The sequence below is a fragment of the Lathyrus oleraceus genome, chromosome 4 (assembly GCF_024323335.1).
Source record: "Lathyrus oleraceus cultivar Zhongwan6 chromosome 4, CAAS_Psat_ZW6_1.0, whole genome shotgun sequence".
Taxonomy (NCBI): domain Eukaryota; kingdom Viridiplantae; phylum Streptophyta; class Magnoliopsida; order Fabales; family Fabaceae; genus Lathyrus; species Lathyrus oleraceus.
Genome location: NC_066582.1, coordinates 410,782,430 through 410,854,518, shown reverse-complemented (window position 1 = coordinate 410,854,518; position 72,089 = coordinate 410,782,430). Strand labels below are relative to the sequence as shown.

Sequence of the window (72,089 nt, the reverse complement as noted above, 5' to 3'; positions counted from 1 at the left end):
GCAAGCATGACAATGGTTCACAAGGCCCTCATCCATCATACATGCCTCCCAAGTATCTCAATTCATCATTTTGATCAAAGCAAACCAAAGGGCTTGGGGTTTGTTTCCCAAGGAAACCCTAATTCATTTGTTTATCAATTGTGCCTTACTCATGAAGCAACCTCAAGCCATTGATCAAATACAATCAAGGGAAGTTCTTCCATTCACCATTTCATGCATATTTGAGCTTATTTGAGTGTCCTCAATCATTAATTCATCAAGACTTGAGGCTTGGACTTGAGAAGTTGATCAGTCAATTCATCTGACTATTTTGAAGTACACTAAGACCTAACTTTTAATATGTTTGTCAAATAGAGATGACTCTAAGATAAACAATGTTCTTAATAACCATATGAACAACTTTCATGTTCATCAAGAATTGATTTGAAGCTTGGAAGGTCATCATCCATTTCAAAACATTATAGGTCATTTTGACTGAAACCCTAATTTTGAGTCAACTTCCCAAGAACATAACTAATTAATTTTTCATGATTTTGAGGTGGGATCAAATGCATTGGAAAGTTTAAGATGTATACTTCGTTTGTTATGTTGAAAACAAATTCATAATACTAAAATAAATACATGTGATAATGCAAAACATTATAGGTCACTTTGGACCAAAGGCATTGAAATGTGAAAAAGTCCAACTTCAAGTGCCCATAACTTTATCATAAAAAATCCAAATGATGCAAAATTTAAATCCAAATTGATTATCTTGAAAAGATATACAACGTTTATGTTGAAGGTTTTGTCATTTGGAGCTTGCATCATTGAAACAGAAGGCTTGAAGTTGGCCCATTTTGGAAAATTTCACATACACACATTTTGCACCTTGAACTTTATGGCCAATTTTCACTAATTTCCCATTTCCAAATGAAGTTTTGTTCAACATAACAGTTGATCCTCATGTCAATAGATTTCTAACCATTACCCATAAGGCCATGTTCTATTTTTGGAAGAGGCATTTTCGAAGAGGAGAACATTTTGGTGCATTTTTGAAAACTAGTTGAAAACTCATTGCACAAGCCAATTGAATCAATTTTGCACGTCCATTTCACCTAAATGTTATATCAGCATTCATTTGCAATAGGATTTGGGCCCTCCATGCACCTATGCAGGCCCATGCATGGAGGCCCTCTTCATTCATGCACATGAAACTTTCATGTTTGCCTTTGTCAATTCCTATAAATAAGAGTGCTAGGCTTCATAATTCAACAACCTGAAGGTGCCTGTTATGCTGCACAACTCCCTCCATAGTCATACCTAAAGAAATTCTCACTTTCTTTTTAAAATTTCAGATCTGAATTTCAACTTCATTGGTTGATTTTCAGACTCAAAATTCATTGACCTTGCTTCATCTTCATCTCTAGATCATACTGCAAGCAATAGCTAAGAGGAATTGTGCTCCATAGTCCATATTTCAGAGGTTGCTACACAAACTTTCCTTCTTTGAAACTCACTAATTGTAGCTTGTTTATTGCATTTGTTGGTTTGGCTGAAGTCCTCTCATCATAGGCAATTGATTTATGCTTTTAATTTTGAAAATCCATTGAGTTCAAGTTGAACACCATCGTTTTCCACCTCTGATTTCTCTCTCCATGGAGGTCTAGAGTGAAAATAGATGGCACAGGGGTGATGTACATCACCCCAGCTTTCCATTGCTGTATAGATCGTTGCATTTGGTTGAGGTTGCCATGTCTACAACTCTCGCCGGCGTCGTTGAGTTCGCCGAAGAAGACGGTGGTGTACACCACCGTCCCAGCTCCAGATCAAACCACAGCTCTTGGATCTAAACTCCAGATCTAATCTGGACCTTCTCTTTTTATGACTTTTTTAATGGCTACCTGTTTCTCATTGACCTTGGTGTTTGGTGGACGCGCGCATGTGAATCGTCTGATGTGCCAGCTCAATTAATGAGCCTGGATCCAACGTACCACGTTTTTTCCTATTTTCTATTTCTGATTTAATTTCCATTTTATTTCTTTTATTTCATTTTATTTCAAAAAATCATATCTCATTCATTTCAATTCCAAAAAATATGAGACCAATTGCATTATTTGTCTTTTAATTTCTAGTTTCTAAAATTGATTTTTAATATTTTTTATTTTATCATTTAATATTTTTTTATGAATTTTCTCTTTTCTGGTTATTTTTAATTCATTTTAAATAGTTTTCAATATTCAAAAAATACAAAAATATTTTCTCAACCTCTTTGAATGATGATGGATCTATGAAAAATATTCTCATCAATTTATTAATTGATTTGAGATTTATTTGAGATTTTAATTCAATTAGGTTATTTTTTATGCATTTTTAATTGATTAAAAATAGTTTATGGTTTCTAAAAATGCTGAAATTTTTTGTCAAACTTTATTTGACCTTGTTGAGCTTGGGATGATCCATTTAGACTTTTCAAAGTTGATTTGAAATGGATTTGAAGTGTGACCTTTAATTGTTTATTTTAATTCAAGTATTATTTTAACTTTGAAAAATACCAAAAATATTTTATTTGTTTCTTGACTTCTAAGTTTCATTTTGCTTCTGTTTACTAATGTTTGACCTTGATTTCATCTATCTTTGGTCAATGTATGTTGATTACTTCATTTGAATTTCCATTAATGTTCATTCTTATTCATCTCCTTCTTCATCTCTTTTCTTTTTTGATCAATGAGTTAAAGATTGGTGGTTAGCCTTGATGTATGGGAGGTTTAACCTTCCTTGATTCAAATCTAATTCATCTTGATCAAAGTATCAAGTGAATGGCTTTGCATTAAGGATAGGTTGCTTCCTAATCAAGCAAAGAACCTAAATCCATACAAGATCATTTCTCATCTTCTTTTGGTATGGCAAGTTGTAGGAGTTTGATTCACTAATCAAGATTTCTAACTTGTGTTTGTTGCCTATATTTTATTGACTGGCCTCAGATAGGTGTGACTACTACATTAGTCCACTTACGATTGCTTAACATAGCGCTAAATTGCCTTATGGCACACTAACACTAACAATTGACCATTAACATTTAATTTCTTGCACTTTACATTTATGCAATTTAATATTCTTGTACATATTAATCATTTGCTTTTGCCCTTTGCTCATTTGAGCACATGTTTATGTTAATGCAATTTCCCTTTTGCTCACTTGAGCACATAATTGTGTATATACTATTGTGCTTGTGTTTTGTTTTAATTGTTGTGAACCAAATGCAAATGGACAAAAGGACTTAGATTCTAGGACTTTCTCTATGCAAAAATGGAGTAAAAAGGCCTTAATGTTGAAGATGAATTGGAAGGACCTAATCTCTAAACTCATTCTTGTCCATTCCTTGTTGACATTATAGAACTTTTTTGATGTGTGTGTTCTTGTGCTAGGGATTCCCATTTGAGCCAAATGGAAGAACCATTGTCATGTGCATCTAAAGTGAGAGATACAAGAGCCATTGGAAGATTCCTAAAAGCTTACTTGATTAATTGATTGCTTCAATATTTGCTTATTTGCTTGCTTATTCCAAAGGATGGAAGCTACTTGGATCATCAATATGATCTCAAGAAGGGAACTCCGTTTGTGGTTTTATTTCTCTTCCTTCATCTTTGTATGTTTAGGACTTAGCCATTCTTCTTCTTCCCTCCACTCTAACCCAAGCCAAAACTTTTGTGCAAACATTAACATTTGTTTTCAAACATTAGAAACCTAAGCATTATGCTTTTGATTTTCAAACTTTCTTTTCATAACACTTATTTTGAATTGAATCTTTAAGTCAACTTTGACCATATTTTGTAAATACTTTTCATTGGTAAATATAACTCATTCAAATGTTTTGTGGTTTCAATGGCCACTTCTTATCAAAACTTTTCATAGCCATTAGCTATTAGGTTTGAGTTATCCTTGAGGTTGATATAATACTCACCTATATCCTTAGTGATGGACAATGAGTCTTCCATGCTTATTATAGGGTTAACCCCTCACTAGCATGTTGAAGCTATTCTCACATGGTGGATTTGTGGTTTTAGATTGAGTTTTCTCCCTTGGATAACAAAAGACCTTAAGGCTTTTGGACCAATCAATTCACCAACTTGTTTTGAGATTTTTACCCCGAACTACGAGGTTTTGATCCTAATCTTTTTTAAGATGGTACGTACGCAGTGGGTTTATCCATTCAAACACAAAAATTATAAATAATTTGTACATTCTTCTCTCATCTCCCCAATCATGTTTGCACAAATAATTTTCACAAATACCAACCTACCTTACAACAAATTGTGAAAAGGGCTCCCTAGGAGTACCTAGGATGTTTTGGGTGCTTAAAACCTTCCCATTGCATAACCAACCCCCTTACCCCGATCTCTGACATTTTTATTAGTTTTTGATTCGATAAAACTTCTCGGTTTTTGTTCGCTTTCTAACCTTTCCTTTGGGTAAATAGAAGTACGATGGCGACTCGACTTGTATGCTTACTTTTGATTTAGTCAATAAATCTAAAGGTAACGAATACCCCACTACAGAAAAGTGGTGACTCTACTGGGGATATTTGCCTAGTGGGTTTTGCCTACTTTTCACATTTGTTGTATTGTATTGTATATTATTTTGTGACATGTTTTTGTGCAATTTGGGATTACTGTATTGTATGTAATGATTGAATTGCTTGATATATTAATTCCTTGTATGCTTGGTGATCTCTATGAGATGAGTTCTATACTCGAACTGGAGTGCACTTAGGATAGGAGAATGGCATAGTCTTGTCAACTTGTGTGGAGTTATTCCTTAGCAAGTTGACTTGCAAGCCCATTCACTTGGTGGAGGTCATGTTGGGATCAATAATGTCACACGAGTAGTCGTGGTTAGGCATTACTCTTTCCAATATAGACCTTAGAAGCCAATGACCTTAGTTTACCAACCCATCTTGGCCTATTTCTTAGGATGTAGTGCGAAGGTCGTTCAAGTGTGAGATTTGATACGATTGTTACGCGATACTACACTCATAAGAGTCTCTCTTGAGAATATTTTTGGAATACGAGTAGTAGTTTATCTGATAATATCCGAAAGATGGGATGATGACTGTCGCGGCTGGAAAAATGACAGAGTCGCCACCATCCTTTATTCGTTCCTAAGAAACAGGGAAATAATGATAAAACCTAATAGTTAAGAGTAAGAGACTAGGTACGGGAGTCGGTTAAGTAAGGGGAAGGTGTTAGGCACCCCTTACCTCCATTGTACTCAATGGGATCCTCCTCTAATTTTAGGGTTAATGTGTTCTTGAGATGTTTGCTTTATTAATTATTATTGATTAACTATTTATCTATTTATTGAAAATTATTTTATTATTTAAAAGAAAATTGATTGACTAAGAAAGGAAGACTTAAAGATGTTTTTGATTATTGTACTCGCTAGAATTTACAACTCTATGCCTACGTACCTCCAAGTTCATTGAAGGATCAGAGTCCCGTAGTTCGGGTAGAAAAAAGTTGTTTGTTGATTGTTTTTATCCCTTGAAGATTCTCACGCATCGGGGGCGGAGAAGTGATTTATTTTAAAAATGTCTCAATGCAATAAAGCGGAGGACTTATAGTTTGAGGTGAGTTTAGGTTGATTTTATCCCTTTTATCCCTTGCAAAAATGTTGTTTTAATTTATTTGAGAAAATAAATTAGGAGTCATAGTTATGTATTAGATGTAATCCTTTATCCCGATTTTATCCCCAATTTAACCCTTGAGAAGAAAAGAGTTATATCCCCCATTGTATCCCGCATTCTTATCCCATTAAGTTTAAAAATGTAATTTAATTTAATTGATAAAAATAAATTAATTTAGATATAAGAAGATATATCCTCTATCCCAATTTTAAATCCCTTAAAATCCTAGAAATTATCCCTAAATTTTATCCCATATTATCACTAATTTTATCCCAAAATTTTATCCCATAATTTTATCCCATATTATCCCTAAATTTTATCCCATATTATCCCATAATTTTATCCCATATTATCCCATAATTTTATCCCATGATTTTAATTGTATTTTGAATTCGTAAAAATGTTAATTAGTTAATTGTTAAAAAAGGTTTTTATGTATAACATTGTAATTCTATTTACAAATGAATAGCTCTTTTTTTGTATCTTGATTTTAATTAAAATAATAGGATTAATCTAATTAAAAAAATTGTTTTTATTTTTATTTAAAGAAGGAGAAAGAGACGATTTTTGAAATAACAATGAAATATAATTTTTTTATTATGTTTTTATGTTTTAGTAAATTGATAGGATTGTCAAAGTAAAACTAAAATTAAAAGAAGTCTAAAGTAACTAAACCCTAAAATAGATTAATCTGATATAGCAAAATGAATTAACTAAAAAATACTCAACTTGAAACTTTAATAGTTTATTTTAATTTTTTTATTGTTTTTGATTATCCTAAAATCTAAGACTAAATAAAAACACAATTCTTTAAACCTAATTGATACCCAATAACACACATATAATCCGTAATATAAAATGAGAGTTTATAAAAAGCAAAATAAATTTAAAAGCTACTAAATACGTAATAAAATAAAATAATAAAAAACTTTAGAAGGTTTCAACACCTCTCCCTAATATTTATCTCCTCATACTGTTATTTCTTTTATTTATTTATTTAAAAACATGGCCAATTATAAGGAGATACATGGCAAATAAGGAAAAAAAGCAAGGTAATGTAAATGTTTGATGCAGTAAAATATGACTTCTCCCTCTCTCATTTATACTCACAAGGAAAGAGAAGTAGAAAACATTCGAATTTGAAGCACTACTACATCTGTAACTGAGTCTCTCTCTTAAACTCTCAATTATTCTCAAACTCCTTTTTTAAAAACAACAAAGAAAAATAATCCCATTTTCTTCCTTAGAAACAACCCACATCAATTTCAGCATCATACAAATCCAATATCATGATCACAATCACCAAGAAACAACAAAATTAAAGGCCATAAAAGATATGAAATCAAAACAACAACCAATAAGAATCGAAAAAAATAAAAGGAGAAGATACCGAAATCAAGAAGCGGTGCAACACGATGGTGATTTCGTCGGCGTGGTCTTGGTCGGCGCGACTTCAAATCTTCGTTTGCAGCTCCACAAAGATGATGCAGGGTGGTTGCGAGTCTGAATGAGGATTTTGTGGTGGTTGACGGCGAGTCTGCGACGGAGCGACGTGGTTCATGGTCGACGGTTTATCTTGCTTCGATTTTGAATGATAGCGGTTGTTGTGCGTCGGAACTGTTGATGCGATGTTTCGGATTTCGTGGTACGCATAGTCGGATTTATGAGAGGTAGTCAGTTTCTGGATTTCACGGCGGCGGTGGTTTCCGCGATTTGATTTTCCGGTGGCTTCCAAATTGTTCTTCCCTGCTATTTTATTGGTTTCAGACTGTACGTGTGATGGATTGGACTCTAGTCTCCTCCCTGAGGGTTAGGATTAGTTGGTCTTTTATATGAAATTCTGATTTAATTGGATTTAACATGTTATAATTTTTTTCCAAATTAATTTAGGAAATGCTTTAAAAATATCTGATTTGGAAAGATTTATTTTTGAATGGAATTGACGATGATGAACAATGTTTCCTTGTTTCACTTTGATCCATAAAAGCGTGTTATTTGATTTTGAGATATTTTTGATCCTAATAAATTATTTAACAATAAAACAATCATAATATCTATTTTCTCTATTAACTATAATTTAATAAAATAATTAATACAAGAAGATTGTTTTTTTAATGATATTAATAATAGGAAAAACTAGAATTAAACTAATAAAAAATCAAAAGGGATAGAGAACAAAATCAAAATAAGGGAGATAGGATTTGAAATCATGCACTATCACTTCTAAGTTTTAGATTTGCTCCACCACTAAATGTGCCATAATGTTCATGGGATTGAATCCAAATAGTAACATGCTAATTAAACTTGATTTTCAATTTTGACCCTTCTTACAAATGATATTAATATATATATATATATATATATATATATATATATATATATATATATATATATATATATATATATATATATATATATATATATATATTTATCTTGATTAAAATAAAAAAAGGAGCAAAGCTTAGATTTTTCTCAATTAAAAATATATTAAATCCACAAATTAAAATAAGAAAATATTTTTTTTATTTTTTAGATTAAAAATATACTATATTCGAATATTAAAATAAAAATGCAAATTTTACTTAAAATTAAATAAAATTTTAAAAATACAGATTTGATTGCAATTGAAGTTAAAACATAAAAAAAAAATTCTAAAAGTGAGATTTGAACTCAAGACCTCTCCCTTGTAACTCCTAGACATGCTCTTCTACCAAATTGACCAATATATTTAGTTGAAATAAAATGGAAACAAAATACTAATATGTTAATGAGAGTTAATTATATTAATAATATTAAAACCTCTATAATTTCATCTATTTATACTTTTATTAAGTAAATACTACCCCTAATTGATCAACTTTTTTTTTATAAATAAGACATATTATTCTGATTATTAACCCTATCAATTTTTCCTGAAAATTAATAGTAATATCCTTTTTAGCATGCTCTTATAAAATATGTTTTTTTTTTCTAAATAATACCCTTGAACTAAAACTCACTCCTAAGAGGGACTAAAAAATCAAAGTGGTCTTCCTTTGACTTTTTAGGTCATTTGACCAGATGACTGGTATGCCCTGGATGTGTTAGTGTCGGATGAAAAAAAAATAAAAATGAAAAGGTGGTCAAAATTTGGGGTACGACAGCTGCCCCTATTTAATCAGCTTCAAACTGAGAGGATGATGACGTTGAGCCTTCATCTTCTCATGGTGGAAGATGATTAAATATATAGAGAGACCCTAATTTTGACCACGTAGTCAGTAGATTCTGGGAATACACAATGATTGAACAATCCTTGATGCTCTAATGGGATCAAGACCAACCTTTGATGGAACCCCAATAATACCCTGGTGATTAATTTCAGTCCATCCGAGTGAAATTTACATATAATTCCTATGATCACCCGATCATGCTATTTTAATTGGGTAGGACTCTGACAATCCTCCAGTCATTATTTGATAAAACCTTGGTAGAACCCCTAATAAAACTCATAATAAAATCCTCTGCAAAACTCTTGATGAAACCCTTGATACAACTTCTAATGGAACCTCTGATGATAAAACCCTAATGAAACCCTTTGACAAATTCCTGATGGAACCCCTTGATTAATCCCTGATGATTAGTTTCCAAGTGATATTTGCCTATGATCCTCCGATCATGTCACCGGAGTCGAGTAGGACTTTAGTGATATCGCAATCACTTTGGATGAGACCCCTCTCGTGGTACTCTGGTGAAACCCCTTGATAAAGTTCTGGTAGACCCCCCTGATGGAAACTTTTGATGAAACTTCGAATAGAATCCCTAGATGAAACCCTTTATAAAACCCTTTTGATGAAATCCCTTTATGAAACCCCTTAATAGAAATCTGGTGAAATCCCTTGATAGAACCCCTTGATGAAACTTCTGATAGAACTCCTTGATAGAATCCTTTGATGAAACCCCTGATAAAATCCTTGGTGAAACCCACAGCGTAAACCTGGTGGAATCCTGGTGGAACCCTTTGATAAAACTATGATGAAACCTCTCTGATAAAAATCTGATGAAATCCTTGATGAAACCCTTAATGGAACCTTTGATGAAACTTATTAATGAAACCCTTTTTGATCAATCTTAACCCTTCTAGGTGAAACTTGCATATGATTCCCATGATTATCCGATCATTTTATGAGAATCGGGTAGTACTCTACTGATACCCCAATCACTCTAGATGAAACCCCTTGGTAAAATTCTGGAAGAACCCCTTTATGGAATCTTTCGATGACATTCCTGATAAACCCTTTTTGATAAAATCCCTTGACAAAACCCTTTTGATAAAATCCCTTGATAAAATTCTAGTGGAACCCTTTGATAGAAAATTCCGGTGAAACCCTTTGATAAATCCATGATGAAACCCCTTGATATTAACACTTTGTTGAAACTTCCTAGTAAAACCCTAGTGAACCCTCGGCGGATAATCTCTGATGAAAACCCCTTGATTGAACCCCTTTAATAAAACTCCTTTGATAAATCCCTTGGTAGAACCCATTGATGAAAATCCTTTATTCTTTTGAGGAAACCCCTTATGGAACTCCTGGTAATAACTCTTTGATGAAACCCTCGGTGGAACCCCTTGAAAATCCCGGTGTAAACCTTTGATAAAACCCTGGTGTATTTGATTGAACACATCCCTTGTGTGGGTTAGGTTAATAACCTGGATATGTGAGATGTGAAGACCCTCTAAATAGTTGATAATGATCATTCAGGATGACAAACTAATGGATATATTCCTTTGATGACTCACGGTCAGTGAGTTTGTTGGGAAAGTCCTTTACTGAAAAGGCTCTATGGAGATGGTTACTTATTGGGGAAACCCAATAAGCATTCTTGCTTGGGAATTGTACTTGTATAGCTGGGGATTGAGAATTCAGTCATCCTCGATATAAGAACCAATGCTAAATAGATTATCATTGTTGTAAAACCCCGAGAGTAGTGATAGTGGTATAAGAACTAAAAGAAGTAACAACGGTAGAAGAACCGTATACTGAAATGGCAAACGGTATTAGAAACCGTACAAATAAATTGACAAACAATGTAACAACCAAAATGACGGGATGAAAACAACGTAAAACCCGCAATGAGTAAATGACAATGGTGTAAGAGCCGAAGTGACTGAGTGGCAATAATGTAAGAACCAAAGTGAACAGTGGTGTAAGAACCAAAGTGATAATGGTAATAGAACTTTTATTGAGGAGTTCTCTAAGAAGACGTGAATAAAAGGAGATTGGCAAAAGAACTCGATGTCCCTAATGGGGAAGACTGGTATCACGTAAGATGACTGTCTACTAGGGAATATGCTTCCAGGAGAGGTTCCCTGAGGAGCGCGGGTGTTGGAGAAATCCCTAACAAATCCCTGCAAGGATCTGGTGAAGGAATTGTATACCATTAGGGCATACTAGGGACAATGCTGCTAAGTATTTTCTGCTTGGAGAATGAGTTCCAAGGATACTTGCGGGGGAATTGTCCTTAAGACTAACCCACTGGGTGTACAATGAAAAAGAGCTCGGGAGAAGCTTGGATAGAGATTTATCATCGACTTAGTTGGGGATTGACCCAGATTCTCACGACGAGTCCTAAGTCTCAACCTGTGTTATGTATCTATGTTATGTATACATGTTATGCTATGTCATTTATGCATGTTTAATGTTTGTATGGTATAATGATCCACATTAATGGATATGCTACGCGTGATATGATGTATTAATGTTATGATTGATGTACATGATGTATTAGTCTCGGGCTGCACCGCTGAAGATTGGGCCATTTGTAGGTATTGAGTGCCAATCAAGGTTGGGCTTTTAGGGTGAATTCCAAATGAGGTTGGGCTTATAGGTGCCAAGTAAGATTAGGCTTTTGTAGATGTTAGATTCATGATATGGGAATGTGCTATATGAATGAGATGATATGAATGGTTTGACGCTAGAGCGTAGCGACATGATTAATGCGTGACAATGATTTGAATGTTTCCACAAGTGCCCCTGTGGTGGGTCGTGGACTGTTAGGGATTAAAGAGGTTATTTGTGTAACCAAGTTATTTTGTCAAAAGGTGGTAGGGTGTTACGCTAGCATGGCTTCCCGATACCCGTTTGAAACTTGACGATTGTTGATCTATGATAGATCTTGTACATGCATCTTGAAAGTATTGAGAGGGATTGTCCCTGCAGTATCCCATAGTTGCCACTGTCTGTTAGGTCTTTGAAGAAATTCATGTCAATATGTATTTGAAGTGACTTAGCCATACCATGCACTTGAGACGTCATGCCATAATTTTAGCCTTGGAGAGATCCGTCCTTGACTAACCGACCCTTAGAATGATATTGCCTCAGAAGAATTATTCTTTTGAAGTGGTCTATTTTGATCAAGCCTTATAGCGGTCTGTCCCATATTGATAAAGGCTTGGAGGGTATTTCCTGAAAAGGAACTTGGGTCCCATCATGATGTAGTATGACTTTGATATGGATTGCCCCAGTATATGAATCTTGAAAAGTATGTCTCTGATTATTAGGGTCTGGAGGAGTATTCTGAGAAGGAACTTGGATTCTACAATGCTGTGATGTGACCTTTATATGGATTGCCCCAATATTTTAATCTTTGAAAAGTATGCCCCGAATTAGATGACTTTTTTGGAGTGATCGACCTCACTATGCCCTTGAGTTGGTATGCCCCAGTATGAGAGTCTTGACAGGTATGTCTATGATCATGAGGGTTATGGATGTTATTTGACATAGGTGTATCAAATATTGAAAGGTTTATCCTCTTAATCAATAGGATCTTCAGATGATGTGCCCCTATGATTATAAGGATTTTCCCTCTAACTGGAAGGATCCTTAGGTGACTTGCCCCTAGTCCATAATGTCTCGAAGTGGTGTGCCCCTGATCAGACCATTGTTGATATTTCCTTAGTGCTAAGTATTGATTTGTGAGAAAAATGTTCTCTTTGAAAAGTAATTCTAACATCATGCTCATGCGAGTTTTTGAAATCGAAAATTGTTATGGAAAATGGATATGGTGTATACAGATGATATCTGGCCACGAGGTTGGCACAAATGAAGATGTGAAAATGTGATAAAACAAGATAGTTATAAATGATTTAACAAACATTTGGAGTTAGTTTAACGATTTTGCCGAGTATGCTTTCATAGTGAACCTAGCTTCAATTAGGACTTTTAAATGTTATAACGTGGCCTGGTTCACGGTTTATGAAACAAAAGATATAAGGCTCAAATCTTAATTTTATCCCACCCCTTCTCCTTGATGATCTTCATTCCTAAATCCAATTAATTCAACAAATGCATTTAGTCTGCAAGAGAATTTTGATAGATAATGATGGATGTAATAATTCAAGCACTGATGAAATTCTTGAGGTGGCAGTCACTTACTTTCACTTACAAGCTTGTTTCCATTTTTTTTATTTTTTGCTTTTTAATCCCTATTTTTGCATGGACCAATTCTTTTGAATTGTGGTCTATTGGGATGCCCTAACTTTTGCCTAAGTCAAATTTTTAGGTTTTCTTTTTGACTTAGAGGGCTTCTTTTTTGAAACAACTCTCGTGATATTTACTTTTGATTTTGAAGGTTGTGACTGCCATTGTTAGTTATTGCTAGCTTTGTCCTTATTGCTTCCTCGATGTTGAATGGTGTAAGGAAGATGTTGCTTGAACCTCTTACTGATGTGATTATGGAATAGTTCTCTTGAGACTAGAATGCATTATTGACTTAATTGAAACTACCCTGCCCCTGGTTAATATTAAGGGTTTTTATGAATAGAAAAAGAAACACCAACTTCTGGCTCGAGGGGGTTGACTACGGATTATCTCCTTATTTCTCCAGTGTTTGGGAAGTGAAGCAATGCCTTACATCGTCAGCCAGGTCTTACTATTAAAAGCATAGTCAGCAAAATTTAGTTATTTTATTTCATTCTCCTCATAAGTTTGTTAATAGGTGAGAAGTGAAAATAAAAGGTTTGATTGATTTTTATTTTTATTTTCATGATGGCATAAGAAAGAGAGTGTAAACGAATGGATTGATTTCAAAAACATGCATGCTCATTTTACTAAAATCATTTCCCAAAGAGTACAACTTTTAATACAAAAACCACTTAGCAAAAAAGAAATTACAACTGGAACTGATAGAGTCTTTTGATCCCAGGGATGAGCTTCATTGTTGATCCACTGTCTTTAGGGGATGCTTTTTAATGTTCTTGCACTTTGTTAAAGTAAGGGTGATCGTTCACCAATGGGACTCCTTCTTTGAAAGTCAATTGTAGGTCTTGTACTTTGTGCTCACATATGGCATTCTCGCAATGACCTTTAGGGTATAGACGAGGAGAGAGATCATTCGGTTGTAGTCCTACTAGGGCACCTCTAATTAAGTCATGAGACGTTAGTATAGGATCCAATTTCCTTCCAAGCTTCCTTTGTTGTGATTAATGAGGCGCATAGGGTTGTAGCCGAAGAAGATATTGTTGCAGACCTTGTTACGGTGACATCATCCAGGTCCGTTGTATTTAAAGCATTGGATATGTCGGTGGCTTGCAAGGAAAAGGGTTACCTTCTCTCTTAAATGGTACTTTCTCTTCTTGAGACATGTGGCAAGTTCATTTGCGAGCATCGGGAGACTTGCTAGCTGGATAGGGGAGAAAGTGGAAAGGATATGCAAATGTATATGTATGTATGCAAATGCACGAAAATGCGTGGGTATGCAAAAATATTTTTAATTTTTTAATTTGAAGGTATGCTAAAAGTTTTTTTTTTTAAGATGCAATGCAACTATCCCATTAGGACAGTGACAGATAGGAGAACCCACACGGGTTTAGAGATTATGATGGATTTAAGGATAATGTCGAATATAAGGACACCTTGTTTAAAAAGGTTCCTTATTGATAGGGGTAATAATTGCCATGGTAAACCCAAACGATTTTGAGATATGTAAGATAATATGCAAGCATGACCTAGTTAAGGGTAGATTCCTTATGATATGTTAGATCTAGGCTTAGACTACCCAATCCCCTCACTTGTAGGATATAAAGTTTTTGTAGGATGATAGTCCTAGAGTCATGGATTATACCCTTGTTTTACCATGAGAAAGAGCAAGCCTTCCTACGGTAATCCTTCGGGATAAGTCTCGTCTAGGCGGGACCTTAGTAACGACCTTTGCAGGTTGATAACATAAGGTCACCCTAAGTTAAGAGGGTTCTAGAACAGGTCCCCAGAGTCATGGATCAAATTCAAAGTTTTATCACGAAGAAGTGCTGGCCTTCTCATGACAACCCTTTTGAATTGATCTATTCTGGGCGGAATCGTCATCAAAGACCCTACGGGATGAAAACCCCGGTGGCCGAGACAGGACGACCCCTTACTTAAGCTTATATTTTTTCTCAAGCCTGGGTTTTGGCTTCACACCTTTGAAAATCTCGATCAATATGATATGACAGGCATAATAATATAATAAAGAATAAAGTGAATAAATAAATAAATAAATATAAATAAAGTAAAGCAAATACACATAGAAACAAAGACAACCCTAAAACCCAAGGTTAGGATGGACTCTCTCTAGGGAAAGTATAAGAACTCCCCAGCAGAGTCGCCAGCTGTCGCGGCTGGAAAAATGACAGAGTCGCCACCATCCTTTATTCGTTCCTAAGAAACAGGGAAATAATGATAAAACCTAATAGTTAAGAGTAAGAGACTAGGTACGGGAGTCGGTTAAGTAAGGGGAAGGTGTTAGGCACCCCTTACCTCCATTGTACTCAATGGGATCCTCCTCTAATTTTAGGGTTAATGTGTTCTTGAGATGTTTGCTTTATTAATTATTATTGATTAACTATTTATCTATTTATTGAAAATTATTTTATTATTTAAAAGAAAATTGATTGACTAAGAAAGGAAGACTTAAAGATGTTTTTGATTATTGTACTCGCTAGAATTTACAACTCTATGCCTACGTACCTCCAAGTTCATTGAAGGATCAGAGTCCCGTAGTTCGGGTAGAAAAAAGTTGTTTGTTGATTGTTTTTATCCCTTGAAGATTCTCACGCATCGGGGGCGGAGAAGTGATTTATTTTAAAAATGTCTCAATGCAATAAAGCGGAGGACTTATAGTTTGAGGTGAGTTTAGGTTGATTTTATCCCTTTTATCCCTTGCAAAAATGTTGTTTTAATTTATTTGAGAAAATAAATTAGGAGTCATAGTTATGTATTAGATGTAATCCTTTATCCCGATTTTATCCCCAATTTAACCCTTGAGAAGAAAAGAGTTATATCCCCCATTGTATCCCGCATTCTTATCCCATTAAGTTTAAAAATGTAATTTAATTTAATTGATAAAAATAAATTAATTTAGATATAAGAAGATATATCCTCTATCCCAATTTTAAATCCCTTAAAATCCTAGAAATTATCCCTAAATTTTATCCCATATTATCACTAAATTTTATCCCAAAATTTTATCCCATAATTTTATCCCATATTATCCCTAAATTTTATCCCATATTATCCCATAATTTTATCCCATATTATCCCATAATTTTATCCCATGATTTTAATTGTATTTTGAATTCGTAAAAATGTTAATTAGTTAATTGTTAAAAAAGGTTTTTATGTATAACATTGTAATTCTATTTACAAATGAATAGCTCTTTTTTTGTATCTTGATTTTAATTAAAATAATAGGATTAATCTAATTAAAAAAATTGTTTTTATTTTTATTTAAAGAAGGAGAAAGAGACGATTTTTGAAATAACAATGAAATATAATTTTTTTATTATGTTTTTATGTTTTAGTAAATTGATAGGATTGTCAAAGTAAAACTAAAATTAAAAGAAGTCTAAAGTAACTAAACCCTAAAATAGATTAATCTGATATAGCAAAATGAATTAACTAAAAAATACTCAACTTGAAACTTTAATAGTTTATTTTAATTTTTTTATTGTTTTTGATTATCCTAAAATCTAAGACTAAATAAAAACACAATTCTTTAAACCTAATTGATACCCAATAACACACATATAATCCGTAATATAAAATGAGAGTTTATAAAAAGCAAAATAAATTTAAAAGCTACTAAATACGTAATAAAATAAAATAATAAAAAACTTTAGAAGGTTTCAACACCTCTCCCTAATATTTATCTCCTCATACTGTTATTTCTTTTTATTTATTTATTTAAAAACATGGCCAATTATAAGGAGATACATGGCAAATAAGGAAAAAAAGCAAGGTAATGTAAATGTTTGATGCAGTAAAATATGACTTCTCCCTCTCTCATTTATACTCACAAGGAAAGAGAAGTAGAAAACATTCGAATTTGAAGCACTACTACATCTGTAACTGAGTCTCTCTCTTAAACTCTCAATTATTCTCAAACTCCTTTTTTAAAAACAACAAAGAAAAATAATCCCATTTTCTTCCTTAGAAACAACCCACATCAATTTCAGCATCATACAAATCCAATATCATGATCACAATCACCAAGAAACAACAAAATTAAAGGCCATAAAAGATATGAAATCAAAACAACAACCAATAAGAATCGAAAAAAATAAAAGGAGAAGATACCGAAATCAAGAAGCGGTGCAACACGATGGTGATTTCGTCGGCGTGGTCTTGGTCGGCGCGACTTCAAATCTTCGTTTGCAGCTCCACAAAGATGATGCAGGGTGGTTGCGAGTCTGAATGAGGATTTTGTGGTGGTTGACGGCGAGTCTGCGACGGAGCGACGTGGTTCATGGTCGACGGTTTATCTTGCTTCGATTTTGAATGATAGCGGTTGTTGTGCGTCGGAACTGTTGATGCGATGTTTCGGATTTCGTGGTACGCATAGTCGGATTTATGAGAGGTAGTCAGTTTCTGGATTTCACGGCGGCGGTGGTTTCCGCGATTTGATTTTCCGGTGGCTTCCAAATTGTTCTTCCCTGCTATTTTATTGGTTTCAGACTGTACGTGTGATGGATTGGACTCTAGTCTCCTCCCTGAGGGTTAGGATTAGTTGGTCTTTTATATGAAATTCTGATTTAATTGGATTTAACATGTTATAATTTTTTTCCAAATTAATTTAGGAAATGCTTTAAAAATATCTGATTTGGAAAGATTTATTTTTGAATGGAATTGACGATGATGAACAATGTTTCCTTGTTTCACTTTGATCCATAAAAGCGTGTTATTTGATTTTGAGATATTTTTGATCCTAATAAATTATTTAACAATAAAACAATCATAATATCTATTTTCTCTATTAACTATAATTTAATAAAATAATTAATACAAGAAGATTGTTTTTTTAATGATATTAATAATAGGAAAAACTAGAATTAAACTAATAAAAAAATCAAAAGGGATAGAGAACAAAATCAAAATAAGGGAGATAGGATTTGAAATCATGCACTATCACTTCTAAGTTTTAGATTTGCTCCACCACTAAATGTGCCATAATGTTCATGGGATTGAATCCAAATAGTAACATGCTAATTAAACTTGATTTTCAATTTTGACCCTTCTTACAAATGATATTAATATTATATATATATATATATATATATATATATATATATATATATATATATATATATATATATATATATATATATATATATATATATATATTTATCTTGATTAAAATAAAAAAAGGAGCAAAGCTTAGATTTTTCTCAATTAAAAATATATTAAATCCACAAATTAAAATAAGAAAATATTTTTTTTATTTTTTAGATTAAAAATATACTATATTCGAATATTAAAATAAAAATGCAAATTTTACTTAAAATTAAATAAAATTTTAAAAATACAGATTTGATTGCAATTGAAGTTAAAACATAAAAAAAAAATTCTAAAAGTGAGATTTGAACTCAAGACCTCTCCCTTGTAACTCCTAGACATGCTCTTCTACCAAATTGACCAATATATTTAGTTGAAATAAAATGGAAACAAAATACTAATATGTTAATGAGAGTTAATTATATTAATAATATTAAAACCTCTATAATTTCATCTATTTATACTTTTATTAAGTAAATACTACCCCTAATTGATCAACTTTTTTTTTATAAATAAGACATATTATTCTGATTATTAACCCTATCAATTTTTCCTGAAAATTAATAGTAATATCCTTTTTAGCATGCTCTTATAAAATATGTTTTTTTTTTCTAAATAATACCCTTGAACTAAAACTCACTCCTAAGAGGGACTAAAAAATCAAAGTGGTCTTCCTTTGACTTTTTAGGTCATTTGACCAGATGACTGGTATGCCCTGGATGTGTTAGTGTCGGATGAAAAAAAAATAAAAATGAAAAGGTGGTCAAAATTTGGGGTACGACAATGACTATGAGAACATCTTGTAGAACATGTTTGGCAGGTTTAAACCCTAGTACACTCCCTTTGGGTGGTTCTTAACCGAGGCTCCATGCTCGTGACTTGCAACAAACCCTTGATTCATGGTCGATCCATTCTTGTATATCCTTAATATCAATGGAACTTGGGTGTTGATAAGGTGTAAACCATAATCCACCAAAATGGATGATTGATATTAAGGATGACTTGATCCATCCCATGACCTTTGTGTGGTGTGCTTTGCTTAATCCTTGAGTGTGATTGTTGCATCCATACATTCATGCACCCATTTGCATCCATATCATCAATAATGAGACAATTTTCAAGGAACTTAAGAGGTCTATTTGCAAATTTTCATACATGGATAGACAAAGAAGGAATACAAAGAAGTACAGTTTCAGACAACCCGGCTTGAAAGAGCTAAGGAATTTGAAATCCTATGTATTAGATCCCTTGGAGTTCAAGGCTCGACATGGGAAGCTTCTATCTATTCTTGCTACTCAGGTGGATGAAGGTCTGATGAGTGTATTGGTGCAGTTCTGTGATCCCTTGTACCGTTGCTTCACATTCCCGGATTTCCAGCTTTTGCCCACGCTTAAGGAGTATGCCTATCTTGTGGGTATACCTATCCTAGATCAGTTGTCGTTCAGTGGTTTAGAAAGGGTTCCTACTTCTTAAGAGATTGCTGATATGTTGCATATAGATGAATCTCTGGTTGGTGCTCATATGACTACCAAAGGCGGAATTCAAGGTCTCCCTTCTGAGTTCCTCATCGCTCAAGCTACTTTGTATGGGAAGGCCATGAGTGAGGATGCTTTTGAGGCCATATTTGTACTTCTCATTTATGGGCTAGTGTTATTCCCCAACATCGACAATTTTGTGGATGTGAACGCTATTAGGATTTTCTCTACTCTTAATCCCGTTCCGACTCTGTTGGGTGACACTTATTTCTCTTTGCACATGAGGAATGCAAAGGGTGGTGGTACCATTGTGTGTTGTTTGCCTCTGTTGTACAAGTGGTTTATTTCACACTTGTCGCAGACGGTCGCCTTCAAGGAGAACAAAGGATGTCTACGGTGGTCCACGAGACTTATGTCTCTCACTAATGACGATATCTTTTGGTACAACCGCGTGTATGATGGTATGCAGACTATAGACTCTTGTGGTGAATTCTCCAATGTGCCTCTTCTTGGTACATGTGGTGGGATTAACTACAACCCTATTTTGGCACGTCGTCAGCTTGGGTTCCCCCTAAAGGATAAACCTAATAACATTTTGTTAGAGGGTGTGTTCTTTCAGGAGGGTAAAGATCCCCAAGGCTTGAAGGGCAGGATGGTTTACGCTTGGCGCAAGATCCATAGGAATGGAAGGAAAGAGCTTGGTCCGAAGAACTATATTGCTTTGGAACCCTATACCTCGTGGGTGAGGAGGAGAGCTTCCAAGTACCTTATTCCCTACGAGTATCTGAGACCTACACCTTTGATTATAGTTGGGCCTTCAACCCTCCCTGACCAAGGAGTAGAGGAGTTGAGAGACGAAGACCGTTCACATGCTTGGATCCGTGAACGAGAGGAGCTACTTCAGTAGCTTCGAGATAAGGATGCTTTGATAGAGTTTCTTGAGCATCAGGTTATTGATGAGCCTAATGATGTGGTGACTTCTCTTCTTCCTCAGTCTTCCAAGTTCTGGAAGAGGAAGTACGATCGACTCGCCAAAGAGAAGGTAGATATGGAAGCAGCCTACGAGAGAGAGGTGAAGAGGCTTCGTGCAGCTTACCTTCCGGTCTCCAGAGCTTTAGACGATTGTTTCTAGGGTTCCATAGGATGTTCATTTTCCTTCTCTCTTGTATTGTTATTTGGTTACCAAGACTGTACTTCTTTGGTGTAAAATTTTTCCAGATATTATTGATATGATATTTCCATATATGTCTAAATAATTAATATTTTCAATATTTGCAAATAGGACTCTAAATTTCCTCTGATAAATAAAACAAATCATATGCATAAGAATTGCATGCATCATGTGCATAAGCAGGTTTTGCTCCAGGCTTCTTGTTCAATGGTCTAACCCTGTGTTCTTCATTTATTTTGAAGACAAGCTGACTCACCGGTATTACACCAGCGCCAACACTTCAAGACTGATGGATCACTTAGAGCAAGAGAACGGAGAGCTGAAGGAGGAAGTGGCCAGATTGACTGCCCTGATGGAGTCTTTCATGGCCGCTCAAAGCCAATCATCTCCAACGCCTTCAACTCCTCCCCAGAGGACAATCATCTTTGAGATTTCCTCTTCGACAGTGCCTGCTGCCAGTGCCCACTTCGCGCCTATTGCTATGCCAGCCGAGTTTCCCTGGGGGATGCCCGCAAATTTTGCTCCTGAGGGTCTCGCCCCAACGTTTGCTTCTCTGCCGGCATCTAGCCTGGTCCTCGCCGTTCCACCTCCGGTCGTGCATACTATGCCAAGAGTAGACGACACCATCTACCATTCTGAGCCGTCTGAGGGCCCAAACGTGTATGAAAAGATGGATGCTATGAACGATCAGTTTCTTGAGCTCCGCAAGGAACTCAAAACTCTCAGAGGGAAGGACCTCTTTGGCAAGTCTGCTGCTGAACTCTGCCTGGTTCCTAATGTCAAGATCCCTGTAAAGTTCAAGGTACCTGACTTTGAAAAGTACAAGGGAAACACTTGCCCGCTTAGCCACTTGGTTATGTATGCGAGGAAAATGTCGACTCATACCGACAATGATCAGCTCCTCATTCATTATTTCCAGGACAGCTTGTCCGGTGCCGCCCTAAGATGGTACATGGGTTTGGACAGCGCGAACATCCGATCCTTCAATGACCTTGGCGAAGCTTTCGTCAAGCAATACAAATATAACATGAATATGGCTCCCGATAGGGATCAATTGAGAGCCATGTCCCAGAAGGACAAGGAAACTTTTAAGGAGTACGCCCAGAGGTGGCGAGAACTAGCCACACAGATTGTGCCTCCGCTGGAAGAAAAGGAGATGACCAAGATCTTCCTGAAGACCTTGAGCTCATTTTATTATGAGCGAATGATTGCCAGCGCTCCTTCTGACTTCACCGAGATGGTGAATATGGGGATGCGTCTGGAGGAAAGAGTCAAGGAAGGGCGCCTAACTAGAGAAGAAGGCTCTTCTTCCAAACGATATGAGGCATTTGGAAAGAAGAAAGATGGTGAGGCACATGTTGTGACCTCCCATGTCAAATCCAGAAGACCCTCTATGAGGAGGAAGATCGTGCGTCCCGCCGATAATCAGCATCAGGTGGCTCACATAGCACTTGTTTTTAGAGAAAACCAGCACTATCAGCATAATAATAACCAGCAACACCAACAATATCAACAACAACAGCATCGTCCTCAACAGCAGGCCTACCAGCCTCGAAACAATAATCAGACCAGTACAAGCTATGAGAGGAAAAGGGTCACTTTTGATCCTATTCCCATGGCCAACGCAGAGCTATATCCCTCTTTGATAGAGAAGAAACTGATCACTCCACGTGACCCATCGGCTATACCTACCAACCCTCAGTGGTGGTATAAGCCCGAGCTACATTGTGTTTATCATTCTGGTGCCCCCGGACATGATGTGGAGAATTGCTACCCGCTGAAGACCAAGGTTCAAGACCTTGTGAGGAGCGGTATCTTATGTTTTGAGGACTTAGGTCCTAACGTCAAGAAGAACCCATTGCCCGAGCATGGGAAATCTGCTGTCAACATGGTCCAGGCTTGCCCTGGTAAATATAAGGTCTAATATGTCAGGCATATCCGACAATCACTGGTTGAGATGCACAGACTGTTGTGTGAATACAGTCATTATGAGCATGGCCATGACAGATGTTGTGTTTGCACTGTCAATCAGAGGGGGTGTCATCAAGTTCGAAAAGACATCCAAGAAATGATGGATGAAGGTGTAATTGAAATACTTCAGAATCGCGATGGGGATGATGAAGTTAATGTGATATCACCAGTGTTCAGGATCCCAGAGCCTATTATCGTCCGATATGATGGCAGCAAACAGAAGGCTTCTCCCTCTCTCATAATTAAACCAGCTGGCCCTATGCCATATTCTTCTGATAAGGATGTCCCCTATCATTACAATGTTGGGGCATTGGAAGATGGGAAGGAGGTGCCCCTGCCCTCTACCTCTATTGTTAATATCGTTGATGTCAGCGGCCTTATCCGTAGTGGTCGCGTTTTCTCGACTCCGCCGAAACCCCAGGCTGACACCAGAAGGGATGATATTGCTGATTGCGTTGTTTGTCCAGTTGGAAATTCTGATGTTGCTCCGAATCCGGCACTTGTTGCTAATAAACCTGCCACCGCTGTAACAACTCCTGTCTCTGTTGGCCAGAATGGTACAATGAAAGAGGACTGTGATGAGATGCTGAGGCTCATCAAGAGGAGTGAATACAATGTTATAGATCAACTTCTACAAACGCCATCAAAGATCTCTATGCTATCTTTGCTAATGAACTCAGAACCACACCGTGAAGCTCTGCAGAAGGTGTTGGATGTGGCATATGTAGATCATGACGTCACAATAGAACAATTCGATAGTATTGTTGCAAACATTACCGCTTGTAACAATCTGAGTTTTTGTGATGCTGATCTCCCTGAGGAGGGAAGAGACCATAATTTGGCGTTTCACATATCTATGAGCTGCAAGGATGATGCCATGTCTAATGTGCTGATAGACACTAGATCATCACTGAATGTGTTGCCAAAATCCATTCTGGCTAGATTGTCATACCAGGGGCCTCCCATGAGGCAGAGTGGAGTGGTAGTAAAAGCTTTTGATGGATCCCGCAAACCGGTGATTGGTGAGGTTGAACTCCCAGTCAAGATTGGACCAAGTGATTTCCATATCACTTTTCAGGTCATGGATATCCACCCATCATATAGCTGTCTGTTGGGCAGACCATGGATTCACGAGGCAGACGCCATGACATCCACCCTACACCAAAAATTGAAATTTGTCAAGAACAAAAAGCTAGTGGTGGTAGGGGGAGAGAAGGCTCTCTTGGTTAGCCATCTGTCTTCCTTTTCTTATATAGACGCTGAGGATGAAGTTGGGACGTCGTTCCAAGCTTTATCTATTGCCGAGCCTTCTAAGAAAGGAACTTCTTCATTTGCGTCCTACAATGATGCTAAGTTGGCCAATGAGCATGGCACAACTACTGGTTTAGGACAAATAATCAAGATGGAAGACAATAAATCTCGGGATGGCATAGGGTATTCTTCGGGCACTTTCAACAAGCATGGGTTGTTTCAGAGTGGTGGTTTCGTCCACACCGTCTAAGACGAGGAAGATGCTGCTATTATGGAAGAGGATGCAGAGGAGGATTCTGGCAACTTTGTCATCCCCGGAGGGGTCTGCAATAACTGGGTCGCTGTTGATGTTCCAATAGTTGTTCATAAGTCAACGTAATGTTTGTTGTTTGTTTAAAAACCTTTCTCCCATGCCAAAAGGAGGAGTGATGACATTGTTGGCTCATAAATACAATGATATTTCATTCAATAAATTCATGTTAAATATTTGTTTTTCCAATTATTTTTCACTTTTTGCTTTTTTGCATGAAACTGGTGATCACATAAAACCCTAAAAATAGAATAAAATCAATCTTTTCATCTGCATAATGATTTGCCTTGCTTGAATTCTAAAATCTCTTTATATCCAAAATCATTATGTAGGTTGATCAAACCCATTGAACATAATGATCCAACACCATCTCCCAACTTTGAGTTCCCTGTATTTGAGGCCGAAGAAGATGATGTTGAAGAGATTCCTAACGAGATTACCCATCTACTTGAGCACGAAGAGAAGATCATTCAGCCACATCTTGAGAATCTGGAAACAGACAACTTGGGGTCTGAAGATTGTGTTCGTGAGGTGAAGATTGGGGCACTCCTGGAAGAATTTGTAAAGAAGGGGTTGATTGAGTTGCTACGAGAATACGTCGACGTCTTTGCCTGGTCATATGAAGACATGCCTGGTCTAGATACTGATATCGTGCAACATTTCCTGCCTTTGAAGCTTGAGTGTGTGCCTGTGAAGCAGAAGCTCAGAAGAACTCATCCTGATATGGCAGTGAAGATTAAAGAAGAAGTTTAAAAGCAAATTGATGCAGGGTTTCTAGTGACTTCTACATATCCTCAATGGGTGGCCAATATTGTGCCCGTGCCTAAGAAAGATGGAAAAGTCCGAATGTGTGTGGACTATAGAGACTTGAATAAAGCTAGTCCAAAAGATGATTTTCCTCTACCACATATTGATATGTTGGTAGATAATACAGCTAAATTCAATGTCTTCTTATTCATGGACGGATTTTCTGGATATAATCAGATCAAAATGGCACCCGAGGATATGGAGAAGACAACATTCATCACACCTTAGGGAACATTCTGTTATCGAGTGATGCCCTTCGGTTTGAAGAACGTTGGAGCCACGTATCAACAAGTTATGACTACCTTGTTTCATGATATGATGCATAAGGAAATCGAGGTATATGTTGATGATATGATTGCAAAGTCAAGAACGGAAGTTGAACATGTTAAGCACTTGTTGAAGCTTTTTCAGCGTTTGAGGAAGTATAAGCTTCGTCTGAATCCTAACAAGTGTACACTTGGAGTCCGTTCCGGCAAGTTATTAGGCTTTATTGTCAACGAGAGAGGTATTGAAGTTGATCCTGCCAAGGTCAAAGCAATACAAGAGATGCATGCGCCCAAAACTGAGAAGCAAGTCCGAGGTTTTCTTGGCCGCTTGAATTATATTTCCCGATTTATATCCCACATGACTGCCACATGTGTGCCGATATTCAAGCTCCTCCGGAAAGATCAGCGTCATGATTGGACCGAGGATTGCCAAAAAGCCTTTGACAGTATCAAAGAGTATTTGTCCGAGCCTCCGATTCTGTCTCCGCCTGTGGAAGGGAGACCCTTGATTATGTATCTGACTGTTCTTGAAGACTCTATGGGTTGTGTCCTTGGTCATCAAGATGAAACAGGGAAGAAAGAATATGCTATCTACTATCTGAGTAAGAAGTTCACTGATTGTGAGTCTTGATACTCAATGCTCGAGAAAACATGTTGTGCTTTGGCTTGGGCTGCTAAGCGCTTACGCCAGTATATGTTGAATCATACGACTTGGTTGATATCCAAAATGGATCCAATCAAGTATATCTTTGAGAAGCATGCTTTAAAATTGAGGATTGCCCGTTGGCAGATGCTGTTGTCTGAGTATGATATTGAGTATCGAGCTCAGAAGGCTATTAAAGGTAGTATCTTGGCTGACCACTTGGCACATCAACCAATCAAGGATTATCAGTCAGTTCAGTACGACTTCCCAGATGAGGAGATTCTGTATTTGAAAATGAAAGATTGCGATGAGCCTACGCTCGATGAAGGGCCAGAGCCTAGTTCCCGATGGAGCATGGTGTTTGATGGCGCTGTAAATCAATATGGAAATGGTATTGGGGCAGTGATTATTACTCCTCAGGGCACACATTTTCCTTTTACAGCAAGGCTAACTTTCAAATGCACGAATAATATGGCGGAGTATGAGGCCTATATTATGGGTTTGGAAGAGTGTATTGATCTTCGGATCAAGCATCTTGATGTTTATGGTGATTCGACCCTTGTTGTTAATTAGATTAAGGGTGAATGGGAGACGAATCAGCCTGGCCTCATCCCATATAGAGATTACGCGAGGAGGATTTCAACTTTCTTTACTAAGGTTGACTTCCATCATATCCCTCGAGATGAGAATCGGATGACAGATGCTCTTGCTACGCTTGCTTCTATGATTGTAGTGAGACTCTGGAATAAAGTCCCCAATATCACTGTGATGCGCTTGGACATACCAGCTCATGTATTTGCAGTTGAATAAGTAAAAGATGATAAGTCATGGTACTATGACATTAAATGTTTTCTTTAGAGTCAGATTTACCCTTCTGGGGCATCTGTTAAGGACAAGAAGACTCTGAGGAGACTATTTGGTAGTTTCTACCTCAATGGCAATGTGCTTTATAAAAGGAATTTTGACATGGTTCTCCTCAGATGCGTGGATAGACACGAAGCAGACCTGTTGATGACTGAAGTCCATGGGGGTTCATTTGGTACTCATTCCAATGGACATGCCAAGGCAAGGAAGATGTTGAGAGCAGGCTACTATTGGCTGACAATGGAGTCTAACTGCTGCAAAATATGTGAAGAAATGCCACAAGTGTCATATTTATGCGGATAAGATTCATGTTCCCCCAACACTTCTGAATGTGATTTCATCACCATGGCCTTTCTCCATGTGGGGAATTGACATGATTGGTATGATAGAGCCGAAAGCGTCCAATGGTCGCAGATTTATTCTCGTAGCTATTGACTACTTCACCAAGTGGGTTGAAGCGGCATCGTATGCAAACGTGACTAGGCAGGTAGTTGTGAAGTTTATCAAGAATTAACTCATATGCTGTTATGGTGTGCCAGACAAGATCATTACTGATAATGGATCTAACTTGAACAACAAGCTGATGAAAGAGCTGTGTAGTGAGTTCAAGGTTGCGCATCATAATTCTTCTCCTTATATACCCAAGATAAATGGGGCTATTGAAGCTGCTAATAAGAACATCAAGAAGATTATCCAGAAGATGGTTGTTACATACAAAGATTGGCATGAGATGCTGCCATTTGCTTTGCATGGATATCGTACGTCTGTTCGCACCTCCACATGGGCAACCCCTTTCTCCCTTGTATATGGCATGGAGGTTGTGCTCCCAGTAGAGGTGGAGATCCCATCAATGAGAGTCTTGATGGAAGCCAAGTTGACTGAGGCTAAATGGGTTCAGAGTCGTTATGACCAACTGAATTTGATTGAAGAAAAGAGATTAACTACCATGTGCCATGGTCAGTTATATCAACAAAGGATGAAGAAAGCCTTTGATAAGAAGGTTAAGCCTCGTGTGTTCTGAGAAGGTGACCTCGTGCTCAAGAAAGTCTTGTCTTTCGCGCCCGATTCCAGGGGCAAGTGGACTCTAAACTATGAAGGTCCATACGTTGTTAAGAGAGCCTTTTCAGGCGGTGCTTTGTTGCTCACAACTATGGATGGGGAGGATTTCACTCGTCCTATGAATTCAGATGCAGTCAAGAAATACTTCGCCTAAAAAATAAAAACAAAATAGCTCGCTAAGTTGAAAACCCGAAAGGGCGGCTTAGGCAAAAATGAGCGTCTCGGTGGATTGAAAACCCGAAAGGGCGATCCAGGCAAAAGTTAGAGACATAAAAAATGAATATATATCCCGCTAGATTGAGTACCTCACCCTGGGGAAATCTAGGCAAAAATTAGGGATTTGGCGAGTAACTGCATCCTGACAAGACTTTGTTCTACAACTGTCATTTGTCAAAGATTCTCGCTTAGTCATCATAACTGAAGTTTCGAATACAGTGGATTTAGAGTTGGTGGAGAAAAGGTCATTATGTTCAATGTAGCCATTTTCCATGTATATCACCAATTTCAAATTTGTAAATATCCATGGAGTCTCTCCATTTGCGGACTACCATTCTCTTAAATAAATTTGAGCCTTTATCCAATTATTTGCACTCTTATTTGTTTCTGTTTAACAAATGTTTGCATGTTTTAATTGATAAATATCAGTGTTTTAAACAAATAAAGTTTTCATGAATAAACTGTTTTAAACAAAGTGAACATTCACAATGACGAAAAGGATAAGTGGAATGTCCTTAATGCTTTCCCAAGGATAATATGATCACCAAAGGGTAAGACATTTGTTCATATTTTGGCGTTCTTGCTCCTTATATCCTCTTCATCAGCTTTCAAGTTGTCTCCTCAACCGAGCGCAAAAAGAATAATACATCATCATCTTCCTAGAGAGTCTGGTATGAGAAGTTCTCCTTGATGGCAGTGGATTGATTTATCTTATGGATTGTTTTCCCCTAGTAGGATTTTTGGATGTTCATCCAATACATTCTCGATAGTATGTTTGTGTATACATACTTGTTTCTACCACGAAGTTTTAGCAATCCATGATTGGTATATGGTTGATTTGTGAATGATCCTTTCTTTTCCAAATTTTTGCCTCGATATTTTAGAGGATTGTATCCCTCTATATCAGGCACTAGCATTTGTGTTTTATCATTTGTATGGTTGTCATCCCTTGTGTGGACTGACCTAAAATCCCTTATAGATTGATAAAAGTTGATATGCTTTAAGTTGAGAATATTCCTTGTCTCATTATCCTGACTATCTACTCACGAGGAAGGTTGTCTTTCCCCAGCATGAGTAAGAATCTCCAACGGAGTAAGCATGTGTTCCCTGCAGAGCTACCTTTCCAGATAATTGTCTCCTCAGCGGGAAGTTGCCTAGTGCAATTGATGAAGGGCTTACTTCCCATTTCATTTATTTTGAAAAGAGGTATCCCTGGTATGTCACTTGTTGATGAAGGATTCATTTCCAATTTCTCCAGCAAGGGTAGTTTCCTCAAGAGCATTTACAGCTTGTCCCCAGTAGGGTTGCCAGATCAGAGTTTGATGTTTGTATCTCCTCCGAGTATGAAGATTTCTTCTAGCATTAAGAGTTGGTGGTGAAAATGTTTATTTCCTTCCCCAATGGAGCAAAATGCTATTATTCCCCTTTGTAAAGTTTCCTCTCCGGCAGATAAAAGGGAGTGTTTTGGTTGATGTACATCTGATTGGTGGTTGTTCCCCACGGAGTTTCACATCATTCCTTAATAAGCTTCCCCAATAGAGTTTCTTCTCCAGCAGATCTTATTGTTATTAAACCACCTGTCCCCAAGAGAGTTGATGGAAACTCCCCGACAGGTTTTCTGCATCTTCCTTATGTCAGGATTGTTTGCTCCTGGAAGACTTCTCATATGCAGAGTGTTATCTCCTGCAGTTGGAAGCTTCGACTTTGCCTATCCCCATCTATGGTTAAAGTCTTCCCTTGTTTACTCTTATTCCAGAGATAATCCCGATCAGAGTTGAGTTCTCTGTTTGATTATCTTCTTTCACTGCTCCTGAATACATCTTCTTTGTATCCTTGGCGAGTGTAGCTTTGGGATAGGGTTTAATATCCCCGATGATTTATTTTCATCCTTCTCGGGTTATTCCCAAGCTGAGTTCTCCAGTAGGCTTTGCCCTTCTTTTCGAGACGTTTGCGGAGTGTCTGTTTGTGATTCTTGGACTTGTTTGTGTTAGATATGTCTGTTTGTCAGCATTAAGTATACACAAATCATGCATATACATGCATAATCATAGCATTAAGATATTCATGATGCATTCTTTGCCATATATCTTTGCTTGTTATCTCATGTTATTGGTGAAATGGTATTCCCTAAGCAGATGTTTGTGTCCGATCTCTCCATATAGAGTCAGCCCCATAGGCAGAAAGTGTCTATCTTTTCTTCTTTCTTTCCCACTGAGTTATGTCCTCGTGGATGATTATTGTTTTAGTTTCCTCCCTAGTTGTGTATTGGGATGGAATTACTCCCCTGAGTTATATCCTCATCGGGTTGAGTCTTGTTTGATTGTGTCTTTCTAGTTTGTTCCTAGATTGATTCCTTTCTTGTTATCCCCTGCAGTTCCCTGTGGTTCAGTTGTTCAATTGCTCAGTAACCAGTAATTGTTCATCCTTTCCCCAGCGGATTTTGTGGCCTTCTACCCAGTAACCGGTAGTTGTAAGTCCTATTTCTATGAATCTGGGTCCAAGCTCTCTTAACCCTTTGCAACAAAGTTGGGTTCTCTGTTCCTCCATCAGGCAAGATGAAGTCCTTCAGTAGTTCAACTCTTGGTTCATTCTCCATTGGGCATCCCAATTGTCTCAGGGCCAACGAAGGATGTAGTTGATGCAACCTCGTGGACCCATGAGTGGCAAATTCGGGAAGTCTCCATAGTTCATGATAACTTGCTCTACGTTGGAGACAGGAAGGTACCAAACCAAAGCTTCGGCGGTGAGAGAAGCAAACTTCTGGGACCATCTCAAATCTTTCAGGAAGTCCACCCAAGGCCCCTTCTGAGGCATATGAGATATGATCCAAGTATACAACAGTGAAACACAACTCAACACGACACCCTTTCTCTTCTCATGCCTAGTGTGCAAGCAGTAGTACACATCAGACACCAAGGCATGGACCGGATTCCCAGGCACGAACACACTGATGATGGAGTGGTTTATGTAGTCGTCGTCATTTAGGAACATGACGACTCGATAAATCAGTAGAGCAAGGATGACACTGAAAGGAAGCCATTTCCCCTCTTTCTCCAAGGCCCATGCTTTTTATTCCAAGAATTTTCTAGCAAACCCCCTAGGTCTCAGACCAAGGGAAACCTCTTCAATAGGCAGGTGGAGTGCTTCGGCGACCGATTCAGGCACCAATGGTTCGCCCAACTTAATGAAGGAAGGATGGTCCTTCACATACCAACCTAGGAGTCTCTCATACTCTTCAATAGTCGGAGCTAGATGGAAGTCTTGGAACGTGAAACATCTGAGAGGTGGATCGTAGTACTAAGATAAGGCCACCAGAGCTGAGACTTCTATCGGTGTAGTAATGAGATCGAGGATCCGCCCATATCTGCAGATGAAGTTGTTCTTCTTGCAAGGAGTAACCTTGTTACGGAGAGTTATCAGGGTGTCCAGTCTAGGAAGCTTAAACTTGAGTGGAAGGGTATTCCTTATTTCTGAGCCCATCTTGGAATGTTCACTACACAATCACAAACCTTTAGGGTTCTCCGAGAATAAGGCCCATTGTATGTATGCAAATGCAATATGTTATGAATGCATATGCTACAAGAGGATAGTATCATTGTAGATTCAAGGTGTGTTGGAGGTTAAGTTTCCCTGCAAGAAACCCATGTACCCTCACGAGGTGAGTACTAAGACTTTGGAAGATGCTTAGATTCACGGGTCATGAGGCGAAAGTGTCATCGTCGACACAAAATACTTGTGGCCCGACAACACTTTCGGGGTGACCTCCTCTAAGTGACGTTTCCTTCAACCTCAAAAGCCAAGGATTGTCTAAAGGTCCTCGGAGTCATGGACCTTCTTCAGAAGAATGGTCGTCAACGGGAATGTGACTAGCCCTTCAAGACAACTACGTCCGACAGGTCAATATGAATAGCCCTCCTATCATAGGTGAACTCTCTAAGCCTGTGTATTGGGCTTCTCGCTCTATACTACCTATCCCACAAGATCAAAGCAGGATAATATATAACAAGAATATATAATAGGAATGGATAAATAAAGCAAGTAGTAATAAAGATAAACATCCAAGGAAAAGGATACATGCAAGCGAGGCTTGACTTGCTTATGGGAACTCCATATTGTCCCCAGCAGAGTCGCCAGCTCAAGCGCCGCAAAAAATACAGAGTCGCCACCGGATTTTATTTATTCCAAAGGAAAGGGAAAATAGCGATAAAACCCCAAATGAGAGAAACAATCTCGTAACCAAGAGCGAATTCGGAAGTCGGTTATGCAAGGGGAAGGTATTAGCACCCCTCACATCCATGGTACTCCATGGGAACCACTTTCTCGTATCAAATGCGTATGGATGTTTATTTATCTATAAGTTGCTTGCTATTGGGAATGAGATGAGAGATGAGATGAGAGAGAAAACAATTTTTAATTTAGTGTGCTCGCCAAGGATTTGGTCCCTTGTGCCTACGTATCCCCATACTTGCAATAGGGAAGTCAGAGCTTCGTAGTTCAGCTCAAAAATGGCGTATTTGTTTGGTTGTTTTTACTGAACAGTATTGACGTTCGCGCGCTACTGTCCACTTGCTTGTATACTCTGTCATGGGAGCGGAAAGTATTTGCTTGTTTGCGGTAAATTGGAGACGCTTGGTTCGCACTCTAGCAGTTAAACATTACTTGCTCACACATGGAGGCTTAAGCTTCGTTCACGGTAGAACGGAAGTAACACGTCCTTATTGAAAGGTTTTGAAGAGAGTATACTAAGGCAAAAGATGATTTGATTTGTTGGGGTCGATTTTATGCATGGAGACAAGCATTAGACCCTTGGCTAGATACAATCAACGGTCCAATAACTCGGGAGTTGAGAGGATAAGTTATCCTAACCACTCTTTTTCGTCCAAAAGAGATTTGAATTATGAAAAGAATTTGCCAAGTTTAATCGTTGGAACTTAGAGGGAGACAAGTCTCTAACCCTTGACTAAGTACAGTCAACAATCAAAGTACTTGGGAATCGAGAGGACAATGGATCCCTAACTATTCTTTTTCTTCCTCAGAGCGCCTAGATCTAACTTGTTTGAATCATTAGATGTTTTAGGGGGGAAAGTCAAGTGTCGGGTCCTCAGGCTAGGTACGACCGACAACCCAATTACTTGAATGTTGTGTACAAACACGTACACCCCATTTGCATTCCCATTTTGTTATGAAAATGTTTTGAAAAAGAAACTTGACGTTGAATCAAGTGTTTGAATTTATTATGAAAATAGTGAGTGAAGAATGAAGGAGAGAGATAGAATAAAGTTGAGAAGAGAATTGAGAAGAGATGATAGAATGAATGGATCTTGGAGTGGATGGAGGAGAGGTGTGAATAGATCATGGAATGGGTGGAGAATGCTTGACGTTGGATCAAGCATTTACGTTGCAATGGTGTGAATTTTATTTGGAAAACAACTTGACGTTGAATCAAGTACCTTTTGTTTCTTTTGAAATGTTTTGTTTATCGTTTTGTATTTTATCTTGGTTGTTAACATGTATGGTGAACTAACTAAAAAGCAATAAAGTTAAGTTATTACATGACTAAGGGAGGAGGGACATTTAACCCACAATGGGGGGGGGGGGGGGGGGGGGGGGGAACCCACACAATACAAAACAAAGACATGAAAAGAAAACTACACTTTATAAATTATTGAATAAAATAAAAGGAATAACATGGAGGATGTTTGGATCTCTCATTCACATGTCACCACAAGAAAATAACAAGTGGTTAGTATGCATTAATAAAATGGAATTAAAATGCTAATTCAAGTGAATGAGGTGGTATGATGATAGAATGATGTGATATAGTGATCATTATGACCAAACATATACCAAATTAAATTGAAATGGAATTTTCAATTTATCCATTAACCACAAACAAAATGTAACCAAGTCATAATGAGATTAATCGTGTATATAAAAATTAACATGGAAAATCAAATGAAATTCTAAACATATCATATTAATTGAATTAAAACCACAAAAAATTATGGATCAATACAAACCAAAATTAATATGGAACTATCTTTTTAATTTGGTTAAAAGGTGAATTAACAAAGTAATTAAAATCTATACATGTTAATCCTAAATCATGTACACAATGAGAATTAATCATCTCTTATTACTTCTAAGCATAATGACAAAAAAATTAGCATGAAAATGGTAAAAAGAATAAAGCAATATTATGAAAACGAAAAAAGAATAAGCAAGAAATTATCAAAAAAATAAAAATATGCACAAAAAATGGCCAGGGGTTTGATTCTAGAATATGGTGCAGGAAGCAATTCCAGACGCATGGGCCTAAAGGCCAGAGGCCCATGGGAATACAGCCACAATACAGGGGGGTGTAGAAGGAAATCTAGGATAATAGCCACGAATTGCTAAGGCCCAAGAATTGAGCCCACGTATCATGAGCTGAGGTAATAGTCAACCACCACACGTGGAGACTTCTGATTGGCGTGTGAGTGTGAATAAGATATTCAAAAATACGCGCCATGCCTAAACGTTATCTGGAATTCATCTCAGACTAACCACCATGAGCCGCCGCGCTGGAAATCGCCTCCGGCGGTGGCGGCTCCCCAAAATCCAAATTAAATACATCAGTAGCCTTGCCGTCAACTCCTGATTCCGAATCTCTCATCAGTTTCTTTTGACCTTACGCCTAGGTTGCTAACCGATCCTAGTGCTTCACGAAACCTAACTTTATCAAATCAAATTAAATGGCGTTCATGGCCTCGTTCTCTTCCTAACCTTAGGGTTAACATTCCTCATACCTCAATCAAACCACTAGTATCAAGAAATGGAAGATAAGATGAGCGATTCAGGTAACTAACCGGATCGGAGATGAAAACGGCGCCGGAATTCTAGGTGACTTGAACTTCTGTCTCCCGTTCTTCTCTATCTCTTCTTCTTCTCCTTGTTTATACTCTTCTTGAGAAGTTGTTGTGAGGTAGAGGAGGATCGGAGTGAACAATGCGATCCGATCGAGGATGAAGAGCGAAAATGACGGTGAAAGCCTAGTCGGAGATGACGAAGCAGGTTCCCGCCGGTGGAGTGCGATTGAGATTTAGCTCAGAGAGAGTGAAGATTCTAATAACGGTTGGGAGCGATGAAGATGAGAGTAAAAATGGAGAACAGAAAAAATGATTGGGAACTGGTTATGGCTTTATAGAAGTTGGAGTTGGTTGCAACTGAATGGGGCAGTTTAGGTCATCTAAGGGAAGCTTAGGGATTGATGAATTTTGCAACTGATTTTTGATACCGTTCTTTTTGAAGTTCGTTGTAAGTTCTGTTATATGGCGGCTAGAAGTTGGAGTGAGACTGATAGGTTTTTTTGTTGAGAAATTTTTGTCTGTTATGAATTGTGAAGAGAAGTTGAAAGTTGGTTTTCTTGTGAGTTTCTGTTTGGAGTTTTGGTGTTCGTTTGTAGGTTGATGTTTTGGAAGCTGGAAGTTATCTCGTCGGCGGAGGAAGGTCTTGAGGGTTGTTAGGGAGAGGAATTTTGTTTCTGTTAGGGAAATTATGTTGTTATCTCCCCTGTTATGGATCCTTAGAGGGTTATATTGAAGGTTAGCGGTGTTGGCTTTGAAGTTCTTTCGGTTCGTAGTTGCCAGTTGGTTTGTCGGATTGGATTTTGTTATGAATTAGAAACTGCAGTTACAGTTTTCATAGTGGTTTTCCGTTTGTTTGATGGTTGCATACTGTGATGAGTATTGCAAGGGTTATCAATGTCAGGCCCCATCCCGTGGGGAGGAATGCCAACAGGCTAGTTAAAATATCCACAAAATTGAATTCCGTGAATTCCAGCAAAGCAACTACCACGAGTATTGCAAGGGTTATGGCAAGGAACTGGACAAGCAAGTAAGGGATATGCTCTTTCGCCGAATATTTGTTCCGCGCATACACTACCACAACATAAATCCCCGATACGACAACAACGTAGATCCATGATAGCGCGTAAATAGCAAGACTATGATTTCCAGCAGAAATGCCAAGCTGGTAGACAATTCCATACTGGAAAAAGAAGAACTAGAAGTCTGAGATTATTTCCGAAAACTTTCCCCAAATTCCGGTAACCTTTAGATGATCATGCTCTTCATACCACCACCTTTCCCAGCTCTGTTCAGCTTTAGCAAACACACTTCCATGGTACCAGATCCAGTTCATAAAGTCATCAAAGTCCTAAACAAATTCTTTTTTAACCAATCAAAGCCAGAAGTATTGACCATAAACGGTTCCAGCACCCATGTTGCGACTAAGAACCAACTAGTAATGGTCAAGGCTATATAAACAAATGTGTCAGATGCTACAGTACTGTGTGTTGCATAAATTACAAGTATTAGCCCTAACTCAATTGCTTTCACGAAATGGCTACATGAAAAGAGTCTATAAATTTCAGCAAAACACTTATGCTCCACAACAAAACCACGGCCAGTGGCTCGATACTTTGCTCCACCGTGTAGAATAGTCCGGCCAAAAGATGACTGCGAGTGCCCATGGGGAAGGTGTAGAAAACTGATGAAAGCTGGAGATGCATTGTCAGGAAGTCCCAGATAGCTTGAAGGAACCCATGCTTAAGGGAATTCTCTATGCTCATTGGAAGGGCGGTGAAAATTCCAAGTTGGATGATGAACTGCTGATTTAAGATGGTACCGGATGCTTTGTTGTTATTGCTATGATTTTCTATTGTATTGATGCCCGCGTTTGGATTTTTGTTTTGTGTATTTCTGACTTGATGTTTGGTCTTGGCATGCGCTTGTTTGGAATGTTTGCTAGGTTTGTGAAGTGACTATGCAACTTGACTTGGATTATGGTTCAACTAGCTTCATGTTGTATTGTGTTTACTGGAAGGCTTGCTCCATTTGGCTTATGGTATGCCTTAGCAATGGTTCTTGTTAGATCTGACTTGCGGTCTATCGCATTGCAACAGGCCTACGAGTGTAGTTTGCCATGAACTGTCATGCTGCTCGTGAATGGTCTTATTGGCACACTGTCGTTATGAAAGTTGTAGTTGGATGGCCTTGATGCCCTGGTTTGATGCAGGACTTTGTGTTTTGACTAGCTGCAAGGATCACCTGCAAGTCTAACTGGGGCGTAAGGCAGGTTGGTGGGCAGTGATTCAATAGGCATGGAATTATTCGCTGCATTCACATCAACTAGTGGTGGAGCCTGTAACAAGAGTTTTTGACAAAACAAATGGGCAGTTTCAATCTCACCACGGTTTTTGCTCATATTAATTTTCACTAACTAAACTTCTCCGTTACTATCAGCGTACTTTGAAGCTCTTGAAGACCAGCTGAACACAAATCAATGCCTGCAACATCTAGTACTTCAATAGACGTGCTAAAAAATCTTCCCAAAGCTCCTGCTACCTTGCTTCTAAGGTGATTTTCAGCAATTCAAAGAGATTTCCATGGTGCATCGAAGGGAGAAAAGGAATCAAGAAGACGATTAACTCCATCATGGGACAAGTCACAAGCCTTTAGTTTCAAAGAAGTCACACGGTGGCATGTTCCAGATGTTCCAGCAAAATATGGGGTTAAATGCCTGATTCCTTCATCCTCAATTGGATTGTCACTTATATCTAGGTCCTTTCCTTTTGCTTTTTCTATTTTCAGCTTCTGTTTCAAACTGCTGGTGCCGTTAGTAAAGACGACAACCTGTTATTAATATTTGTGCAGGTTTTGGTTGGATGCTTGCTTATGGTAGCAAGGTGGTTTTGTTTCTATTCACATATGGAAGCTTCTTGGCTTCATCCTCATGAATAGAAGATGCCTGCTGCATTACATCCTCATTCTCTGAACTGGTTCTAGTGGCTGCTTTAGAACTTTCTATTACAAGTTGGTTAATTGTCGGTTAATCATTGATTTTATGTTGCAGAGATTTACATTGGCCCCTTTTTACAACATCCGAGTCATCCGAACCCCACGGTTCAGCAAAACGCTCACGCGTTTGCAATATCGTCTTTGTTTTCAAAGAACATCTCAAGGACATCGGGATTTGCAAGTTTCTGTTGCATCTTCTTGGTGCCAACAAAAATGACAGGATATTGAAAGGCATTTAACAGCAGAAGATTGTTCCATCCATAACCTAGCTTTCCATTCTGATTCCTAAGGATAATCAGCTGGTACATAGCCATCCCTGAAGTGTATGATCGCAACTGCTAGTCCATTAACAGTAAGTGTTCCATCCGGTAAAGTTTATCCTTCTTAATCAACTTTTGTCGGCGTTTTGCGAGCAATTGTAATGCCCTGCTTTTCTTTTATAACCGCGGAAAGGGAATGTTGATCATGCATGTTTCACTCTTCAGCCTGGACCACAAACATATCACGCAATTTCCCTCTGCATTCTGACTAATAACATTATTGACAGGAACATCTTCTGTATCCAGACCAAGCAATTTCCCATGACGGGAGAGCATGTACCTGTGAAGCTCAGTGAAAAAAAATTCCAAAACCAGCAAATGAAGATGAAATAGTATTGAGCTCTATTTGACGTGTATCATCTTGGAATGAATATTTAACAGTCTGGAGATAAATTCGTCCGCTTTCTTAGTCCTGGCGAGAGACTCTTGAAAGAAAAAGCTAGCATCCAAACTAACACGAGCAACAAGTTCATTGAACATATGTGCTAAATCATAAGCTTGTTTAAATTTGCTTTATGTAATGACACAGGTAATAATGCAAACGGAGTATGCACCGATCCAACACCGAGAGTAGTTCCTGGTTTCTTTGAGGATTTGTCACCCATAACGAGGCCATGAAGAGAAGCCCAAACGAGAGCATCATGCACAACGTTATCAAGGAGTTGTTGAATGATACAATGAGAATCATAGAGCGACGGGAGTTTAATGGTGATGGAAAAAAAAGAATAGTGTGGCGGCGAGAACAAAAGAGGATGGAGTCGAGAGAGAGAGAGAGGGAGAAAGATGGTAATTTGGTATGGTTCGGTAGTACATGGTCATGCACACATGAAGTGGATTATTGTACAAGGCTTGCAAAATCAAGTCAAAATGTAAAGTATCAATAACAAATGGCAAAGATCAAGTAGGAATTTTGGGAGATTAGGAATAGGATTTGGGACTTTGATTGTAAAACGGTTAAGTTGACTTTGGTCAAGGTTGACCAAAAAGTCAAATGTTGACCGAAGTCAACATTTGGTCAAAGTTCATTTTTAGCATTTTTTTCTCATGGAATGGACAATGTAGTGGACTCTAAATTGTTATTTGAATGAATATGAATGGTTGACTTGATCTTGTACATGTATAACCTTGAATGAACTTGAGCTTTAAATAGAACCATAACAAAGAGTAATGGACCACCCATCATGATATTGCAAATGACTGAGGCTTGCAATGAGCTTGAATAACCAATAGTCAAAGACCAAAGACCAATGCAACAAGGACCAATACATTGGGTGATGAGACTTAAATGTGGGATTGATAGACCTATATACCACCATGAATGAACCAAATAAGGGTCAACAATGACCAGGTGAAATGAACATGGATGGGACAAGCGAAGGGTTATGGGGCATGATTAGGGTTTGTGGAAACATTATCAAGTGAGGATTCTCAAGCTAGGGTTTTGCTTCACCAAGAAGGCACAGTTGAATCTCCAAAGTTGATGCACATAACATAAGCTTCAAGAGATACCTCTAATTAGGGTTTGATTGAATGAGCCACCTCAAGTTGCGGAGAAACCCTAGTTTCCACTAGGTGTAAGCACAATGTTTGGAATCCAAGATACCTATCCTCTTGTATTTGACCATGATTATGCAGATGAAATGAAATGTATGTAAGGATATGCATATGATTAAGGTTAGTGACCTAGAAGAACTTTGTGAAAGGTATGGTGAATTTTGGGGTATGACAGACAAAACCAAAATCTAATCATCACGGGTGCCTCAAAGTCCAATTTTATTGGCACATCAAACATTAATTGACATTGGTATTCCGAAACCTAGCTTTTCTTAACCTTTTCAATAAAAAAACAAGCCTTTTAAAAGTCCAATCATCCATTAGCACACATACATGAATTAATCATAACAATTCATGTATCATTTCATGGGTAGTATATCCACCGAGATGGAACATTACGCCATACAATCCAACCATGCATACATAGCATAAGCTAGGATCTAGGACCTTTCATGAAAGTCCAAGTCGGATCTTCAGCTAATCTAGTGGTATTTCTCTGAGTGAGTTCTTACCATGCATGTATTCTTATTGGTCATACCTAGTGAGCCTCCTTGATTTTTATTCTCCATCAAGTCTCCTGATCTAAGCATCAACCTTAGAGTTAACGACGATATTGTATTTTTATTTTGATCTAAGCATCAACCTTGGGGTTGACGATGATCTTGCCTTTATATTTTAATCTAAGCATCAACCTTAGAGTTGACGACGATCTTGCCTTTATATTTTGATCTAAGCATCAACCTTAGGGTCGACGATGATATTGTTTTTATATTTTCATCTAAGCATCAACCTTAAGGTCGATGACAATCTTGTCTTTATATTTTGATCTAAGCATCAAAATCGGGGTTGACGATGATCTTGTCTTTATACTTTGATCTAAACATCAACCTTGGGGTTAACGATGATCTTGTCTTTATATTTAGATCTAAGCATCAACCTTAGGGTTGACGATGATATTGTCTTTATGTTTTGATCGTATAAGCATCAACCATAGGGTTTATGAAAATCATGCCTTTATATTTTGATCTAAGCATCAACCTTGGGGTTGATGACGATCTTATCTTTATATTTTGATCTAAGCATCAACCTTGGGGTCAACAATAATCTTGTCTTTATGTTTTGATCTAAGCATCAACCTTAAGGTTGACGATGATCTTGCCATTATATTTTGATCTAAGCATCTACCTTAGGGTCGACGACGATCTTGTCTTTATATTTTGATATGCATCAACCATAGGGTCGACGACGATCTTGTCTTTACATTTTAATCTAAGAATCAACCTTAGGATTGACGATGATCTTGTCTTTATGTTTTGATATAAGCATCAACCTTAGGGTTGATGGTGATCTTGTTTTCATATATTTATCTAAGCATTAACCTTAGGGTTGATGATGGTTTTATCATTATATTTTGATTTAAGCATCAACCTTGGGGTTGACGACAATCTTGTGTTTATATTTTGATCTAAGAAGCAACCTTAGGGTTGACGACAATCTTGTCTTTATATTTTGATCTAAGCATCAACCTTAGGGTTGACGATGATCTTGTCTTTATATTTTGATCTAAGCACCAACCTTAGGGTTGACGATGATCTTGTCTTTATATTTTGATCTAAGCATCAACCTTATGGTTGACGATGATCTTGTCTTTATATTTTGATCTTATCATCAACCTTATGGTTGACGATGATCATGTCCGTATATTTTGATCTAAGCATCAACCTTAGGGTTGACGAAGATCTTGTCTTTATATTTTGATATAAGCAACAACCTTAGGGTTGAGGAAAATCTTGTCTTTTTTTATCTAAGCTTCAACCATGGGGTTGACGATGATCTCTCCTTTTTATTTTGATCGAATTATCAACCATGGGGTTGACGACGATCTCGTCTTTATATTTTGATATAAGCATCAAACTTGGGGTTGATGATGATCTTGTCTTTATATTTTGATCTAAGCATCAACCTTAGTGTTGACGACGACCTTGTCTTTATATTTTGATCTAAGCATCAACCTTGGGGTTGACGACGATCTTTGCCTTATATTTTTATTTAAGCTTCAAACTTAGGGTTGATGACGATCTTGTCTTTATATTTTGATCTATTTTTTCAACCCTTGAGTTGACCCCAATTTTGTATTTATATTCTCAACCCCCAAATTGACAGTAATCTTGCATTCTTCATAGTTTATTTGTTTTCCTAACCTCACTACATTTCATCTCCACCCTTTAAAACAAAATTTGGGTCGTTTCGTATTTAATCGTCTTCCACCCTGAATGTATGAAAATCGTTGTTATTAATACTCCTGAGTTCAAGGAAAATAAATAGGGGTAGCTGTCATACCCTAATTTTGTCCTACCAAATTTCTCTATTCATTTTAAGTCATATGCATTGCATAAATTTCATTTTTCAAGCATGGTTCATCAGGTGAAATAAAAGATAATAAGGAAGACATGTGCACTATGAATACAAGATTTCCATTTTGGTACATTTACAATCCATCTCTTTATTCCCATTGCATTATTAGTTTGGTTGTCATTTAGGAGTCATATTAAAATAAAAAGAAAGAGTCCTTTGTTTATTTTGTCCATTTTTTATGCCATTATGCAATATCATTTTTTTCTTTCATCATAAAATACCAAGATCATTAGTTATCATTACACCACATCATTATCACCATTATCATCTAATTATCATCCTAAAGTCATGTTCACTTGTTCATGCCCATGCCACAATACATCACAAATTAAGATCAAAATCCATTTCCCATTCACTTGCATAATCATCATTACTCAATTTAGCATTGGCTATCATTCATAATTTACAAACCAAATAGCACATTCATTCCTTCTAAATATATAACCACATCCTCATCATGTCCATTTGTACTTTCCATTAACATCATCACATACATACCACACAAACTTTGATAATGGAATGGATATGGAAAGTAATTGAAAAATAAAAACTTTGTCTATTGATTAAGGTGAAACACAATTTACATTTCCTACATCATTCCATATCATAACTCATCATTACATTCCTCATCCAACATACACACAAGAAAAAGAGGAAGAACAAATTTATTTGAAAATGAATTTTATGGAAATGTATAACACTATTTTATTGCAATGGTCCATGTGAATACACAAGCATGAGTTATATACATCATACAATCACAAAGCCATGAGCAGAAATTGAATTGAAATAAAAGTGAGATTATTCAAAGTGGAAAAAAAAAATCATAGCAAATAATACACGCGATTTACACATTACGTGAGATTACAAAATCTATGCCATTCACCATATTACATCAACAACAATAACATTTTTTCCATCTCAGCAGTCATGTTTCATCACTCCTTGCTCACAATTCCACTCACCTCCACTCCCCCCCCCCCCAAAAAAAATATCCTCATTCACACACTCACCAATTTGCCTCACAAGAGTCTCATTTATTCCCTAAATTCCCATATAAAAACACACCCTAACTCACTCTAAACAGACACCTGAAAATCCTTAGAGAAGCTATGCCAAAGACTCATATACCACATCACTAAAGCTCTTTCTCTCTCTCTCTCTCTCTCTCTCTCTCTCTCTCTCTCTCTCAAAAAGCCTTGTGAGTTTCAACTCGAAGCTCTAAAGCTTAATATTTATCAGATACCAACACCATATTGCAAACAAATAAGAAGAGGGAGATGAGGAAGGAAGCAGATGAGGAAAATGGAAAAAGAGAAAAGTGAATTTACCTGAGGTGAACTTGGGCTTGCCGAAGTTCTCACGAAAAACCTGGAAAATCTAGATTTTGGCAAGGTGTTTTTTCTGCATTTCCTTTTATGATTCATGTCAATCTAATTGTGTTTCCATGTGTATTTATCACGTTTTTGCATCCAATCAATGTATTACATTGTAATCGAACAAATTATTAGAAAGGGGTATAGGGTTTTTGTTTGGGGAAAAGGGTGATTTGTGCTCATATTGAATTGTTTGATAAAATGGACATTGGATTCATAATCGTGAGGTAAAGTTAATAGAGGTTTTCATTTTGAGGTTTTGGATTTGACGAGTTTTTTTTGTTCAAAGTGTTCATCTTTTGTTCATCGTTCCATCACGGTTGATTCAAGAAATTCTCATCTCTTCCACAATGACATGTGCTACTATTGAAACCTTAGGATATTCTTATTATTTTCTTTGACTAGGGGTCCCACGTGGGGACCCCTACCATAGAGCCATGAGATATCTCCTTCTTTCCTTTGGATCTCCTTGGATCCTAATCAAATGCTCTAGATTGAGAGTCAATCTTTTGACTCTCTTGCCCTCGTGGATTGGGACTGGCGCCCTGGGCCAGTTGCTATTTGTGCCCCCTTGTTTTATTTGATTTGATTTGTTTTTTATTTTGTGTTTAATGGGCCTTTACCTCATTTCCACTTTTTTTATTCATGTATCACTCCCATGTACACCTTACACCCTTTTCCCGTAATTTTTTTTTCCTTTTTTCATTACTTAGTTTAGTTAATTAAATTTTTAATAAATAAAATCATCATATTTTTCAAAATTTTCAAGATTAATATCAAGATTTTTTATTATATTTTTAATAAATAAAATCATCATCTTAGATTAATATCAAGATTTTAAAAATCAAATTCAAAATCCTATTTTTTGCAAATCAAAATCAATTTTTTCTTTAAAATAACGTGAATCAAAACACTTGATCTTATCAAGTCCTTTTCAAAATTTATTATTTCGAAAACTTTTTCACAATAAAAAATTGGTTAAAAAGGGATTGGATGGACGGAACTATCCTACCTAGTCCCCGAGTATTTGGATAATGGTCGTACTTAGCCTATCGTTCGAGTACTCGTCTTCTGTTTCAAAGTACATTAAATAATTGAATCTAGTCCATTCTTTCATGGACGAAAAAGATTAGTTAGACGTAATATTCCTCCCTAGTCTTGAGTATTTGTGTGAGGCTGTAGTTAGCCTCTCGAGCGAATAATCGTGATTCGTTAAAGAAACGTGACTTAATTCACCATACAAATTTCATAAATAACTTGGATGGCAAGGATTAGATGGATGTACATGTCCATCCTAGTCCCGAGTATTTGGATGATGGTCTTACTTAGCCTACCATTCAAGTACTCGATCCATATAAAAATATACTCAACCAATCAAACGTATACTTTCTCGCCCTCGTGCGAATAAAAACTTTTTTTCACAAATGAACAATGTTTTATTCATTCTATCACGATACAAACAAATGCTTAAGCCTCCCCCACGAGCATATAAGCAAATGTTGAACCTCTAGAGTGCAACCTAAACATTAGTTCAATAAAATCAACCAACAAATACATGGTTTTCTTTCGATAACTATGTATCTTTGAGTTTCCCATCGTACCTGGTGATAAGTAGGAGCGAGATTCAATGTCAACAAAAAAATATTTGCCTTGCCAAGAACTACGTAGCTTTGAGTTCCTCATCGCTTTTAGAGATACGTAGAAGCGAGATTCAACGTCTTGTCAAACACTATAACAAAAAACCCAAAAAATACCTTTGTATTACCCAGAACTATATAGCTTAGATTTCCTCATCGCACCTGAGAATACGTAGGAGCAAGACTTACAATCTTGTCAAACGCCCTAATAAAAAACCTATTTTTGTGCCTATTTTCCTTTCAACTTTTAATAATCATAAGAAAAAAATAAACAAAAGATAACATTCTATTCGCAAATAGAACTAAGTGGTTCTCGTTGAGTACAACAGATGTGAGGGGTGTTAATACCTTCCCCACGCATAACTAACTCCCGAACCCGAATTCAGTTGTGATGATCACCTTCTTTTTCTCTAAGGGTTTTATCGATATTTTTGCTTTTCTTTTAGAATAAATAAAGTTCGGTGGAGATTCTGTTATCTTCTCTAGTGTGCGAACACCCATGGCCATTTTTCGCGCCATAATAATACAAATGTATGCAGTTAGTAGGATTTCTCCATTTTAAATGGTATATGCTTCAGTTACATGTTCCCCTATTATTTCTCAACACTCTCTTTGTTCTCTCTTTTATCAAACTAGGTGAAAGACTACAAGTTTGATCAGGTGGTCTTGGTTGTTTTCTTAAGATAACAAGCTTCAAATTTGGATGGGTACTTTTTTCTCAAAGATATTGGATTTTTGATCTTCTGTTAACACTCATTGAAATAAATCTTCCACTAGCTCAACAATGTGGCACTAAGGATTCTGTTTATGATGTTTCATTGCTTCGAACACATTAAACACAACATGTTCTTTGTTTAATATCAAAATTAACTCTCCCAATTCCACATCAATTAAAGCTCTACTTGTTTCTAAGAATGGTCTTCCTAAAATTAGTTGTGTTTTAGAGTCATTTGCCATGTCAAGAATTATGAAATCAGCTAGAAACAATAATTTATCTACCCTCACGTGTACATATTCAATAGCTCCATATGGATATCTAATAGACCGATAAGATAATGTCATAGTCATTTGAGTTGGTTTTGGTTCCCCACACTTTAACTTTCTTATCATAGATAGTGGCATCAGATTAATGATAGCTCTTAAATGACACAAAACATGACTAATAGTTACTTAACCAATAGAACAAGGAATAGTGAACCTACCTAGATCCCTATGTTTGGGTGGAAGCTTCCGTTGAATGATTGCACTGCACTCTTCCGCCAAAGTGATATTCTCATCATACTTTAATTTACGCTTTCCCGATAAGAGATCTTTCATGAATTTGGCATAAACACGCATTTGTTCGAGAGCTTCACAAAATGGAATATTTATAAGTATATAGTGCAACCTAATAGGGGGTGAATTAGATTTTATGAATATTTCTCATTATTTTTTAGATGTTCTTATTCTTATATTTTTCCTAAATAAAGTGGTGAACTTATGAACAACAGTGTAAAAAAATAAAGGTACACAAATGTAAAAGAGTCACAAGAAATTATACTAGTTCCCCTTATCAACCAATGGTGCGTCTAGTCCATCCACACCTCGTGAAACATTTCCACTATATTAGATCTTTGTACAACTTCGCACCAAGACTCTCCTACAATCTTCTAACATAAACACAAAACCTATGGTAGCCTTTGAATCAACCCAATTCATAGGATTTTTTCCAACAAATAGAAAGAACATCATTTCCTATTTGTAAACACCTTTAGAAAGTACACACACTTTCTTTACAAACTATGTTACCACACACTTGGTGATCAATTATAACTCTTTAAAAAATATGAAATATATGAAGTTGTTCTTGAATCAATTTCAATACATAAAATTTATCTTCTCTTTCAATTTACAATTCAAATATAATAATCTTAATTACTCAGAAACTTCTTGCAATGATATGACAACTAATGCATAAAAAGTTTCAAGGTTTTGGATGGAGAAAAAATCTTAAAACAAGTTTGAATTGTAGTTTTAAATTAAGTGAAAGAGGTCATTTGAAATTTGAAAATTCTTTCTTTAAATACATTGCAAGATTCCTTTAAAAAAAGTGGTAATGTTTGGAAAAATGATCATGAGTATTTGCAATGCTTTGGAAAAGGTACCATGATCAAATGGAGTGAAAAGGTATCAAATTGGTTCAGATTTTTCCAAAAATTCACAGATGTACCTGTTGCATATATGGAGCAATCGGTTACATTGTTGTGACATTTAAAATTTTTGAAATAAAAAAAAATCAATTTCAATTTAATTTCAATCGGTTACACTTTTAGCAACTTTCAAAAATTTCTATAAAAATCTTAAAGCAATCTATTGCATATAATATGTAACCCATTACACTGATATAATTTTGAAAATTTTCCTTTTAAGAGTCATGTTTTGATAGAGCATGATATATGAATGATTGGGAAATCTTTAGAGAAGATGAGATAAAGTTTCTTCAGCATCTAAATATTCTATAAATATATGAATTACCATTAGAGTACCTTGACCAATCATCCAATCTTTTGATTTCCAAAGCTTAGGCAGTCTTGATAATTGATTCTAATATTTTTCTTCTTTGATATTTCTTTATTCATAAGTTTTTGTCTTCATTAAAACTAAGTTGAGATAGATGATGAACATCATCTTCACAATATGAACATGTATCTTTGTCAACATATCCATAAAATTTTTGATTTGACCCACTTCCATTTCCTTTTTTGGTTTCTTTTTCAAGATCAAGTAAGGTGGTTTTATGTAACCTAGTAGCTCCGGGTTGTTCATTCAGGATTTTTTTTAGTCATTCTCCGAGGTGAGTTTCTATTAATGAATTTGTTAAGGTAAAGTCCCCTAACTTCAACTTCACTATTTTCCTCACTTTTTTCTCCCTCTGATTTATTCTTAACCTTTGTTTCAATATTTTTCTCACCCTCACTTGTTTCTTTTCTCTCATCACCAACCATTGGGTTTGAAGGAACCATTATATTTCTCAACTCAATGGCCTTGCAATTTCATTTACCAGGTTATCTATAGTGTCACCAATAAATCCATCACTTGAATTAACTTGTACCTCCACTTTCCGAGATAATTGACCGATTTTCATTTCCAAATTTTTTATTGATGCTTCAGTGTTTTTGCTCATGGTATCTTGACTTTTTTCCATCTCTCTCTGAGTCTTAAACATATCTTTCTAAGCTTTTTTACTTGTTTAAAACTTATTTGAGTGGCTTTCATTAATTGAGCTAGAGCCTCTTCAAGTTGAGATGATTTCCCTTGTTGTTGTTCTTGAGGAATTTGAGGTGCTTAAGAAGTTCCTTGGTTATTCCTCCACTTGATGTTCGAGTGATCATGCCAACATGAATTATAAGTATTATAATAATGGTTACTTATTTGAAAATTCCCATCATAATACATCTCTTGTGTATATCCCTCTGTAACATAATTGCCATTAGCATGCCCTTGCCCATAAAAAACACGCGTCTAAACCTAACTAACGTTGGCCTTAACAATGGCAGTTGTAGCTAACTATTTTGAAATAACCTCAAGTTGTGCTAGAAATTTTGTATTTGAATCTAATGCGAGCATGCCCTTTGGTTTGACTGTTCAGTCACTTATTGAGCGATACTCATTCTGGAACATTATTTCAATTAACTCTTTTACCTTGTCTTCATTCTTAGTCATTATGGTACCCCCAGTTGAGGCATCCAAAAACATTCTCGTTTGAGTTGTGAGACCTCTAGTAAAATGTTGCATTTGCTCCATATGTCTCATATTGTGATTCGTGAATCTTCTTAGTAACAACTTGAATCTCTCTCATGCATCAAACAATGACTCAGAATCACCTTGATCAAAATTTTAGATTTGTGCTCTTCTTTCTATAAACTAAGTGTGTGTGAAAAAACCTCTTTAGAAATCTGTCTTCCAACTTCTTCGAAGTCTGAATGGTACCATTTGGAAAAAATGGCAACAAGTCTTTAGAGAAACCAAATAACCCTAATTTCACCTGATCTTCAGTCACATCATTTAGTTTACCATCGAACAAGTTTCATAAAATCTAGCCATATGCTCCCAAGGATCTTTAATAGCTTATTCATCAAACCACTTGTCTCTTAAACCTAAAAGCACCAAAATTTTGACATCAAAAGTAACAGAGTTAGTTGGTTGAAAACCTAAGGATATCTGTCCAGCATCAGTCTTCTTGCAATAATCCTCCATAGTTTGTTGTGGTGGATTAGCCATTTCTTCTTCAAGTTCTTCTTTAAATTGCAGTGCTTCACTTTTTTCCTTCTGAATTACTCGTGTTCACTACTATGAAAACCCTCTCACAATAGTTTGAAAAGGGATACCACCATGCCTGACCAACCATTGTGAGATAAGAGGTGGTTGTATGTATGGTCTTTTCCAAAACGGGTGTCTTACTGTTGTGATAAACTAGGTAGTGCACTACCTATCACAATGGTTATATTAAATAAATGTTGTGATATATAGAGGTCATGAGTTCGAAACCCACCAGCAGTAATTTAATTAAAACATGAATAAATTTAACATTTCACTACGATTATATATTCCATCTTATAATTCATATATTGCTCTTTAACGTATAGAATTTGGTTCAATGCCCCAAGTTCTTCAAAATAAAGTTCATTCTCTTATTGTTTATTTTGCAAAGCATCAATTTGTTGACTAACTTAGAGTCATCATCATCATTATTTTTAATCGATGATGATTATTATGATGATTATGATGAATATGATACAAAATTTCTCAACAAATTTGATGTTTTGAAATATAAAATATAAGAAAATGAATCGTTGCTTTGAAAAACTTGGGGCATTGAACCAAATTCTATATGTTAAAGAACCAGAGATGAATTACAAGATGCATGCAATTTGAAAAACTTTGATTTATCTAAGTTGGTTTTCAAATATAACCTAATTTTCAGATTATCATTTTTTAAGTCAATTTAAATGAATGCATGTTTAGTGAGGGTTTAGTGAAACAAACAATCTACATACGATATAATAAACTCAATTGGAATTAAAAAAATGAGGCACACATTTTTAACAACAACAACATATCAACTCATAAAATGTTTCACAGACGTACATTTTATTGAAAATATTTGTGGCGAATAAAGACGAAGAAATGATCTTCTTGTCTCGTATTAGAATCCACAATGAAAGGAGGATGAAACTGTAGTGAGAACGACAAACTGGTGCCAATGATCTAGGTCTTTCGCATAAGTATTTCTCTTTCAGACTAGCTTCGTCCTCCTTGTATTTTTTTCTTCATTGCAACACAAACAAATACGTGAACCACACCTACAGTTCAAAATGTAAATTATCATGTCAACCTGATTTGGAAACATAAACTAGCATGCGATTGTAATCCTATAAACAACATGATAACCTGATTCATAAACATAAACTAGCTAGCATGACGTTAATAACATGTTAACATAAATGGAAACTCAAGTAATGTCTAATACACAGATGTCTCTATTGAACAAAGTTTTTTAGATTTTTAAGGACTAATGGCATACATGGAACAAGTATGGTAACTTAGATCTATTTCAATAAAAAAGATTCAAGTAGAGATAACGCAAAAAACACGAAAATCATGTCAAATGAAAACCCTAAACCCTAAGATTTTTGCCAAATGAAAACACGAAATTCATGCCAAATGAAAGCGTATAAAAAAAAAGAAAAATGCAAGAAATTATACATACAAAAAAGGGAAGAAAGCGTATGAATAACATGGAAGTTGTTATAAAGAACTGTGATGAAATATCTTTCATAAAAAAAAGTTAGCGCATACACAACCAAAACATGAGAAGAACAACTAACATTAGATATGTTATTGTATATAAGTTCAATAAGGCTATAGATCCTTTATAAACAAAAATAAAATATGCCTAGAAACGAGGGTCATCAAACTTAAAGAAAACTTAAATGTCCAGGATCAAAGGCTCCCTTTATTGATAAAGCCTTTAGACTTCATGCCAAAGTTAATCCAAAAAGTTATCTAAGTCTTCATCTGACTCGGAGTCACTTGTTTCTATTAGCTCTTTAACAATAGTTTTATCTTTCTTATCTTTTCAAGATTCAAATTGGTGATCATTATCTTCTTAGTGCCAGGTGTTCCACTAGAAGGTTCAACAATGATGATGTTATTCCTAACATTTCTTACTTCCTTGGCCTTATTTAACCAAGATTCAATCATATCACCAACATTCTTAGGAACCTCAATTTCTTTGATAGGTACGCTCCCACTAGATTGGTTAGATAAATCTTCATAATTTTAATTCATGTTGAGAGGAAGAAGCTTATGAGGACGAGTTTGTTGTATGTGGAAGAGATGGACGTTAGGGTTTTGTTTTGAGAGTGACGAGTATTCTGTGTGAAATCTTGATAACTTCGCTTATTTATATGTGTAGAACTTATCACCACATCTGTTAACAAAATTCGTAGTAAAATGTAAGTACTATTTTAATATATTTATTAGACTATATAGACAAGCTCTTTTTATAACGAAAAATATAAAAATATATGTTAGTGTTGAGAATCGAATCAAGTAACATTTCATTTATCACAATGATTGTTAGTACGGACCCTGAAGAAATGTATTTCAATAAAATAATAAAAAATTCAGGCGATCAAAAATGATATTACTATAGTTTTTTGAATGGTCGTTGTAAGATGGTTTTACCAAAAGTATATTTTTGAATCAAATGAGATCAGTGTCGAACCTCGCATACACAAACACTAGATACCTTAATAGCATTGAACTAACAAAACTGAATAAGAGCAGAAAAAAACAATAACTAAAGAAAATAAAATACAATATATATATATATATATATATATATATATATATATATATATATATATATATATATATATATATATATATATATATATATATATATATATATATATATATATGAAACAAAAAATAAAAACAAAATCACAAAGAAAATAAAAAATAAAATCCTAAGTCTTAACAATAACCACCAAAGAATAGAAAATAAAACAACCAAAAAAAAAGAAGATAAAATAGCAAATAAATAACAACAAAGAAAATTCAAAATTAAACCTAAACTTTTTAAAAATAACAAACATAAAACAAAATAAAACAAAATTGAATAAGAATGAAAAATAAAATTAAAAATAACAACTACAACTAAAATAAATTAGAAATAAAAACAAAAATGAAAAGTGAAAAACAAGAATGAAAAAGTTTTGGAGTAAAAATTGATAACGAAAAGTGACCGGATATTTTTATCGAATCCATTAATTATATTTGTTGATGAAATATATATTAGATGATTAACAATTACGTGATAATTACACGGTGAATTAACACGATAACTACACCAAATTCTTTGATGTGCAGGTCACTAATTTAAACAATAATTTCCTAATTCCTTAGATCAATTCAAAGTTAAACTAGACATTCTAAATTCGTTAATACTAATGGAGGTTTGGGCCCTCGAGGGATTCGGTGTTGCTCATATTTTACAAGAGATGCTTACTTATAAATCTGATCATATTAAAGCTCGTCAAGAAGTACTTGGAACTACAATTATTGGAGGAACAATACCGAAACCTGTGGATGCTCCAGAATCCTTTCGATTGCTCGTTCGCGAACTACGATCTTTGGCTCTGGAACTGAATCATTTCCTTGTATCTGAGAAAGACTTTCAGATTCAAAGGAAGGAAGTTTAATTGGACTTAATCGGAAATTTTATTTTATGATTGATCAGTATAAACATCAACACCTTCGAATTGGATCAGTTTCTCCTGAACAAATAAGTGCTTGAGCAAAAAAAATCCTACCCAATGGAGAAACAGTTGGAGAGGTAACAAAACCCTATACTCTTCATTATAATTATCTATTCTTAGTTAATTAATAAGTTGATAAATTATCCTAATTCAAATCGGTAGACTTATGGTCAAGAATATATCCTTACTTAGAGATGGTTTAAGAAACTTTATATAATAGGGGCAATACATAAATATTTGGAGAGTAATTTTTGGAATCATCCGACTCCACTTTATGTAAGTAAATATTTATTTTCCTACAATGTATTTTATTCAATTAAAAATTAAATAATTTTATTATTTTTAGTATCAATAAAAATATCTCTATATAACTAAATTATTATTATCCTCTTATATAATTCTACATTTAATTCTTCATAATATTATTATTGATATCTAAGATAATATTTAATATTTTTTTTTTATTACTACAAACTTTATTAAATATAATAATATTACTATATTATTACCATATAAAGGAAAATTATATCAACTAAAATAAAATATAAATTATGAAAGAAGCAATGATGGTATACATTTAGGTTTGCGTCAAAGCTTCTTTTAGTAAATATAATTAACAATCAACTATGTATATCAATATCTATAATTAATAATACACATATAATGGGGACATCAACCCACACCATGCATAGCATGGGTCCGTCCTTGTCCGTATTTATCTAAAAATTATTTTGCACGTTCGTCAACCCAAAGAATAATTAACAAATATAGCATAAAGAAAATCAAATAATATCAAACATTCATATGATTTAACATAGTATAATTAGGTTCATTTTAAAAATATTTAATATAAAATAATTTAACTACTCATTATGCAATTAATAATTACCACAAGTTGATAAGAAGAATACATCAAAATCAATGGAAAATAAGTTTGCCAATGGCTCAAATGCTCTCCAAAATCACTCTCAAAAGCTTTTGGTCGTCACTTTCTTTCTAGAATTCGGAACCCCAAAAAGTATCCATATTTTTCTATTTAAATTGTGAAAAGGTGTGTCAGAAAAAGCTATCATTCCAACTGCATCATCCTGCATCATGATCATTATGTGTATTAAATTATTTTTGGAAATAATAATACTAAAAATTATAATGTATTTGAAAAACATCTAACACTAATCAATGTTTTTCAAGCATTTTCAACTCATCATTCATCTCACTTTCTTTAATGGTTAAAATTTTTCCAACTCTTCTAGTTTCCGTTCAACTTTCTTCCATACTTGTTCATTAAAAGCCCTGGAGGCTATAACGTCACACATCTCTGCCATGGCCTCATAATATGTTGGTGTAAGCCTTAGAGGCCAATAGTTTTATTAGAACTTGGTAAGTGTATTGAATTATTTATTAATAATTAAAATACATTTCATTACTATGTTTTTTTCCAAAATAATAAAGTCCTTTGACATAAGGACATTATTCCTAAAGTATTCGTAGTTGACCTTTATTGTAAAGTGGACTAACATTAAAGAATTGAGACTTTTATATGGATAATCTGGTGATCACATCTCATGGATAATCGATAAAGAGTTATCAAATCTTCACATAGGTATGAATATTAGAACTAATATTTATACTGGATTGACCCAATGTGGGAATACTACATATATTGTTATGAAAAATGTCATAAGTTATCCTCACATTGACAATGGTGTATACCACCCTTCGATCTAAAACCACTATGGATCCTAGATTTAGATTCAAGTACTTTATTGTTGATCAAACATTATCCATAATTGGATGACCACAAAGACAGTTGATGGGTACTCCACAAAATATACTAAGAGACATAAGTGACCTAGATGGAATTCGCTCATCCTGCGTAACAAGATAAATGTCTAAGGGTACAATATTGAATGGGACAAGGGTGACACAATCTATGCCTTGTGTTCAATATAGATATGGGGGGAAGGATAGTTGTACACACAAACATCATCACATAAAGGTTTTCTCAAATCACATTTTTGTGACTTGGATAGCAGTGATGTGTTTCTAGATACCGCTCACTATTTATTATATTAAATGTGTGGTTTAGTAGAATTATCAATGTCACAAGAACCTACAAGGTGACACATTGAAGGATATATTTATGAGAGATAGAATGAATAAATGAAATAAGGAATACTATAATGTACTTTGTCTTTAAGAGAATTATGGAACATTGTAAGGTACAATTCACTTAAGTGAGTTGTAGAACACCGTAAGATACAATGCACTTAAGCGGAATACAGAATATCATAAGGTGTCGTTGATGACTTCTCGGCAAGTGTACTGATATTGTCGAAGTAATAAAAAAAGATCGAATCCACAGGGGCTGCCTCTAAGCAAGACAAAATGTGTGAAATTTATAAAAACTAGTAAGGGGGAGGTTTTGAGTTTCAATGTGAAAAGTAAATAAACGAGTAAGAAATGTCACAAAAGCGGTCAGGTTGTATTCTAGAATCCCCTATTCTTCTATTGTTGATGTTTGATGCCTTGTATGAATGATCTAATCACTATAACCCAATGACAAATTAACAAAACCGTTATAGTCGATCCCTCACGAAATAACTCACTAACCATTACTCAGAGCTTTCTATCTCTAGTTCACTAGCGTAAGCAGGGTTAGGAGATGTATAGAACATTAATTTTCTATACTACTACCCGGGGTCTCCTCGGCCTATTCAACCAGCGTAAGTACAATAACTGCCATAGGTCCAACATATAGATTAATGGTTAGTATTCCTCATGTATCCAAAATCAGATAAAAAGAGTATCTCATATAAAAAGAATTACAAACAAGAATCAATTGAATAAGATTATAGGTCAATAGGTTCATACAATGTGTAGCGGGATATTCGTTACCTTATGGTTTATTGACTAAACCAAAAGTAAACATACAATTCGAGTCGCCACCGCACTTTTATTTGTCCAAAGGAAAGGCTAAAAAGCGAACAAAAGCCAAGTAAGAAGTTTTATCAAATCAAAAACTAATAAAAAATGTCAGAGATCTAGGTAAGGGGGTTGGTTATGGAATGGGAAGGTTTTACGCACCCAAAACATCCTTAGTACTCTAAGGGAACCTCTTTTTGCAAATGTGTGTTGTAGGTTGGTATTTGTGAAAACATGTGCAAAAGATTGGGGGGATGATAAGAGAATATTATATTTACGATTTTGTTGTTTGAATGGATGAAACCATTGCCTACGTACCATCACAAAAGTAGGATCAAAACCTCGTAGTTCAGGGTAAAAATCTCAAAACAAGATTGGTGAATTTGATTTGGTCAAAAGCCTTAAGGTCTTTTGTTATCAAAAGGGAGAAAACTCAACCTAAACCAACAATCCACCATGTGAGGAGAGCTTCAACATACTAGTGAGGGGTTAACCCTATAGTAAGTATGGAAGGGTTATAATCAAATCACTAAGGATAAGGTGAGGTTTACATCAACCACTATGATAACTCAAACCTATGACTAATGTTTATGAAAAGTTTTAACAAAGGTGGCCATTGAAACCACAAAAATCAACTTGAAGTGAGTTATTTACAAGATAGATTTATTTACAAAATGAAGTCAAAGTTGGATTAAGATTTATTCACAATGAGTATTTATGAAAAGATTTTGAAAAGTCAAAGGCATAAGGCCTAGGTTTCTAATTTGAAACAAAGTCAAAGTTTGCACAAAAAGAGTTTTGGCTTGGGTTAGAGTGAGGAGAAGAAGAGAAGGGCTAGTCCTAAAGTATACAAAGATAAGAGAAGAGATAAAACCCTTGGAGTTCATTTTCTTTAAATCATAGAGATGATTCAAGATGCTCCTTTCCTTTGGACTTAGCAAACAACAAGCAGTCACACAATATTTGGATTCAAGCTCCTAGGATCTCCATTTGGCTTGTCTCTCTTAACTTGGCCACTCATGACAATGGTCCTTCTTACTATCTCAAGATGGAATCCCTATCACACAAAAGCAAACATCAAAAATTTCACAACACAATAAGAGGAATGGACAAATAATAAGTTTAGATTAGGGGTCCTTTGAAGTCAACTTTGAATTTTAGCATTCTAAAGGCATGAGGCCTAGTTGCTCTTGAACTCCTTTAAGCATATGTAAGTCCTAATTCTAAGTCCTTTCTCCTTTTTGCATTGGGTGCAAACAAAAGCAAAACCAACACAAGACAACAATGTATTTATACACAATAGTGAGCTCAAATGAGCAAAAGGAAAATGACATAAACATAAAATATGTGCTCAAGTGAGAAAAAGGGAAAAGCAATATGAATAAATGAGCAAGAAAGTAAATTTCATTAAAGTAAATTGCAAGAAATTAAATGCTTGAATTTAAAGTTAGTAATTAGTATGGTTATGTTAGTGTGTCATAAGACAATTTAGCGCTATGTTAAGCAATTGTAAGTAGACTAATGTAGTAGTCACACCTATCTGAGGCCGGTCAATAAAATTATAGGCAAATAAACACAAGTTAGAGATCATGACTAGTAAGACAAGCTCCTACAACTTGCCATGCCAAAAGAAAAGAGAAAGGCCTTGTATGGACTTTAGGTTTTTTGCTTGACCAAGAAGCAAGTTATCTTGGACACAAAGCAACTCACTTGATCATGGATCAAGTTGAGTTTGATTTGGATCAAAGAAGGTTAAACCTCTCATATGTCAAGACCAACCATAAGACATTAACTCATTGGCCAAAATAAAAAGAAATGAGATGAAGATGAAATGAATGAAAAGAAAATTCAAGCATCAAGGACAATTGGTCAAAAGTGAATCAAATCATCATCAACCAATGCTAAACAGAATAGAAATGAAGATTAGAAGTCAACAAGTCAAACATATTTTTTTGGTATTTTTGGAATTAAAATAAATGCAAAATTAAAATGGACAAAATATGGTCAAACCTCAAATTCAATTCAAATCAACTTAAACAAGTCCAATTATATTCTCATAGGTCTAACATGGTCAAACAAGGTTTGACAAAAATTTTCAACAATTTTTGAAATCAGAAACTATTTTAAAACAATTAAAAACAATAAAAATAACACAATATGAATTACAATCTCAAATAAATCTCAAATCAATTAAGAAATTGATAAGACTATTTTTCATTGACTTATCATGATCCATATGTGTTAAGAAAATATTTTTGGATTTTTTCAGATGTCAAAAAGTATTAAAAAATGAATTAAAACTAATAAAACCAAATAATTCACAAAAAATATTAAATGAAGTCACAAAAATATATAAAAATCAAAATATGAAACTAGATTTTTCAAGAAACTTTTTGGTATTGGTCTCATATTTTTGTGACTTCAAATAAAATACTTATGAATTTTTGAAAATAAAAGGAATTAATGAAATTAAAACAGAAATAAGAAAATCAGGAAAATCCAGCGCCACATGATCCTTTCATTAATTGACGTGGCATGATCACACGGCTCAGAGGCACGAACACACAATGGACCAAAGTCAAGCGCGTAGTACATTGATTTAAAATAAGTCATAACAATGCAAGGGCGGGATTAAAACATTTGAGAGAGATCCAAGGGCTCTGGTGATCCCACGTGGGGATGGTGGTGGAAACCACCATCTTCTCTGGCCAGCCAACTGTTTCCAGCCACCACGCGCAGGGACTCAAAAGTTAATGAAAATGAAAAAGTAGGTTATCAAAATGAAGTTGGGTGATGTAAATCACCCCTATAACCATGGATTATCCTCAATGTTCCTATTTAAGGAGAAACATGAGCTGGAATTTTATGGTACACAAACTGAAATGGCACGGTTCATGAAATTAAGACCACCACTGGCCTGCCTCATGCTTGAGGACTTCAGAAAACAGCATAAACTCAAGCAATTCACATTGTATAGCAAGATCCAGATCAAAATAGTTTGGTGATATACCTCTGAAATACAGCTTTGAGCAGCACGATCTCTCCAAGCTTTTGATCCAAATTTGATCTGGAGATGTAATGATGATGCAAGGCTAAGGAATTAAGACTTGAAGATCAACTAAGGATGTTGAAATTCAAGCTTGAAATTGAAAATGAAAACTGAAATTCCTTGGAGTGAGGGTTGGGTTTTCACTTCAGCAGCGTTTCAGATCTCCTTCAGGTTCGTTTTTGAATGAGCAAGCACTTTTATTTATAGCTGAAATGTGCTGCAAGGTAGTGTTTAGCTCGTGTGCATGGAACTTGGATCCTTCATGCATGGGCCTGTACATGCGCTTTCAAAGCCCAAGAAAGAATAAAAATGCATGCTGAGATCATTTTGAAGTGAATTGGATGTGCACAAGGCCTGGCATTTGCTTGCATTTCAAGTTATGAGGTGAATTGCAAAATTGAACATAAACAATGAGATCTTCTAAACTCCCACATGGAAAGTCCAAAAATGGTCATGTGAGTAATGGTTGGAAATCTCTTAGAATAAGGAACAAAAGTTATGTTGGGAAAAAACCCATTTGGAGTTTGGAAATTTATGAAAACTGGCTGTGAAGTTTAGGGTACAAAACATGTTTAGGTTCCCTTTGAATTTTTTTGCCAAAACCAAGCAACTTCAAGCCTTTCAGTTTCAATGATACAAGCCTCAAATGGAAAAACCCCCAACACCAAAGTTGTAGATATTTTCAAGATGATCAATTTGGACTTACATTTTGCATCATTTTTATTTTTAATGAGAAAGTTATGGGCACTTGAAGTTGGACTTTTTTCAAATTCAATGGTTTTGGTCCAAAGTGACCTATAATGTTTTGTATTATCACATGTGTTTCTTTTAGGATGATGAAATTTTGTCCAACATAACATTTGAAGTAGACATCTTACACTTTCCAATGCAATTGGTATCACCTAAAGATCATAAAAAATAAGGAAGTTAGGTCCTTGGGAAGTTGACCCAAAATTAGGGTTTCAGTCAAAATGACCTATAATGTTTTGAAATGAATGATGATCTTAAAAGTTTCAAATGGATTTTTGATGAACATGAAAGTTGGTCATATGGTTATTAAGAACATTGTTTATCTTGGGGTCATCTTCATTTGACAAACACATCACAAGTTGTGTCTTAGTGATCCTCAGTTTAGTCAGATGACTTGACTGGTCAACTTCTCAAGGCCAAACTTCAAATCTTGATGAATGAATGATTGAGGATACTCACATAGGCTCATATATGCATAAAATAATAAATGAAAGAACTTCCCTTGATTAATTTTGATCATAGGTTGAGGTTGCTTCATGAGTAAGGCACAGTCAAAGCACAGTTGAATTAGGGTTTTCTTGGGAAACAATCCTCAAGCCCTTTGGGTTGTCTTGATCAAATTGACAAATTGAGATACTTGGGAGACATATATGATGATTAAGAGCTTTGTGGACCATTTTCATGCTTGTTTTCATCTTCATCTAGCCACTTCATTGAGCTTAGGAGCCTCCTAAGAGCATTGTGAGCACATGATCACTTGAGCTTCAAAGCAAAAAGAGTTAGTGACATATTTTTGTGCTTTTGGTTAGTAAACAAAATAAGAAAAGAAATAATATACAATTCAAGCATGCTTGTTGGTCTCAAACCACTCACACAAGTCCCACTCAAGGATTAAGGAGCTACACATGCTATGATCCTTGAGGCAATGCAATGAACAAATGATATGATGCCATGAGGGATCTTAGGGTCAAAATTAGGGTCTTACGCAATGGTAAAATCAACACTGAATCCAACAATATAGAAATAGGTTCATCATAACATAACCTAACATAGAAGTGTTTAACTACTCATAGTGCAATTAATAATACCATAATTGATAGATAAAAATAACATGAGAAGCCCGTTGAAGTGATGACCTCCAATGGCTTCAAATGCTCTTAAAATCTCCCCTTGTGGCCTCAAAATTGTGCTTCAATCTCCAAATTTCGTAACCCTTGTGAAAGTGCAGAAAATCCCTTTTTAAAGGCGTTAGAATGGACTATAACGCATTAGAAAAAGCCCAGAAAAGTGACAATCGTGTGTGTGATACCTTGCATCACGCGTACGATACATCTTTAAATTCCATATTGTATGCGTGATGTTGCATGATGATGCACGTGATTATTCCACTGGCTGCACACTTGTGCTCCTTTTTCACTCAAAATTTCACTAAGTCCACAATTCACACACTTAGCTATTTCCCCCCATTCTTTGGTTATTCTTCTTCATATTTTCTCGAGTTTCACTTGTTTTTCTCTGATTCTTTGAATAAATATATCCAATGATGGACTGTCATCACAACCCCAAACTTGAATCGTTGCTTATCCTCAAGTAATTCGCCTACAACTGCACACTTCAACAAAAAACAAGTCGCACAATAACAATCGAACATTCCTAAATTAAACATATCTTTTACCGAACCATTGTTCTAGCTTCCAAGTTCTATCCTATGAATTCAGAAAAACGTCCTCAACATTGACGAGTACTCAACCTGTCTTTTAGCTCACTCAATGGATAGGGTGATATCTTACTCATCATACATAATCAATTAAAATTATATTGATCATGTTCTAATAGAGTTCATCATTAAAATCACAACACACACATTAGAGGACTTTTCAAGTTGTAACTTGGCTTATATTAAGGTAGGATATTTTGGGGAAAGTGGGTTTAAACATTTGGAATTAGGTTCCTAGTTCTCCTTCTATCATCATACCTCTTTGTTCCTTTTTTATAGTACTAGAGAGTTTTGATCTTTCTTATAATATCATTCTTTTCTTTTCTCATTCTTTTTTTTTGAAGAAGAGTCTTTTTTTCACTTATTTTCACAATAATTTTTTAAAATTTGGATCATATTCTCTAGTACCTCAACCTCAAACTTAAAACTTTGCTCACTTCCAAGAGCAACCTCAAACTTAATCTTTTTCATATTCTTTAGGAATTATACTTCTACCTAACTCCAAAGAGAGGGTGGGAAGAAAAGATCTTTCAAGTAATATGGCTAAGAATTTTAGGCTACATCACAGAAAGAAAGGCTTAGGCTCAAAGTGGTTAGAAATGGATATGCCTATTACTACAGGATGGTTTTTAAAGGCTCAAAGTTATTAAACAAAAAATTGCCTCAATGTATGTTGGTCAAACCAGATAACTTAATCAGAAATAGATCAAACCAGATAAGAGAATAATGCATGGAAACACTCATAAAGAAAGAAAAGTGAACAATGGAAATATTTGGCTCAAACCTTACTAGATGAGGTATTTGTAGATTGAGTACAAGTTCGTTGATTCTTTTCTCATCCTTCGCCTTCAAGTTCCTAGTTGCTATTATGATGATCAAGTTTCTTTTGGATCATTTGTTCAATACTAAAGTACTAAACTTGCAATCTAAAAGAAACAAAACAACTACAAACATGTTTATTAAAGACAACATGGATCTCTATAGAAAGGTTATTCTTGAGTAGCTAGTTTCTTATATGGATGGTCTTGAATTAAAAAAAAAGTAAATTCTACAAAACAAAAACAAATTAAAATTAATGGGTTGCCTACCATACAACTCTTCTTTTCTGTCAATAGCTTGACACTCAATATTTAAAATACGTCAGGCGCAAGGGATGCCCCCACGTCGGTGAAAACTAATTTTTTTATTCTTTTGTGAACTTCACTACCTTTATCTTCCAATTGATAGCATGTCTCTAGATCTTTCATATATGGTGTCCATTGATATGCATTAAACGCCACATTCTCCTTATTAAACTTCAAAGTTAATTCACTTGTCTCCACATCAATCTTCGCTTTCCCGATTGCCAAGAATGGCCGCCCGAGAATAACAGATCCCCCTGAATCTCCTTTTGTATCAAGTACTACAAAATTTGCAGGAAACACTAATCTATCGACATGTACTAACACGTCGCATAAAATACCAACCGGTTGAGTGACAAATGATTCAACTAGAGTGAGAGTCATGTTACTCGATATGATCTCACGCACTTTCATTTCTTTTACCATTTTCAGTGGCATGACATTTATGCTAGATCCAAGATCACACAAAGCATGCAGAATATTGACCTACCAATATTGCGAGAAATAATAAACTTACCTGGATCTTTTAATTTTGGTGGTAAAGCTTGGCGTATTACCACTTCATCGTTTTGGGTCATGTTTACATGTTCCTTGACCACTTTCACTTTTGTTACCTTTAGTAACGCCTTCATAAATTTATCAAATTTAGGAATTAGTTCTAAAATTTCATGGAACGAAATACTTTTCTCGAGAGTGTCTAGCATTTCCTTGAACTTTGCAAAGATCACTGCTTCGTTATCTTGAACCCGTTTCTTTTTCATTATCGAGAACGGTGGTTTTACGTAATCCGGTAGAGGAGGGTTTGGCTTAGTCAAGATCTACTTCTTCATTCTTATCCATGGAGAGTTTTTATCAAAGGGTGACTCTTCTTTCCTCTTGGTCACCTTGATTGTTATTCTCTTCTTTTTCTATCTCATATTTACCCATTTCGATATTTCCACCCCTAAATTTATATCCACAACCTCGCATGTTTCATTATTAGGATTGTTTATGGAGTTACTTGTAAATCTTCCATTCGAGCTTGGCAAACCAACTATTTGTTTGGATAACTAACCTATCTTCATCTCCATAGTTTTTATCGACGTGTCCTAGTTTCTACTTATTTCCTCATGGTTCTTATTTATCTGATCAAAACTACTTTGTGTGACTTTAATGAAATCTTGTAAGGTCTTTTACAACTATTATGGCTACCTTTGAAATAGAGCTTGTTGGCTTTGTTGCATCCCTTGGTTGGAATTTGAGTTCTAATTATTATTCTAACAGAAATTTGGGTGAACGTTCCAACTCGGATTGTATGTGTTGGAATACGGGTTGTTCTTTTGAAAATTAGCAAACTGGACCTCCTCACTTGTTCCTTCCAACAAACACCCTCCATTCTCATGTTCGCCTCCATAGAAATCACACCTAAGTACTTGTACCTTGCTTACGTTAGCTCTACCTAAGCTGCCTTCAACTAGCTTTTTATTCAACAATTCAATCTGAACTAAAAGAGCAGTATGGATATCAAGAGGTAACATACCTTTAGGTGTGCCCACAGTTTCAAGCTTGACAGACCTTTCACTTTTCAAATGATATTCATTCATACACATCTTCTCAATGAGGTATTTTACTTATGGTTCAGTCATTTGGTGGATAGTACCTCCCACTGAAGCATCCAATAACATGCGAGTTTGTCTTCTGAGACCTTTGATGAAGTTTTGCATCTACTCCATATTATTCATGTTGTGATTCGGGCATTTGTGCAACAAAAATTTGAGTCGCTCCTAAGCGTCATAAAGTGACTTAATTTCCTGCTGCTCAAAATTAACAATTTCTGCCCGACGCTCGGTAAATTGAGTAGTAGTAAAAAAATCTTTCAAGGAATTTATCCTCCAATTCCTTCCAAGTTCGGATTTTTCCATTCGGAAGGCAAAGCAACCAATATTTCGCCCTACCAACCAGTGAGAACCCAAACAACCTCAATTTAACTTGGTCTTTAATGGAATCAGTTGGTTTGCGCATTAAAGTTGTTTCATAGAAGTGTGCAAGATGCGCCCATGGGTCTCTAATCGTGTTCCCGTCGAACGAATTTTCTCTTAAACCTGAAAGTACATAATTTTTAATATCAAAGTTAGCAGGGTCTGTCGTTAAAACCCCCCATAGAAACTTGTCATTTACTAGTTCGTTTACAGTAGTCCCCTATAGTGAGGGGTTGTACAACTGCAATGACTTCTTCTTCGGAGTCGGAAGAACTTGATAGTTGCTCTTCTTCTGGTATTCCTCCATCCAGAGCTGTTGCTTTTCTGAGAGCATGTTCGGCCCTTTCAATTTCTTGATCCGATGGAATTAATTGTGATCTTGAACTGCGTATACACAAAGATAAAATACCTCTGTAACACTATGATAAACAAGAAATTAAAAAAAAAATATTTAAAAAAACAATTGCACAAATGTCGCCTTGTTGATAAATCAATAGTTCCCGCGAATGGCGCCAAAAACTTTATAAATTCTCGGCAAGTTAACTGATACTGTCAAAGTAATAAAAAAAGATCTAATCAACATGGACTTCCTCCAAGCAAGACGAAATTTGTGCAATTTATAAAAAAACTAGTAAAAGGGGGGTTTTCGAGTTTCAGAGTAAAAAGTAAATAAACGAGTAAACAATGTCATGAAAGCAGTCAGGTTATGTTCTAGAATCCCTTATTACTCTATTGTTAATGTTTGATGCTCTGTCTTAATGATCTAATCATTATAACCCCATATTAAATTAACAAAACCGTTATAGTCGATCCCTCATAAAATAACTCACTAACTACTACTCAAAGATTTTTATCCCTAGTCCGCCAGCGTAAGCAAGGTAAGACGATGTATAGAACATTAATTTTCTATGTCACTACCCGGGGTCTCCAATCCCTATTCAACCAGCATAAGTATAACAATTGCCTTAGGTCCAACATATAGGATAATGTTAGTATTCCATATATACCTAAAATCATATTAAAAGTATCTCACATAAAAAGCATTACGAAAAAGAAGAAATTGAATAAGATTATAGATCAATAGGTTCATACAATGGTAAAATCAACATAGAATCCAACAATATAGAAATAGGTTCATCATAACACAACCTAACCTAGAGGAGTTTAGTTACTCATAGTGCAATTAACAATACCATAATTGATAGATAAAAATAACATGTGAAGTCCCTTGAAGTGATGACCTTCAATCGCTTCAAATATGCTAAAAATCCCTTCTTGTACCCTCAAAATCGTAATACAATCTCCAAATTTTGTAACACTTGTGAAAGTACAGAAAATCCCCTTTTAAAGGCGTCATAATGGACCAGAACGTGTCAGAAAAAGCCCAGAAAAGTGACCATGGCACGCCTGATAACTTTCATCGCACGCGATGCAACTTTAAATGCCATATTATGTATGCAATGCTTTACGTGATTATTCTAGTGGTTGCACATTTTTTCTCCTTTTTCACTCAAATTTTCACTAAGTTTATAATTTGCACACTTAGCTATTTTTTCCTCATTCTTTGATCATTCTTTTTCATATTTGCTCGACTTTCACTTGTTTTTCTATGATTCTTCAACTAAATATATGCAATTATGGACTTTCATCAATCATACACTTAAGTAAAATGCAGTATGTCATAAGGTACAGTGTACTTAAGTGGGTTTTTTAGTTTGCAATCCATACAAGTGGTTCTATAAATAGAACCCTTGTGAAAAAAAAACACTTGATAAAAATTTATTTTTGATCTCTCTCTCTCTCTCTCAGTTTTCATTTGTAGAAGCTAGCATTGATATTGAAGACATTGTGTTCACGTGGACTGAGTAGAGCATTGTTCTTTGTTCAATGCTCGTGATCATTCATCCAATTATGCATCAAAGGTTCTAATCACCACTAGAGGTAATTGTTTCTATCAAAAATCCTACCCATTCGTAAGGATCGACTTAAGATAAATTTTTGTTTTCCGCTGCATTTAATATGACAATTTTCCTTTAGTGATATTAAAGCCACTTACAAAACCATGTATGCGATATTTGTTTCTTTTTTTGCCTTCTGTATCAATTCGATTAAAATAAAAAATAAATTAAATAATAATAAGAAATTAAATATCAACATCATGCTCGTATAATATGGATGATTATTTGTTGACCGTGCTTCAAAATCCCACATTTGTATGGTAAAACAGTGATACTTTGATCATCAGAAATTAATAAAAATATGATTGATTGATTTATATAAGGTATAAATAATTCTGCTCTAATAGCATTATATTTGATATGTTGTTTTAGTTCATCCATTTGATTAGTGTGTTGACTATCTTTCATTTGAATGACTAGTGATCATTCTGCTTCGAAATCCGACGTTTGTATGATAAAGCAATGTTATTTTGATAATTTTAATTGAATAATTTATCATTATGCTTCTATGATATGAATATGTTGCATTCGAGTTTATATGAAGGTGTAAGAGTTGTGTTATTAAAAATTATAAAATTAGAGTTTATAATGGCGCAAGAATTGTGTTTTTGGAGTTTGTAAATAATAAACAGTGACATGTTATTATTTAATAAGGATATGTCAATGTTGCAAAGCTCATTTTGTTTCATAATATATAATCATTGTTATTATTATTATAAAATAAGATGTCAATCTCTCGTGCCGGTAATGAAAAATCATGATATAATGTTACCGCATACTTTTTATGTTATTATTATATTAAATAACCTTTACAACATGATAATGGTTATAATGTTTTTATTTTATCATTATTTAATTAAATAATAGTATTTTTTTATTATTATTTACTTAAATGATTTGGTACATGGGCATCGAAACCCTCAATTAACATAGATCGTTATTGTGTATATCTTAGGTTCTCTTATTGGCTCGAGGAACAATTGTGTTATGGAGCATAATTGTATCATTTTATATGTATGTTGATGCATGCGAATGTATATTGATGCATTTGAGATGAAATTTGTATATAAATAAGTTGGTGAGATCAAACTAATTACAAATTCACTCAAAATAAATATTAAGTTTATGCTTCCCAAAATTTAACACTCATCGAGATTAGTATCGAACAATGTAGGTTTCACCCACCGCAAGGTGCATGTTTTATATTAATAAGGTGCAATGGGATAAATATAATATCCAATTTTTAAAACTTGGATTCAGCTTAACTAAACTAATTATAATAAGATTATATGAGTTTAGAAGTAAGACTTGAGAACAATTCATATGTTGGATTAGAATAAGGAGTTATTCACCCAACTAATAATATGTGAGATGTGAATTAGATACAATTGGAAATAGTTCCTACATAAATAATTAAGTTTTGTGTAATCAGTCAATCGCCTTCTTGAAACAAAGTGAAATATGGATCTCGATCTACTATAAAATCTTCCTACGGGATTTTCTGAATCAAATGGTTAGTGTCATTTAATTTGAGAAAAATACTAGAAATATATTTAATTAAAACTATAATTGAATATATTTTTAATGATACTTATATCTTCATATTTTTATATGTATATTACCATGTCAACAAACACTTCTACCAACATTTTGCGATCAATCCTTGATAAGGAAAAATTATCTAGGACAAATTCTCTGAACTAACATCGAAACTTGAGGTTGTCCTCAAACATGAGAAAAGTTGTATGTCTTAGAGACACATGTTCCTGAAGAGGACCCTCCTGCTTCTGCTCCTAAGGATGAAAGAAATGATTATAAGAAGCATGTTGATGATGCCAATAAAAATGTCTGCTGCATGCTGGCTACCATGAACTTTGAGTTGCAAAAGCAACATGAGAACATGGCAATGTTCGATATGATAGAACGCATAAAGATGCTCTATCAAGAGCATGATAGGCATCATATGTTTGAAGTTTCCAAATCTATTTTTCAAGGAAATCTAGTAGAGGGGACCCCTATAGGTCCACATGTACTCAAGATGATTGAGTATGTGGAGAACCTTGAGAGATTGCATTTTCCCCTCAGAAAAGAGTTTGCGTCTGACTTGATCCTGCAATTGTTGTGGAGAGTTTCATCTACTTTGTCTTGAACTTCAATATGATTATTTGGACAAAACACTACCAGAGCTACTGGGCATGTTAAGAACTACCGAGTAGAATATGAAATAAAAAGGGAAGGTCATTATAGTGGTCAATAATGGAAACTTTAAGAAGTAGAACAAAAGGTCTAACAAGCAGGATAGTAAAAGGAAGGGCAAAGAAGTTGTCAGGACCAAACCTACTACTCTTTCTTTGAAGCCTAACGGAGGTATATCAAAGGATGACACTTTCTTCTACTGCCGTAAAATTGGACAATGGAAGAGAAACTACCCAAAGTAACTAGAAAATAAGAAGAATGGAGTAAAGACTTCAACTTCACAAATTTTTGTTATAGAAAAAATTTATCTACTTATGCATCATAGGTATTAGATAATGGATGTTGTTCTCACATTTTGCTAATGTGTAGGGGTTAAAAAGGAGTAGAAAATTGGTAAAAGGGGAAGTTTATCTACGAGTTGGAAATGTAGCTGAAATTCTGGTGTAGTCAGAGTTTAGATGTTCTACTCCAAGTAATGACATCTGACCTAACATTGTTACTAATACAGCAAGACAGTTATACAAATTAAAATCTAGTACTGATATGCACACATTCACAGATGTCACGACATCTGCTACTATATCACCATAGAATGGAAGAACACCCAGTTCTGTCCATCTGGTTCAAAGACACAGCAGAGATCAAACATAGCACTTACTTCTATTGAGCCTGCACAGTTATCAGCATGATGTCTCAACATTGATTTGAACATCACCTGTTACAGCATTACAGGTTTACCTTATTTTACAACAGACAGAATTATAACGTACAGAAGGTAAAAACACAGGTAATTGTTAACCCAATTCGGTGCAACATCACCTACGTCTGGGGGCATACCAAGCCAGGAAGAAGATCCAATATCAGCAGTATTAATTCAGAGTTAAACTCCCCCGTTTACAACTCTTCACTTAATCCCTACCCAATGCAATCTATACCTAGGAACTCCTAGATAGAAACCTCCAGTTTCCATTCCTATCACTACAATTACAATGTAATGCTAACCAACTTGAACTTGCTTCACAGCTTCGTTCAAGCACATAATCACTCTTGCCTACAGGCTTGAGTTACAAAAACTCTCAGCTTTGAACACTGAGAAACACATGGTAACCTTCCCACAGATTGGGAGGTTTACCTCACACACACCCCTAAATTTTCATTCTAAGAGGCTTACAAATACTAGGTTACAATATGCTATTTATACCCTAATCACCCAACTGGATTTGGGCCTTCAGAAATCACAGCAAACTTGTTCTTTGCTGTTACAACATCAGCAGAAACTTTCTGCTACAAACAAGGTCTTCAATCTTTTAGTTCCTAAAATATCTCCATATTTAGTTCCTAAAATATCTCAAGACCTCCACAAATAATGCCACATAGGATTCAAACTAATTTCCACATATTAGTGTGCTAACAAATAGGCTATTTGTTAGGTTCCTTAATTGTAGCTTGGTTGTTGGTTTCCTGGATTTTAGCCTGAGAAAAATGCTGAAACGGAAAAACTAAACAACCTACAATCTAGCATATGCTGTCAGGAATGAATGTTACAACATTCAGCTTGACATCAAGGACCATATGCTAAGTCTGTTTTTCCTGAAAACAGACTGTACAAGTTTGCTGAACTGTACAGGACCAAACTGTCCATTCTATAGTAGCAGCTTACATTAATACATGTCAAAGCATCCAATTTGACATTTACACATTTAGCCTTAAGTCAGTTCTGTTATCCTTTTGAAGAACAGACTGAGAAACATACTGAAGTGTAGTAGAACACCACTCTGTTCAGTATATGCTGTCAATGATGAATATCATAACATCCAGTTTGACATTCAGACAGTAGGCCTTATGCCAGATCTGGTATTTCCTTGATAACCAGACTGAAAATAAATACTGAGTTCTAACAGAACACCAACTGTTCTATTCCTCAGTATCTGCTGACAGGGATGAATGTCACCACATCCAGTTTGACATTCAATAAATCATGTATTAGCTAATCCTGCAGTAACTACTCAAGTGTGTCATGACATCAGTCAAGACATCAAAGTACAGTTAGATATTCTAACCTACAGTGCAGTCACACATACACACCATGTCATGACATCAGTCAAGACATTAGAATCCAGCTAGTGTTTTACCATATAATGCAGCCAATTAAACACCTACAAACTCCCCCTTTGGCAAATTTTTGGCTAAAACACTTTGATCCCCATAACAGAGTTCATAGCAGCGGAATCACACATCTAGCAGGAAATAGACCTAGCTAATACACTCAGAGTGGCAGCACACTCACACACATGGAAGTTAAATAAAAACTTCACACACACAAACAAAAGTTAAATAAAAACTTCATCACACATCAGCTGCAGGGGAGGGAATCTTGAATCTGTCATGAATATCTGTTTTAACACAATAATCTGTTGTCCTGGGGTATCATCTGTTACTCCCCCTTTTTGTCAAAAATGTTGCCAAAGCAACACTTTAAATTACAGACCACAGAAAAAAAACAGAATCACACACAAATGACAGAATTACAGACTTGGTTTTGCCTCACAGTTTCAACCAAGTTAGCACCCACTTTTGCTTTACAGTAGGTACAGCCATATCAGATTCCATGACCTTGAGTCTGACATCTTGATCCACTCCTGCATGAACACTTTCTTGAACTCCAGCAGGCACATAAGATATCTTATGTTAAGACATCACATATGACATCTTGTGAATACTCTGTCCTTTTTGTTCACAAGGCAAACTATCAGCAGTTTAAACCACATAATAGTAGTTTAATCAGCAGCAGAAGCAAAAACAATTACTAGTTATGGCTACTAGTAATACACACATGCACAAGGGTACTTCTCCTCCCCCTAAATCTTTGCAACAATCAGAATTACTAGTTATGGATGCAACTAGTAATACACACAAATGTACAATGCACAAGGGTACTTCTTCTCCCCCTAAATCTGTGCATTCATCAAATAACAGCTGCTGTAACTCCAACACATGTACCAGCCAGAATGTCCTACTGGCATCTGCTTCCATATTTCCTTATGACTGTAAGTTTCAGAAGGAAATAACAATATTGTCCAAGGCAATGTCATGACATCCGGTCAGACATTCTTCTGCTCACTCAGCCTTGACACATACCACATCATCCCACTAGCTAACAGGTTTCCAAACCTTGTTATCTGAGAACACATAGACCACAAGCTTGATG

The 72,089-nt window shown here is 35.6% G+C and overlaps 2 pseudogenes; both read right to left on the bottom strand.

Moving 5' to 3' along the window:
* Positions 1-35,941: 35,941 nt before the first annotated feature.
* On the bottom strand, positions 35,942-37,507 carry LOC127137756 (callose synthase 12-like; annotated as a pseudogene).
* A 167-nt stretch (positions 37,508-37,674) lies between these two features.
* On the bottom strand, positions 37,675-39,124 carry LOC127137754 (glutathione synthetase, chloroplastic-like; annotated as a pseudogene).
* Positions 39,125-72,089: the final 32,965 nt, after the last annotated feature.